The 72,089-nt window shown below is 33.5% G+C and overlaps 1 long non-coding RNA gene across 1 annotated transcript; it reads left to right on the top strand.

Moving 5' to 3' along the window:
• Positions 1-51,574: 51,574 nt before the first annotated feature.
• On the top strand, positions 51,575-64,018 carry LOC126887860 (uncharacterized). Its single transcript, XR_007699241.1, has 4 exons — positions 51,575-51,795; positions 51,928-52,099; positions 63,396-63,527; positions 63,792-64,018. It is a non-coding gene; the product is annotated as an uncharacterized LOC126887860 (long non-coding RNA).
• Positions 64,019-72,089: the final 8,071 nt, after the last annotated feature.

The following is a 72,089-nucleotide window of genomic DNA, read 5'->3' as shown; positions in this document are numbered from 1 at the left end:
AGTGACTCGATCTATAAGGAATTGAAGATCTTCGATATTTTCAGCCATGATCGCGGTGTCGTCTGCATATCTGATGTTGTTAATAGTTTCTCCCTCGATTCGAACTCCACATTGTCCTTCCAAGGCTTCATTAAAAATTATTTCTGAGTATACGTTAAACAAAGTTGGGGCTAACACACAACCCTGTCTGACACCTCTTTGAATGCAAATTTTGTCTGTTTCTTTGCCGTCTACCAGAATAGAAGCTTCTTGATTCCAATATAGATGTTGTAAAAGTCTCAGATCTTTATCGTCTATTCCAATCATTTCTAGATATTCAAACAACCTATCATGTTGAACTCTATCAAACGCCTTCTCAAAATCTATAAAGCAGACGTAAATTGGTTTCTGTACTTCCCATGATCTTTTAAGTAATTTTAACATTGAGAACAAAGCTTCCCTTGTTCCCAATCCTTCTCTGAAACCGAATTGTTTGTTTCCCATTGTCTCTTCACATTTCTGCTTGATTCTATTAAGAATTATCTTAAGAAGTAGCTTGAGAGAGTGGCTCATGAGACTAATTAGTCTAAAGTCTTTACATGATGATGTACTAGGCTTTTTTGGGAGTGGAATAAATGTAGACTCTAACCATATCTGTGGCATCATGCCAGTCTCGTATATATAGTTATAAATGTTTGTTAGTTGTGAGACATTGTCGTCATCCAGAAGTTTGAGCCAGTCTGATGGTATTTGGTCAGGGCCTGGAGATTTCCCATTTTTGCTCTGTTTGATGGCTTTCTCTACTTCCGCTTTTAAAATACTAGGACCAGTATTCGTATACTTTGTGGTGTTAAGTGGTGGCCTCGTATCCAGGAAGAGCTCTTTTATATAGTTAGTCCATTCTTCCTTTTTTTCATCCAAGTCGAGAATTATCTTACCTTTGGAGTTTCTCATAAAGTGATGAGTTCTTTTTCTCTGAGTGTAGGTAATTTCTTTAAGCTTTTTATGTATATTAAACTCGTCATGTTTTCTTTGTAGTTCTTCCATTTCACGACATCTTTGTTCCATCCAGTCCTCTTTTGCTCGCTTAACCTCGTATCTTATTTGTCGATATATCTCTCTATACCGAATCTCGTCTTTGTTTTTCCAATTTCTTCTTTGTTGAATAAGGTCTAGTATTTTATCGGTCATCCAATCCTTTTTCTTTATTGCAAAAAACTTCTGCATGAGTTATATTTTATTGTTGTGTTGGTTAAAATTATAAACTAAAAAGTTTGTCACTCAATTTTTTTAAGTTAACATGAAACTAACGAAATATGATGACAAAATGTTTAAAAACTAACAAATCCTTTTTTATGTGTTTAAACATTTTGGACAAATTTCATTGTTATCTACATACTTCAAAGATGACACAGTATTCCTATGAGAATTCGAGAATCTGGTCAAGATTGGAGCTCTGTAAAACCTAGATACCTAATAAATAAAATTAAACAACTTCATAGTGAAAATTGTTCATTGAAAAATCCTCTACAAAATCGCTATAATGGTATTTTATTGTGAAATGAACGGGAAAAAGTTATAGCCTCGAAACGGAAACTTCCTACAAAATTTTCTCATATTTTTGTTTATAAATTTTTTGTTGGTCACTTGACGATAAAAAGTAATAGATATAAAATTGTAAAAAATTTAATTTGCTACATTTCATGTGAAATTAAATTTTCTGTAGGATTGCTAGTTTAGGAGATACAGCGCGAAATCCCTTTGCACCCCTTTTTCCAAAATGGCGGCCAAGGGACTAGGGTGGCGACCCCAAAAACTTGAACTTAAGCTTCTACTGAACCCGTCTACACATTAAAAAAATAAAATTGACTCCTCTAAGAAATGCAACCCTAAATGTTACATTTCAATAGACTAGTAACTACTATTGTATTCTAACTTTATTTAATTTTTTTGGTTATTTTTTTTACAAACCAGTGACCATGGCGACCTGTGTTTGTGTTAGATTAGAATTTCGCCTTAAATTATAGATAATTTATGATACTTTGGACCTGGTTGTTAGAAACACTAATATTAGATTCATCATCATCATCAACCAGTCCTGATTTGTCCATTGTTGAACATACGCTTTCTGTAGATATTTTTATATTCTTTTGTACTGCTCCTCTGCTATTCTATTGGTCACAATTCTTTTGAGATCGTCGGTCTCTAGCGTTGGGGGTCCTCGGCTTTGCTTGTCTTTTTTAGGTCCTCTCTCCTATGGCTCTACAGCCCAAGTCGGGCACTGGCCTCCCCCAGCATCCGCCTTCAAGTATCTCTGTCCATGGCTGCTCTTCTCCAGTTATCCACCCTCAATATCTCTTTAGTGTCGTTTCTCACTTCTTATGTCCATCTGTTCCTTGGTCTTCCTACTGGCCGACGTCCCACCATAGTTCCGCTAAGCGTTCTACTATATAGTGGTAGGGGTGCAAAGTATGCTAAATGAGCGGTCACTCGAGCGCTTTGGAGACCTATTGGGTTGTGAAGAGTAGGTCATAAAACCAAAAAAAGGTTTAGTAAATTTTCCATTTTAGTGGGGATTTGTCCATTTTTAATTCAATTCTCCATTTCCTTTTTAGATTATAGCGCCATCTATCCATAATTCGAAAAAATGTCTCGAATAAAAGTTACTTATTTTTATGTAAGGAATCAAAATCTGCAATAAAAAATGGGGGCTCCCATTTAACATTTTAAAGTAACCCCCCACCCCACCTCCATAAGGGGTCGTGTGCTATTCGATAGATTTTTCAAAAATATTGAGTAAGTGTATTTTTCAGTTTTTCGATCTGATGTTCATTTCGCGAAATATCGCGGGATTCGTATTTAAAATATTAAATTTACCCCCACCCCTCTTGGTGGGAAGTCGTATTTGGTATCATTCGATAGATTTTTGAAAAATATTCAGTACGTATTTTTTAGTTTTTCGATCTGTCATTCATTTCGCGAAAAATTCGCTTTTTTCTTGTGAAACTTTGAAACAGAGTTTTGAAATATACACTGTTTTGCATGAACTTAATTCACCTTATCTTAATCTGACGATTTCGAGCTTCTCTAAGGATAAATTTTTTTTCGCCCCCCCCCCCCCCTTAACGAATTCCCCTGCATTAAGAGCCAATATATGTAGAGGTACATTTTCAGGGTACAAGGTTTCTCCCATGTCATAATCTGACGCGCTCGGGTAACTGCAAAAATCCTCGCTTGGGCTCCCCTACCATAGGTACTCAGTCATTATCCCTTCTTATAAGGTGACCTGTCCAGCGCAATCTTTGAATTTTTATACAATTTGTTATTAGAAATTTCTATGTAATATTGGTACCTATAACTTTTGATTGAAACTTATTCTCCATATCCCTTTATGATATCCAATATGGGTCCCAAAATGAGCCCCAATATCCTCTTTAATATCTTTCTATAAAAAATATTAATAAGGTTTATTGTTTTTTCTATCATGATCCATGTTTCTACGCCATATTGTTTCTACCATCCATTCGACGTCGGATGGTTTTATATATTTTAAATTTTACCTCTGCACGGATGTCTTTGAAGCAAAAACCCCAAAAAGACAGATAGAAATATGCTTCTGCTGCTGCCGTGTTCAGTTATCTGTACCCCCAGGTATGTGAGTTGTTTTAGTACTTCAATAAATATTAGCATCGTCTATTGTCAAATTCTGTAATTTTCCTTGTTCTATTAGGGATTTACTTTTATCTACGGCGGCTAAGGCATCGGCGGAATTCAATTGCGATTATAAATTTACACTTTTATTGCCCCCCCCCCCCCAAATATTAGAAAAATAAAAATTTTGGCAGCTCAGCATGCAAGGTCAAATGCTATCCCGACTGGACACTACGTGTTTACTTGGTATTTCCAAAAGTAGCGAAAAAAATATAATTTTTGAAGAGGTAGTTACACGACCTTTAAAATGAGGTGCCACTTAACCCCCTTTCCATTAGAGATTTTGGTATATTGTATCCGCCCCCGCTAGAGGGTTGGTGTAATTTAGTTGAAAACTGGTCTACAAAATGTTCCCCTCGCAAATAATCTTGAGGCGTTCTTGCGTATTTTTAGATTTTCTATATACGCTCTGAGCTTCGCTGGTATCACTCCTGGCGGATTACTAATTCAACTTTCACCGGTAATTTTTAAATTTATTTAATTGTTATCGCTTAATATTTACAACGCAAAAAAGTAATTAAATTGTAATGGATTTTTTTAAGATTTTGCTAATCATTTTGACGTTCTATTGATAAAATATGAATTTCTTACTTCGGATACTTTTACAATTATCATGTAGATGGCGCTAAGATTAATAGATTAATTTATAATTACATATTACGGAACATTAAAAAAATATATAAGGTAAAAATATATACCACAGCTTTGACCAACTAATATTTTTTATAATTAATGTTTTTAATTTTAATTTTAAATTAATCACTTTGACATTTATGTCAAATTTCCGGTAAACCTTTACAGACTTGCCACTACTGGCGCTCGCGAATTTGTAAATATCCCCTCTGCGTACGAGCTCACAGCGTATAGAGCGAATTATAGAGGGCGGCACCTTTTCAAAATGACACACTGTATAACTTTGTGTCTCTCTTGTATAATAAAGACCTTTGAGCTCAAGATTTTATCAAAATTATTAGTTACCTACTGTGTTGCGTGTTGCTTATTTATTAACTCAATAGAAAATAAATATTACATTATTATTATTCTAAGAAGTTGGGTTATCAGAATTAATTTAATTTTAACAAGAATTATTTTTACATAATATTTTTCCGGATTTAATTAAGTGCCTACAAAAATATTGACCGCAGTTAGTTTATCTGCTTTGTCACAAATAAGCAAATTCCTTTTTATTTGCCTTAATTATTACCATCAACTTTTTCCCTTTGTAGGATCAACCTTTAATTACATTTTTCTATACGTTACCTACTATCCGGGATCATCTTAATATTAATTCCTTTTATATGCATGTCTTGTATTGTCTTTCATCGGTCTTCAGTTTCATTGGAGGGTATGTATCATAAAATACACAACTTACCTACTTGCTTTCTTCTGTGTAATTGTATGGCTCTATTAATCTTCACATCGCTAGCACATTGTACTAAGTTACAGCTTCAACGGTTTTATTGCATTTGTTTAAGGTTAAAGGTGTTTGCCTTTATTTTATGTAGTACTCAAGTATCTACTGCAATACTATTTCTTCTGGTTACAAGTTTTCTCCTATTCCAAAAATCAAGTGATCCGGAGGTCTTTTCCTCCGAGTAATCTATTTGCCCTCCGAGTAATCTATTTGCATCATTTAGTGCCGAACTGCCGAAAACCCTCTAAACTCCACATGACGTGCAGTGACTCTGGGCACCAGGTGCTCCTTGGTTCGGTTCTGATGTCGTATTCGTGTTTAGTGACCCCAAAAAACCCCCAAATAACAAAATATTGCCCTTAATATACCCTGATTTTGACATATTTATGCACTTTTCGACGAATGTTATTAACTTTAAAATGCAATAATTGCATTATACAGGGTGTTTCATTAATAATTGTCCATATAGTAACTGGAGAAACCTTAGCACAAAATACGAAGATTTAACCTAAAACACTTAAATAAAATGTGGTTCCTTACTGAGTTACACGGTGTTTTATCTAAAAATTTAAAAACTATTTTTGCTCAGCAATTTAAAACTGTTCAACGTATCCTTTTCATACTTGGCAGAAAGTGCGACTACTATACACCCTACTAAACTGTGATAAACAAACGTTTCTAGCTACTACCAGAGGCGTACTACAGGGGATAGTGAATGGTTGACCCTTCTCAAATTCTACGCCATTGGAGGAATTACTATTTTAGTGCCATTTTTAGATTCTGTAATACTTTCTACGTAAATAATATACTCTTCATTGGTAGCGATAAAGTTATTAGTTTTCGAGATATTTGAAGTTAAATATGAAACGGCACAGTTATTTCGATTAATTTATGATATGATTCATATTGTTCTGAAGCTATTTTCTTGTGGCATTTTTATAATCAAGTATATTCAAATGGGAAATAAGCCACAATTTTACCTAAAAATGATTTTATTAACGTTTCAACGCCCAAGTCGGGTGTCGTTGTCAAAATACAAAATAATACTAAATAAACAAAAATGTTGTTGCTTAGTAAAAAATTCTTCTAATAATTTATTTAATCTGACTCATTTATATCGGCAATTCAGACACGTATTATACATTTTAAAGTAGACGACTTTAAAATGATATTGCCAATATTGATGAGTTGCGTTCCTGGGACGATTTTACTAAAAGATAGTTCATTCGATTACATGAAATCAATCCCAACTCAAGAATATCCGCCACAAAAAATCATAGCATGTGATCTGTCTTTAAAAAGACAACCAAATGCAACGGTGGTACTGAAATTCTCGCGTTAGAGATTCCATAGTAAATCACGAGATATCCAATAGAGAATTTGATAGATCTCAAATATGTCAACACGCATGAGATAATGAACATAGAATTCAGTGGAGAGATTCAAGTATAGTCCTAAAAGAAGCAGATAGTAAAAAGAGAAAAATCAAAGAAGTGGCTCTAATTATGCTAAATGAAACCAATTGTGTCGCAAATTCCTCGGTAGAATGCAGTAGGATGTGGTTACCCATATTAAAGGAGGAAGTCAATAGAAAGAAAATACCACAATTAGTAAATCAGTAACATATCGAGTTAGTACATATTTAGTATTTTAGTATTATTTAAAATTTAAAATATCAAGTCAGAATTTGGTATTAGCTTTGAGAGTAAACTAAATGTAAACCCAAATACTTACGATGTCGGGATAGTATCACGAGGTTTTTCCTGGTTGTCCCTCGTGATTTACTATGGAATCTCTAACGCGAGAATTTCAGTACCACCGTTGCATTTGGTTGTCTTTTTAAAGACAGATCACATGCTATGATTTTTTGTGGCGGATATTCTTGAGTTGGGATTGATTTCATGTAATCGAATGAACTATCTTTTAGTAAAGTCGTCCCAGGAACGCAACTCATCAATATTGGCAATATCATTTTAAAGTCGTCTACTTTAAAATGTATAATACGTGTCTGAATTGCCGATATAAATGAGTCAGATTAAATAAATTATTAGAAGAATTTTTTACTAAGCAACAACATTTTTGTTTATTTAGTATTATTTTGTATTTTGACAACGACACCCGACTTGGGCGTCGAAACGTTAATAAAATCATTTTTAGGTAAAATTGTGGCTTATTTCCCATTTGAATATACATGATTCATATGATTAAAATTTAAAAATTATTTGTACCCAATACTTTAAAACTATTTGGCGTATCCTTATCATACTTGGCAGAAAGTGTAGGCACTGTACACCCTACTAAATTAAGATAAATAAACGTTTCTAGCTACTACCAGAGGCGTACGACTGGGGATAGTGACTGGTTGACCCTTCCCAAATTCTACGCAACTGAGGAAATTGCTATTTTAGTGTTATTTTTGATTTTCTAATACTTTTTATGAAAATAATATACTCTTCATTCGTAACAATAAAATGATTAGTTTTCGAGATATTTGAAATTAAAAATGAAGCGACACAATACATTAATCAAAATAACCGTGTCGTTTCATTTTTAACTTCAAAGATCTCGAAAACTAATGACTTTATCGTTACGAATGAAGAGTATATTATTTTTATAGAAAGTATTGGAGAATCCAAAAATTGAACTAAAATAGCAATTCCGCCAGTGGCGTAGAATTTGGAAAGGGTCAATCATTCACTTTGCCCCGTCGCGTCGTACGCCTCTGGTAATAGCTAGAAACGATTGTTTAACGTAATTTAGTAGTTTGTCAGTTTCTATTCTTCTTGCCAAGTATGAAAAGGATACGTCGAATGGTTTTAAAATGCTGAGCAAAAATAGTTTTTAAATTTTTAGATAAAACACCCTGTAACTCAATAAGGAACCACATTTTATTTAAATGTTTTAGGTTAAACCTAAAGGTTTCTCCAGTTACTATATGGACAATTATTAATGAAACACCCTGTATATTTCCACAATTATTTTATTGCACACTTTTTTCCTGTCCCCCTGAACAAATGTAAAAAAAATGGAAAAAAAATTGAAGGCACTCGTGGGAGTGCCGACAGAAGTGAAAACTTCTGGCAAACCAAGCGCCTTTGTGTACACACACTGAGCCTCCTCCAATCTTTATAACTTCGATCGAACTTATACGAAATTCAACTTATAGTATATAAATTACTAATATCTCGCCGTAGCGATTACGGTCGCGAGCTCAATCATTTTTCTCCATCCAAAAAGAAGTGCTACACCTATGTGATCTACGTGTCGCGTACGTGCTATTTATGTATACATACACATAATATATGTATATACGTACAAAATTTATTTCGACGAAGTGATGACGGTCGCAAATTCAATTTTTTTACCCATCCAAAAAGTGTACAATATCACTAATTTAATACTTTTTCCTCATCCAAAAAGTGCACAACGTCCCTATAGAAGTTTTCACATCAAAAATTGATTTCGGCGAACAATGATGGTAGCTAATTTAATACTTTTTCTCCCCCTAAAAAGTGCACAATGTCCCTAAAGAAGTTTTCACTTCAAAAATTTATTTCGCCGAAGCGATGACGGTCGCTAATTTAATACTTTTTCCCCTTCTAAAAAGTGCACCACGTCCCTAAAGAAGTTTTCACTTTAAAAATTTATTTCGCCAAAGCAATGACGGTCGCTAATTTAATACTTTTTACCCATACAAACAAAAAGTGCACAACGTCCCTAAAAAAGTTTTCACTTCAAAAATTGATTTCGCCGAAGTAATGACGGTCGCGATGACGGTCGCTCGTTTAATACTTTTTCGCCATCTAAAAAGTGCACACTGTCCCTAAAGAAGTTTTCACTTCAAAAATTTATTTCACCGAAGCGATGATGTTCGCGATGACGGTCGCTAATTTAATACTTTTCCCCATCCGAAAATTGCACAACGTCCCTAAAGAAGTTTTCACTTCAAAAATTTATTTCGCCGAAGCGATGACGGTCGCTAATTTAATACTTTTTCCCCTTCTAAAAAGTGTACCACGTCCCTAAAGAAGTTTTCACTTTAAAAATATATTTCGCCAAAGCAATGACGGTCGCTAATTTAATACTTTTTACCCATACAAAAAGTGCCCAACGTCCCTAAAGAAGTTTTCACTTCAAAAATTGATTTCGCCGAAGTAATGACGGTCGCAATGACGGTCGCGATGACGGCCGCGATGATGGTCGCGATGACGGTCGCGATGACGGTCCCGATGACCGAATTCAATGCTTTTTCCCCATCCAAAAAGTGCACAACGTCCGTAAAGAAGTTTTAACTTCAAAAAGCCTTTGTAAAGGGTATACAATTTTATTAAAATCCTTTTTTCTACAACCGTGTTAAAAATGCAATTTTTAGCACTCCATACGAGCGTTAAAAAGGCTACTTTAAGGCACTAGTGCTTTAAAAAAAATTTAAGGCACTGCAGTTCGTATTGACCGTATATGCGATTTTGATGTAATGTCAAAAAAAATATAAAATTGGAATGTCAGTCAAGTTCAAGTAAAAGTTTTTGTAGATATTGTCCTGTAATTACGTTTGTAGAAAAAATATTGTATGATATGCGTGTTAAAAAGTACATTTTTAAGGCACTCATGTGAATTGCAGAACTCGCTTTCCCTCATTCTGCAAACGTTCACATGCGTGCCTTAAACATGTACTTTTAACACTTATATCAAAAATAACTGTTAAGGGCACATAATGTTTTCGATTTTATTAAAAATGTTATCAACTTAATGGGGTTTAATGGGGTTGAGATATTCGATTTGGAATTTGACGAATAAGAGCGCATTTTTCATGAGCTACAATTTTGCTTTTACTGGTTCTATAGACTTCGCGAATAAACCCTTTTTTCATTTATTTATATTCTAAATTTTTGCTAAGAATATTTTTTCGATAAAATACTTACTTTAAAAAAACTCTATAGAATAAAAGTTGCTTCGAATTAGTCTGTTTATCTATTTCAGGACTTATTTTAAACGTATATTTTTTCACCCCCGAGAAGGGGCGACTTTCACCTCCAAAGTAAAAACAACCAACGGCACAAGTTCAACTTTGAAATGGAGGGTAAGTAAGTAGAACATTAATCCAAATTTTCATGCAATTAGGAGTTGACCCTGAAAATTACATGGTATCGCCGCATTTCACGTTTGTTTACTGGGCTACTATAGTATGAGAATAAATCGTTTTTCCAATTATGGCACCATCTATCAACAATAAGAAAAACTTTTCAGGATCCAGAAAACTATTCAGGAATCCAAATCTGCAATAAAAAATGGGGATTCCTATTAATTATTTCTCAAAGTTGTCGCCCTCACCACTCTAGAGGGTGTGGTTGGTGGTCGTGGTCGTGTTAGTAGTCTAGGCGCTAAATAGAGGTCACCGTGTCCTTTTCAATTCTGATGGACTAACTCAACGGTTTCTTATGGATTTTTGGCTGCTGATTACGAATTTCAAGGGTGGATTTTGATCCGAGTGGTCAAAAATTGTTATAAACAATTTAATTGTTTATAAATTGTTTATAAGGATCTGGCTCATAAACTAAAAGAGATAAAAAAGAATGTTTCAAATAAAATTTGTTTGTTGATAAAAAACGAAGAAAAAAACGTTTACCGAACGTAAATCCAATAATTAGAACTCAAGATATTGTAAAATTAGTGCCCAATGCAAATTTCAAATTGCAAAATAAATATTATTCGAAGCTTTATCGATCCTATCTCGGCTTCTACGCACGCAAATGAACCTTAGAAGGTCTCATTTTAAGCTTCATTAATAACCTTCCAAACAGAGTTTGTTAAATTGCCTGATCTTCATTTGTTTTAAAGTTATACCCATTTGAAATAATAATTTTCTTAAAAAAATTGTACATTAATTTGTTTATAAGGATTTCAAGCAAATTTAAGCTATAAACATTTATACTTTAATTAACGATAATGATAGAAAAACTTAAAAGGAACATTTTGAGCTTACAAAAATGTTTATAAGTTTATTTTTGGCCAAGATATCGATATTTTAATAGTGCGCTCGAGGCGCAAGATCGACTCACCGCGTAAAGATTCACGCGCTAACTTCCCGATACAAATTATAATTTCTATGTATATATACGTTGTCTTCATTTTTCATTTTTGAAGATCCTAATAAAATTTTATCATATAATTCTTAAAATTAAATCATCATCCTGTACCTCGTATTACCTTTCATTCTATTTACTTTGTCTTCTATTTTTTGTACTAAATGAGAAAAAAACATTAAATACTAATATTTTAGAAGTAGAACTAAAAAGTAAGTTGATATTATTTATTAATACTATTTTTACAAACTTTTTTTTCATGCATCTGAATCGAGATATACAGGGAATCTCAGCTTTTTGACATCTGCATAAGTTCTTAGAGCAATTTTTACAGTTACATGGTGGTACTAAGTCTGTTCATGTCGGCAGTAAAACTAACCCTTTCTGGGGCTTCAGAGCCTAATTATCTATATGACATAGATATAGTCTATATAATATAGATAGCCAGTGGATAGTATCCATATAAAGTGGATCTAGTTCTTTTGCAGCATGATCAAGGCACGTTAATTGTGTGTATTCCGCCACAACATAAATGCTCGTTTTATATGCAATGATGATGTTACAAAATAACCCGATCCATTTTTATGTGGATATCACATATTGGCTCATTTGCATGCGTAGAAGCCGAGTTACGATCGATAAAACGTCGAAAAATACTTGACTGCTTGACATAGCGCGCCATTAAAATATCGATATTTTGACCAAAAATAAACTTACGAACATTTTCTTAAGCTCAAATTATTCCTTTTGAGTTTTTCTATCATTATTCTTAATTAAAGTATAAATGTTTATAGCTCAAATTTGCTTGAAACCCTTATAAACAAATTAATGTACAATTTTTTTAAGAAAATTATAACTTCAAACGGGTATAACTTTAAAACAAATAAAGATAAATTAATTTAACAAACTTGGTTTAAAAGCCTATTAATGAAGCTTTAAAATGAGACCTTCTCAGGCTCATTTGCATGGGTAGAAACCGAGTTACAATCGATAAAGCTTCGAAAAATACTGATTTTGCAATTTGCATTGTGCACTAATTTTACAATATCTTGAGTTATAATTGTTGGATTTAAGTTTAGTAAACGTCTTTTCTTCGTTTTTTATTAACGAACAAATTTTATTTGAAACATTCTTTTTTATCTCTTTTAGTTTATGAGCCAGAGCCTTATAAACAATTTATAAACAATTAATTTGTTTATAACAATTTTTTGACCACTCGGATCGAAATCTACCCTCGAAATTCGTAATCAGCAGCCAAAAATCCATAAGAAACCGTTGAGTTTGTCCATCAGAATTGAAAAAGACACGGTGAGCCCTCTGACGCTAGACTATAGGTCATTCGACAGATTTTTGAAAAATATTGAACACGTGTTTCTGAGTTTTTTGCTCCAATGTTCATTTCGCGAAATATTCGACCGCCCCGCTTCTTTTCACGCACCCTGTATGTAACTTACGTTTTATAACATAATATTATTAAAAATTAACCATAGACATAGTATCGGTCAACTATTGATAGTAAGATTTTTTACATCGATATTACTGTCTGTCATTTGCGTTTCATGAGTACCTACCGATTTTTGCCTATAAACAAACTGCGTGATTGGTTTTATATTATTTTGAAATGTTTCACAATTTTATCTATAATTCACTCTGTAAGTGTATGTAATACAGATGATTAATAATTTATATTTTTAGATAAGTATAAAAATAATTTGGAAATGACCCCTTCATTTTTTTTAAAGCGGAGACATAAAAATCAATGCATTAGAAATCAAAATAATATAAATAATTGAAAATATTGATGAAGCAAGAGCAATTTGTTATCTTAGGAATTTTTTGTCCACTTTAACTGACACAGAATTATTCTGCTATAAATGTTTGCCTAACGTTGCGTTATTCTTGACCATAATTTTTCCCAGCAAGCATTTTCATTTTCAATCATAATTAAACATAATGTTAATAAATTAAAGCGCACTATTATTGCGAATACATATTAAACTAATTAAACCATGCTTAGATCGTAACACAACACAGTGCTATGTAACCAAAAATCGAGGAAGGTCTGAAAGGAAAGATAAACAGTGTGGTGAGGCCTGCGTTCTGCATTGGTGTACGGCGGTGAAGTGGGTCTTATAAAGAAGGTTCAGGAAAATAATACAGTGGAACCTCGATTATCCGTCTCTCTATTAACCGTCACCTCTGTTAACCGTCAGGGTCCATACCTACATAAGTTATATTGACTGCATAAGTAAAAATGTAGTCATCAATTCATTTTGTTTGAGCATTGCAATAAGCCAAACGAAATTCATTGAAATGTACACGTGCAGTTATGCCACAACCGCATTTTTTTATGTAAATCATTTTTGTTCTTTTTCAGGGCTCTGGATTAAATTTCAATTTAAATAGGCGATAAAAAATGATACCGTGCTTTTGGAGTTCTATTTTTAGAATCGCAAGCCAAAAATAAAAATGCACAGCACAATAGATATTACAGTCAATATCTGTGTGTCACCATAATTAAATTTTATTCAAATTCGAACATCGATTGTGTCACTTAGTCGTTTGAACAATTAAGTTTTGTTGATCTTCTGTTAACCGTCTTTTCGATTATCCGTCATACCCTTGGTCCGGTGCCCTGACGGATAATGGAGGTTCCACTGTATGTGGGTAGCTGAAATGACAGTGTTACTGTGGATGTTAGGTAAGATTAAAAGGGATAAGGTATTAGATATTAGACGTGATTAGGGAAAGAACTGGAATGACTTGCAGTCTGAAAAAAAGATTCAAGAACAAATATTATAATGGTTTCGTCATGTCAGACGTAAAAATGATAGCTATGTGGGACTAAGAATAGATAGAAGTTGAAAGAGAGAGAAATCGAGGAAAACCTAGGAGAAAATGTAGGAAGAAGAAGTAAACTTACATAACCCAGTAGAAATAAGACAGACCCGACTGAACTTATATAGACTGGGAGTCTATATAACCACGCTTTTAGAGACAATCGCGATGGCTGCCGCATTTTCTAACTTCGAACAATAAACGAAACCACGAGACCACTTCAAAGTAGTGTCTGATACTGTTTAAGAGTAATCCAAATGAGTTTCTACGTTGTTTAATAACCGACGGCGAAACATGGTTCGACTGGTATACACCAGAGACCCAGGAACAGTCGATCTAGTGATGTAACGAATATTCGTATTCGCATTCGCATTCGCGAATATTATCGCATGTTTTTGCATATTCGCATTCGCGCTCGCATTCGCAAAATTTGTGCGAATGTTTTGCGAATATGAATATCAGAAAAAAAAAGAATGTGTGTGTACTTTGTACGCACGTAAGAAGTTATACTTCTATTATATGATTTCTTAAAAATAATAGTTATTTATGATATAAGTGTTAAAATACAATTTTAAGGCACGCATGTGAAGGTTTTGCAGAATGAGCGAAGCGAATTCTGCAATTCACATGAGTGCCTTAAAAATGTAATTTTAACACGTATATCATAGAATATTTTTTCTACAAACGTCTTATATATCAACAATTATAATTTATTCATTCTCAATTACAGGACAATACCTACAAAAACTTTTACTTGAACTTGACTGACATTCCATTTTTATATTTTTCTTGACATTACATCAAAACTGCCTGTACTGTCAATACGTAAATCATAACAAATATAGAATAACATCTACTTTTATTGTTGTATATTCTAACAAATTTTAATAGTTTTTTTACAAACGTGTTAAAAATGCAATAATACAGTTTCAGTTAAATTTTAAAAAACCTTCTAAAAAACCTTTTTCAAATTGCGCAAGTTGTACTGTTAATATTAATGTTAATAAATGAAATATAAAAAATATTTTGACGTTTGTTTTCAAAATTTGATATTTCAATTTTAACTGCAGTGCCTTAAAAATTTTAAAGCACTGGTGCTTTAAAGTAACATTTTTAACGCTCCTATGGAGTGCTAAAAGTTGCATTTTTCACACGTTTGTAGAAAAATATACTTTGTTTGTTTTAATTGTTAACAGTTTGTTTTAATTTTTTTAAACACAAAACTAATTTTGTGCTTACCGCTTTCAAAAAAATAAAAAAAAAGTATAGGATTGCTCCGGATTCGAACTCAATACCTCTCGATCTCTGGCCGAATGCTATACCAAATTATATGCTACGAGGACTGTGTCTCTATCGGCTCGGACGTGCCTAATGACAATTCACGGTAACAAACAGACACAATAAAATGTTTTAATAATACTCATAAATATATTTACTAAAAACACTAATATATTCTTTTTACACCATTTCTTGCACTGATATATTTATACATAACTTGAGAGATAGCAACTAAACGCCATAGTGTCTGTGTGCGCATGCGCGCAGTAATATGAAATTTTACTCTCAATCGCGCATGAAGAAGTATAACTTCAATAATTTGAAAATAACATTAGATTAATAAAATCAAAATCTATTCACTTTTTCATCTTTTTTTATTAGGAAAAGGTAACTTAACCTCGTATAATCAGATTATCAGTTCCAGTTTTTGTTCTAAGTCTCTTTCACTATTTCCTACTAACACGACATCATCAGCATACATTAAGCACCATGGAATGTTACCCTGTAGTTTCGCTGTTATCTGGTCCAAAACTAATGAGAATAAATACGGACTAAGCACCGAGCCTTGGTGCAGTCTTACTTTCACATGAAATTTATCAGTCTCTCCCACACCTGTCCTAACACTAGTCGTTACTCCCTCATATATATCCCTCACAATCTTTACATATGCACCAGGGACTCCTTTCTTATTGAGTGCCCACAACGGAATCTCTTGAGGAACTCTATCATATGCTTTTTCAAGATCAATGAATACCATATGAGCGTTTGTTTCTTTACTCTTGCATTTTTCCATCAACTGCCTTATAATGAAAATTGTGTCTGCTGTTGATCTGCCCTACCAAATTGATTCTCGGATATGTCGGTCTCTTCACGTATCAGTCTATCAATTACTCTCTTCCATATTTTCATGGTGTGGCTAAGCAGTTTTATAGCCCTGTAGTTTGTACACTGCTGTATACCTCCCTTGTTTTTGTAGACAGGTACTAGTATACTGCTTCTCCATTCGTCTGGCATTTGTCCAACTTCCATAATTCTATTAAATAAACCTGCTAGCTACCTTATTCCTGTCTCTCCCAATGCTTTCCATACTTCCCCAGTAATATCATCTGGTCCTACCGCTTTTCCTTTCTTTATTTTTTGAAGCGCTTGAGCCACTCCCTCGTTTGTTATTTTGGTGACCATTGCTGCTACTGTCTCCGTTGGCTACACAGGCTGTCTGTCAAATTCTGCATTTAATAAGCTGTCAAAGTCCATCCTCCATCTCTTTTTGACATCCTTTTCGTGAACTAGTATTTTATTATTTTCATCTTGGATACATCTCATCTGATTAAAATCTTTTGCTTTCTTTGCTCTCTGTTCGGCTATTGACGACTTTACTGAAAGATATATACTAGTAATTCACAATATTTGTGATTTACTATGGAATATCTAACGTGAGTATTTTACTGTCACCGTTGCATGTGGTTGTCTTTTTAAAGACAGATCACATGCTATGATTTTTTGTGACGGATATTACTGAGTTGCGGTTGATTTCATGTAATCGAATGAACTATCTTTCAGTAAAGTCGTCCCAGGAACGCAACTCATAAATATTGGCAATATCATTTTAAGGTCTTCTACTTTAAAATGTATAATAATATGTCTGAATTGTCGATATAAATGAGTCAGATTAAATAAATTATTAGAAGAATTTTTTACTAAGCAACAACATTTTTGTTTAATTTAATAATATTTTTTGTATTTTAACAACGGCATCCGATTTGGACGTCGAAACGTTAATAAACTCATTTTTTTTAGTAAAATTGTGGCTTATTTCCCATTAAAAATAGTTAATTATAAGTAAACGATTTATGGATTATATTTTAATGTTTTGGTTACATGTGTTTAAACAATGTCCATGTCAAAATAGCATGTGAAAATGAATCATTATATTTTCGATAACAGTTACTAGTCAAAAGTATTGATGTGGGAGTGATTTTTTGTAATGTGATAATTAGCAAATTATATTAAATATAGAATTCTAATTAATTATCACGTTTTGTGGAATCTGCTGCTAAGCAAAAAGGGGATTTTTCACAGACAGAATATAATTGGCTTTTGGGTATTGCATTATCCATGTTAACCCCTGGTTTTTATTTGAATGGTGATAACCTAAATTTAATAACTTTTTTTAGTCTTATTCTTGCTAAATAAACAAAAGTGGGTTTTCTAACACTTTTTGTAGTCTATTTACTAATGGTTTTTGCTCTAAATTTTAAAGAACCGCTTGGATTGATATGAATTTTGGCACACACAGCTAACATGTCAAAGAAAAAAAGTAATATTCTGCCGATGTTTGCTTTTACCTGGGGGCGAGTTTCACTCCTTCTCGGGGATGAAAAAATATACGTCCAAAATAAATCCAGAATTGACTGATTCTAAGCAACTTTTGTTTCATTGCGTTTTTTCACTAAGCTACACTTTCGAGTTATTTTTGCGAGTGAATATGTTCATTTTTCAACAAAAAAAAAACACGTTTTTAGACGGTTTTTTGCAAATACCTCAAAAATTAAGTATTTTATCGAAAAAAGCATTCTTAGTAAAAATAGAGCTTGCAAAATAATGAAAAAAATGGCTTATGTATGTGTTCTATAGACGTAGTAGAAGCAGAGTTGTTTCTAATAAAATATAGGTTCATACAAAACAAATCGTAAAAATCACCACTTAATTAGAATCTCAAATAAAAAAAATATTCGTTACCGCTTCACAAGTTGCTCTACTTATGTATTATTTATATGATCAGTAAATTTCATTGGTTAAATGACCTTATTTTAAAAAAATTGGTTTTAAAGTAATTTTTTTTAATTTTTAATTTTAAACAAATGCTTTTTTTCAAAATGACTTAAAATTATTAGTGATAAAAAATGTAGGTTCGCTTTTTTGAATATTTTTGATTTTTTGTTTTTCTTTAAGACAAAAATTGTCTTAAAAAAGTCTTAAAAAAAAGATATGGTTGTTCAAAATTTGCATACACTCGTGACTAGTGACTCGTTCAAGCCCTTTCAACTACAGCCTTTTCAAAAATAAGCACTTTGAACCGATGAACAGATCATATAAAAAAATACCTACACGAATAAACCAACTTGTGAAGCAGTACCGATTAATTTCATTTGGGATGGTAATTAGGGAGTGATTTCACCATTCTTTTTACCAAAAAAAAAGAGAACAACTTTATTTTGAGCGTAACTTGGTTAGTTTTGATGCTAGAAACTTAAAAAACCAGAAATAAAGCTTTTTAAAACACTTTAAAAAAGTTGTTGTGAGTTTTCCCCAAAAAGTGTTTCACTTTTTGGTTATTTCAGGTTGAAATATTAGATTTGGAATTTGACGAGAATGAACCTATTTTTCATTAGCTACAACTCTGCTTTTAAATTTAGCGAAGTCATACATACTGCATTTTTTTCACTTTTTTATAAGCTATATTTTTACTAAGAATGTTTTTCGATAATATACTTAATGTTTGAGTTATTTGCGAAAAACCGTTTAAAAACGTGTTTTTTTTTTTTTGTTAAAAAATGAACCAATTTTCTCGAAAGCAATGACTCAATGAAAAAACTGTATCTATAGAGCAAAAGTTGTTTATAATTTAGTTCATCCATTTCCGGACTTATTTTGAACGTATATTTTTTCAACACCGTGAAAGGGTGAAAGTCACCCCCAGTGACTATGCGTGTGAATTTTTTGAAATTTTTAAATTAATTGCAACCCACCAAAAAAAACGAAAAAATGACTTTTTGGTTGTGAGGGGAGGGAGGCGGCGACTAAAATTGCCATGAGTCTTCTTTTTAAATCAAAAAGAGAAATTTAAAAAAAAATTGAGGTTATGTACACTCAACCTATGGGTCTATAAAAATTAGACATGTTTTATAGAAGCCTAAGCTGTGCGTATGAATTTTTTGAAATTTTTAAACTAATTGCAACCCTGCTAAAAATATTAATTTCGAAAAAATGACGTTTTTGATTGTGGGGGAAAGGGTAGGGTGGTGGGCTAAAATTTCCCTGAACCTTATTTTTTAAACACACAGAACGTAAAAAATGAAAAAAAAAATGAAACTGGGAGTGAGATCATTTTGCCTATCAATGGGGAGGGGGTACCATTTCATGTCAATCCAAGCGTTACTTTAAAATTTGTAGGTTTAGCATTATTTTACAGTAAGTGAATGGACTATTGGTTTGTGTTATCCAATTTCTATTTTATTGTAGGTTCCTATTTTAATACAAGTTCAAGTAAAGAGTATCTGGTATTTGATGAATGGGTAATCAATGTTTTTCACGATTTGCTTAGATGATGATTTCTCTTTTTCTCAACCATTAGATACTATTTACAATCACTCATTTTGAGTGAGAAATAATTAAATTAGTCGCATTACTACATTTATTTTTTATTCAATTCTTTCGCAAAAAGGTATATCAGTGATTTTTCTTTGTCGAGTAAACTTGTATTACCAAGTCAATCCAAAATGTTTGATTTCCCCTGTGTCTCCAGTTAAATAAAAGTAATAATGCGAGCGGCACACCCTTAATTTAAGGCTTAGAAATGCGACCCTGATAGGTGAATGGAAAATTTTGATCACTTTTAATGTGTTCGAGGTCGCTGAATCCGAATATGAAGTTTATTTTTATCTAGAGTTGGTGGAACATCTTCAAAAGTCAAATTTTGGTCGCTGTAAAGATTTTCTTTGAAAATTTTATTGTGTTATCTTTGAAGAATTTAGATAACAATGAGATTTGTCTGAGATGTTTCAACAAATTAAAATAGAAGTTGTTAATTTTTAAACATTTTGTCGTCAGATTTCGCTCGTTTCATGTTTATTTAAAAAAGTTGGGGAAAAACATAACTTTTTAGTTTATAATTTTAATCAAGACAGATTTAAAACATAAGTCATGAAGAAGTTTTCTGGAAGATTTCAAGTCAAAATATACAATAGGAAAAAAGTTATGTGACTTTATAGACGAGTGGCACTCCCCAAAAAAACGCCTATTTCTCGAAATAGTGACCACGGTGTGGTGAGTGGCTAATTTTAGTCTTACTTTATATTTTTGATGGTGCTGAGAACGAAAATGAGGTTTATTTTGAATTTTAGATGGGGGAACATTGTCAAAATCGCAATGAAATCCCGTTTTTCTTAAAACTAAAAGTGGCACTCTTTTTTCCTATAAAAAAGAGAATTGAATGACCTTTCAAATGAGCTAGTACACGACCCCTATTCCCTATTTGAAAAAAGGGGCGGGGGAAGTGAAAGGGAGGGGGTTCACAAATGATAGATATATGTACCTACCGTAAAAATGTGTCCCCCTTTGGTCAAAAGTTGACCTGTTTCTTCATTTCCTTAAAATCGATTAAATACTGCCAAATATCGAGGTGAACTCTTTTGTTTGTATATGCCACACTGTATTATGCCAATTGAACTGTACCGTATTGGGTTTTCAGTAAAATATGTGGTATAATATTATAATCATGTTATTCGGACAATGCGTAATTACCTGTTTTTATCAAATAGCAACTGAACATCATCTTAAAAAAGAAAAAACTAAACCAAAATAACAAAGAGAATCACAAAAAGTAAATGTTGGATAAAAGATGAGAAAAAAGGTCTATTATTCAGGGCAAGAATAGTAAAAAAAAGAATGTGTGTGTACTTTGTACGCACGTAAGAAGTTATACTTCTATTATATAATTTTAACGAAGTAATTGTATTCTATTTAAATATTAAACTAACTTACTTATCTACCACTTTCAAAAAATTTTTATTAAAACAACTAAAAAAAAAATGAGGATTGGAACCCGGGACGTTTCGAACTCTGACCGAACGCTCAACAACTAGACCACCGAGGTCATGTGATTGACACGTACGTTTCGGATATAATTATGAGTGCAGCTGATCTCACTACTACCAACTTTGTTAAATTTCGAAACAGTAATTTCACTTTTATTTAATAATGGTACGGTAAACAATCCTCATTTTTTAATATGTTATTCCTTACAAAGATACCTTTAATTTAAGCACATATAATTAAAAATCGTAAATTTGGATCAAAAGTTATTAACTTTTTAAGAATTCCCATAAGAGCCCATGTTAAAACTTAACTTTGACCCTTAATAGTAATTAAACGGCACGGTAAAACATTTTTTTAAAAATCAAGTCTTAGTTTTTTGAAGTAAACTATAACATATTAAAATTTCATGCAAATCCTTAATTCTTTGCCGAAGGTGTAGAACGTCATTAAACTTGTGATATTTTGAAAATTGATCAAATTATTTTAATTTTGAATTGAAATGATTTAAGTGCACTTTACATCAACAATAATTTGAACAAGAAATTGACAAAGTTATTCAAGGCCAAATTTGACGAGTACAAAATGTATGGTTTGTAAAAGAAAATGAAGGAATTTGATGAAATAGAACAATTGGATATGTTTTATTTTGTCAAATTTCTTTATTTTCTTTTTATTCACGGCAAAATTGGATGTAGAATTGTGTTTTGTATAAGCCAAATTTGACCTTGAATAACTTGTTGTCAATTTCTTGTTCAATTATTGTTGATGTAAAGTGGACTTTAGAATTGAAAAAAAAATACAACAAAACATATAGTAAGAAAACAATATATTAGGTGAATATTGATGGTAATCAAATTATATAAATAAAAGTATTACATTATTACATACTATGTATTTTGGCAGATCAAACAGGTAGGTTTATATTCATGATACATTAACAATTATTACGTACCTGTTGCTTTTAAAAACTATTTAAAAGTCACTACAATATTATAAACTGTTTTGTTTCTGTCCTCACAACAATAAAACTAATATATTATACATTTGTTTACCTTTACCTTTTCCTCCAAACCACAGCTGTCCTACAGCTGCCATATTGGATAATTTTTGACATGTCATTTGAACATCCAATCAGAACAAAGTTATAATGCGCGTATGCGCCTGGGTGATGCGTATGCGCCTGGTTTTAACATATAAAAATTCACCCTCATCGCGCGTAAAGAAGTATAACTTCAAAAATATATAAGAACATGAAAAGAATTCCTAACTCAATTTGCGAAAAGATTAACAGTATTATTAGAAATACTGTTATTAATTGGAAAAACGTAAGGAAAGATGTTTGAGAATAAAGAACCCTGGTGGCGGTCAATTCAATAAAAATAAAAGACAAGAAAATATAAATTGTATCAAGAAGCAAGGTCAGACACAGATCTTAAAAACTATGAGGTCGCGGGTCGCCAAAAAGGAATCGAAAGTAATATGTAGTAGCAAAAGCTAAAGCCGAAGTATATACAAAAAATCTATACGATTAACTTGATATCACCAAAGAAAACAAAGAATAGCCAAATACGTATCAAAGAAAACAAAGATCTTTATCAGATTAGATGTATCCCAGATGAAAATATATTAAATACTAATTCAGGAATGGTATGTCAAAAAGAAATGGAAAAAGTACTTTTACAGTTTATTAACAAGAGAGATTATACAACAATGTACAAACTACAGGGCCATAAAACTACTTTATCGTCAACCGTCACTTAAGTCATTTATTATTGTACTCGTTTGCCCTCATTTGCGGCAGTAAAGTAACACTTTATTGCACGGAAAGAAGAATTTTACTTTACTTGCCGTGATTAATCAAATTAACCGAGATTGAATGTAAGTGGTCGATGGCAGTAATCGAATGGCGAGTATTTGAGTGAACTTAAAATTTATTTACTTTAATTATTAAAAATATTGTACACAATTTGCGATATTATCTATTAAATTTATGTCAAAAGTCAAATTCTGCAGTATTTTGTAATTATATGCATATCAAATAAATTAAAGCTTTACCGATTTAGTAACTATTCAATACTGACGACTATCGATTAAAAATCGAAAGCGGCCATCGTGCAAAAGTTATATGTCATCACTGTGATGAAATTATTATCAAAGAATATATAGGTACTCTCCTTTATATTCTTTATCTATAGTCTATATTCTTTGTTATTATGACGTCTAAAATTTAAAAAGTTCTTAAATTGTAAATTGCAAGTAAGTTAAAACCAATATCAAATTATGTTGGCGATAAAATTTTGTATGCACCACGTCAGTAAAGACTCTTTATCGAACTCGTCTGTTATACGCCTCGCTCGCTACCCTCGCTCTTCTCGTAATACTCGTTCGATAAAGAGTCACTTTACTGACTTGGTACATAAATAACTATAGTCCTATCATGAAAATATGAAAGAGAGTAACTGATAGACGCATACCGGTGTATAAACCGATATATCCGATACCTAATCAGTTTGGGCGTGCATGATTTGGACGCTAAATTTAAAATTCGACGCTGAAAAATAAAATTACCTGTTTCTGCATACATGATTTGGACGCTGGGTCTAATTGAAATGCAAATGGAAAGTCAGGTAATAAAATTCTAGAGATTAAGCTTGATAAGGTTTATTTGTCACTTTGAAATAAATACGACATACATTTTACGAAATGGTATCGATCGATACAGTTAGTTTGATACTCATGTATCCTATCTCTAACGAACATAATTTTTTTTCTACTCTTTGGATCTTTAAGTCTATTACTTTCATGGACACTATTAATTTTAATGTAAGTTTCAGTTTGAAATTTTTTAAAACATCAATAAAATGGAAAATATTTGGATGAGCATGGTAAAAATTATCACTAGTAATACCACTAGAGGTCAAATTATTTCCGGAAATTTTTTTGAGATCATGAATATTTTGAAAATTTCCCGAGTCGCAGACGAGGGAAATTTTCTAAAAATATTCATGATCAAAAAAAAATTTCCGGATATTAATTTGACTTCGCGTGGTATTCGGTAAGAAAATTCCACACCAAATTTGCATTTGAAAATCCAAAGCTGCATGAACAGATGAATAGCGCGCCATAGCTTTGTCAGCAATTATTTAGGCTTTCAAATTCGTAATTTCTACTCATTGTAGTTGCATGGGAATACCATTTCAAGATCGAAAATAGTATATTCTTCAATTTTACATAAGTTTTGAGTAACTACAAGTGATAGAAAATGAATCAAAACTAAATTATGTAAACAAATAAAAACCAGTCCGTCAAAAATGTTCTGTTATTGTAAACGTCAAAAAATGTCCACTATAATTCGGTGTTGGGTACCCCACGAGCAAAAAATTTCCGATAAAATACCTCCGTTGCCATGGTGATCTGTCAAAATAACGTATTTTGATTGGTTCAAAATTACAGGTGTGGAATTTTCACTAGTAATACCACTAGAGGTCAAATTATTTCCGGAAATTTTCTAAAAATATTCATGATCAAAAAAAAATTTCCGAATATTAATTTGACTTCGCCTGGTATTCGGTAAAAAAATTCCACACCAAATTTGCATTTGAAAATCCAAAGCTGCATGAACAGATTAATAGCGCGCCATAGCTTTGTCAGCAATTATTTAGGCTTTCAAATTCGTAATTTCTACTCATTGTAGTTGCATGGGAATACCATTTCAAGATAGAAAATAGTATATTCTTCAATTTTACATAAGTTTTGAGTAACTACAAGTGATAGAAAATGAATCAAAACTAAATTATATAAACAAATAAAAACTAGTCTGTCAAAAATGTTCTGTTATTGTAAACGTCAAAAAATTTCCACTATAATTCGCTGTTGAGTACCCCACGAGCAAAAAATTTCCGATAAAATACCTCCGTTGCCATGGTGATCTGTCAAAATAACGTATTTTGATTGGTTCAAAATTACAGGTGTGGAATTTTCATTAAAACGCGAGTGGAACGATTCACAAGCATTAGTTGTTAATTCTAAACTCTCACTCATCGTAGCCCACATCTCCGGCGGAAATGTTGCATGGTCGCCAATGTAGTTGTCCAATAAGTAGTCGGAAAACTTTTCGCAGCATTGTGGATAGCAATCTCCCGATTTTAGTACTTTATCTTGAGATAAAGTAAAACTGTTCACTTTGAGCAAAATTTTACCACGATTACTTACTAACGTTGAAATTTCCATATTCACTATTAGTTTATATTCCTGTCTAGTACATGAGTTATTGTAAATAGACACAGGTTTATGGATTACAAACAAATTACCAGTTTGTTTTTTGCGGGAAACGAAAGTAATTAGTTTCGGTAGTACCGTAAATAAATTATCAATATGTCATCAGATGTTACTATACAGAATGTCTCACCGAATAAATCCTATTCTACCTCTTACTCTACATCAGTGGAATTGATACAACCCGTTGGATGTGCATGATTTGGACGCTAAATTTAAAAGACCCAAAGGAGGAAGACCCAACCCTTCGGTCCTAACTTTACTTTCTGGCAGCAGCGTCCAAAACACGGGTACTTTTAAGACCCTCAGGTACTTTAGCGTCGAAAACATGCCCGCCCAGCAGTTTGACTTTATACAAGCTTTATCAATAACAGCTGCGATCTTAATTATAAGACAATCATTAATGGAAAAGTACAGGAATAAAGAAGAAAACGCTCTTTCATTGATCGCTATTCATTGATCTTGAGAAAGCATATGGTAGAGTTCTTCGAGATATTGTGTGGTGGAAATTCAATAAGAAAGGAGTCACCAGTGAATATGTACAGATTGTGAGAGACTGATCTAGGATAAGTGCGAGCCTTGGTGTAAAGTAGGATTTTACCAAGGCTCGCTGCTTAGTTTTTATTTATTCTCATTCATGTTAGATCATATTACAGCAAAACTACAGGATAATATTCCCTGGTACTTAATTATGATGATGATGTAGTACTAGTGGGAAATACTACTTAGAACAAAAACTGGAACAGTAGGGAACTCAGTGAGGAAAAATGTTTCCTACAATATTTCCCAAAATAATTATTACTACAAATAAAGTGATATCTTTATTCTTTTGATGGTTAAATTATTATAAAAATTAATAGTTATAATAAAAGTATACCTACTAATAGTAAAGTACCTAGGATAGTAGGGGTCTAAAACTGATGACTGAAGTTAAACTGTTGACTGTTTAACTGAAGTTACTAAATGGTATGTCTATATGTGATTAGCCACTGTTAGGTTGTAATGAAATTACATATTTTACCTAAAAATACTTAATGTTTCGATTTCTACTCCGGAAATTGTATTGTTACCAAAACAAACTTTGAGAAATTTTGTTGAAAGGGCGTGTACACAGAGACATGTTAAGAAGATCGACTTGGCTAGGGATATGCCACTAAATGCATCGGGATGTAACGTCGACATAGGATTGAGTGGTGTAGCCATCTTTGTCAGTCACATGCGCGGAATCGTTTGGTTAAAAGAGATAGATAGACCACCGATCGACTGTTTCCATGCTGTTTCCGCGTTACGCTTTTTTGCTGAGTATGCCGAGTCTACGCTTAATATGTCAATGCGTGTACAACCCTCAATCGTTGTTATTGAGGTTAGGTCACAACCCAGTCAACTAAATTTTTTTCATAGACATAGTACGTAGGTGCCTACTTTAATTCCTAAACAATATTTTTTGAAATTTCCGGTGTGGAAGTCGAAACGTTAAATTATGTGTTGGTTAAAAATGTAATTGTCATCATTACTATCAATTAATTGTGGGTTAGTCCCAAATAAACAAAACATTTAACATATTATACGTATAGCGTACTTGTGATTGCCCTAATTTCGACAGATAATAACGCCAGTTTAAACAAACAAAATGTCCCAGTTAATGCAGATTCTTAAACAATAATTTGTGCAACAGCTGATATTTCTCATATAAAAATCCACCAATCGATATTTCCATAATTCTTGTTGAAGGTTTTTACGTATACGATGACCTGGAAGTGTACAATAATAGTTAACAACAATAAATGTATGTCAGTGATTTTTATACGAGGTGGGATTGTTTAAAGAATCGTTTCTACAGGGTGTAACAAAAATGCAGGTCATAAATTAAATCACATACTCTGGGACCACATAATTATAGTTCGACTCAACCGAACTTACCTTAGTACAAATGTGCACATAAAAAAAGTTATAGCCCTTTGAAGTTACAAAATGAAAATCAATTTTTTCCAATACATCGAAAATTATATTGAAAATGGACCTTTGCCATTCTTATGGGAGGAACATCTTAAAAATTAATTAGACTGATATTTGTGCACCCCATAAAAATGTTATGGGGGTTTGGTCCCAAATTTCTTGTGTACGTTACAGACAGTTAAGTTATTATTCTGGTACCATTAGTTAAACACAATGTTTTTAAAACTTTTTTGCCTCTTAATTTTTCGATAAGCCAGTGTTTATAGATATATTTTGAATATTTGACGAATTCACCGCATATTTGTATATGGTTAAGTACGATTATAGAGACCTGTTAATAATCTGAAAATTTATTTATAATTTACATTTTTAGGTGTATTTTGAAACATATTAAAAAAGAAGCCACATCTCGATAAAAGGTCGCTTATCACAAAAATACTAAGAGGCAAAAAATTTTAAAAACACTGTTTAACTAATGGTACCACAATAATAGTTTAAATGGAAAGTACACAAATATTTCGGGGGTTTAAAGGAACAAAACCCGGCATCTCGATTAAAACTGGCTTATCGAAAAATACTAAGAGGCAAACATTTTTAAAAACATTGTGTTTAACTAATCGTACCACAATAAAACCTTAATTGGAACGTACACACAAGTTTGGGGGGTTTAAGGGAACAAACCCCCATAAATTGTTTACGGGGTGTAAAAATTTCACTGTTATTTTTTTAACATGTTCCTGCCATAAGAATGCCACATGTCCATTTTCAATAATAAATCTCTAATAGTTTTCGATATATTGAAAAAAATCGATTTTCATTTTGAAACTTGAAAGAGCTGTAACTTTTTGGTGCACATTTGTACTAAGGTAAGTTAGATTGAATCTCACTATTTTTGGTCCTAAATATGTGATTTAATTTATGACCTGCATTTTTGTTACACCCTGTATATTTATTAATCAACCACCCAATAGTTGTTCATCTCTTTCTTTGTGAATGTTTTCATCGATCCATCTTTGGACTAAATGTGGACTGTGAACTAGATTATGAAGAATTAAACTAAGAATACTGATAGACTATGACCGCTGCTCATTTCTGGTAGATTATGTTCAGGGTCGTTCATAGATGTGAGACACACAAGAAAGAATAGATATAAACAAAAAACAAAAAAAAACAGGGAAGAGAACACTCTTAAATAAAAAATATCAAAAAAAATTTTTTAAGAAACGCTTTTCTTTAGTTACGAGTGACTAAAATTAATAATATAAAGAAAATCAACTAAAAAGCAAAAAATACAAAAAATTGAAAAAATCTAACACATTCGTCAAAGAAAAGCGTGGCGGGGGCTTCATCGAATAAACGGTTTTCGCCCCACGCTTTTCTTCAACGAATGTGTTAGATTTTTTCAATTTTTTGTATTTTTTGCTTTTTAGTTGATTTTTTATATTATTAATTTTAGTCACTCGTAACTAAAGAAAAGCGTTTCTTAAAAAAAATTTTTTGATATTTTTTTATTTTTTTACTTTTTAGTCTTACACTTTTCAAACATTAAAATATATCGTCATGTTTCTTAAAATATGTATGAAACATATGATGTACTAACTTGAAAAGTAGTCGGAATCGGCAAAAAATTTGAAACTTTATTGTTTATTTATAAAGCATAACGTAAACAATTAACGTAAAAAGTGAAATTATGTATAGTTCATATCATTAGCTACAACACGTAAAAGTTTTAAGTTTTTACATTTTAAAAAACAAGAGAATTTAAGCATTTTCCAGTAAAATCGTTTTTTTTATTTAAACAATTAATAGTTAAACATAAAAAAAATTTATTGATTATTCGTTTATTGTTCCCGCGAATGGATACGTCTGCAAATTTTCATTCATTTGCATTGGAGAAGAGGCACTCAAATTAACGTGTAACGATTTGACGCAAACTATTGAACTAAATAAAAGCGTTTAAAAAAGGGTGCCACTGCTTTTAAACGTTTGAATCCCAAAAAAAAACAGAAATATGATATTTACAAAATAAAGAAAGAAATTAGATACCGTTAAAATAAAAGGTGGTAAACTATATCAAAATATATTCAAGACCTCAAATACCAAAAATATCACAAATTAATCGAATAAAGTAATCAAATCAAGTAATTAAATATCATATAAAATATCAATAAAAATAGTTGATATTATCATAAACAATAAGCGGACTGTCTTATTAATCTAAGTCCTTTTTGCAATGGATTAACTGTAATGAAAATACAACAGCACATGCAATTAGACGAAAAAGGCAAATTAGACATAGGCAAAAAAAATAAAAAATATACTGTTTAGTTAATCCATTTCGATTTAAACAGGTTTAAAATAGAGACTTCACAGAAATACTAATTAACATTAAATATTTCATAGTGAATTAGAAATATGAGCTACAATAATATAAAGGGTGTAACAAAAAGGCAGGTCATAAATTAAATCACATATTCTGGGACCAAAAATAGTTCGATTGAACCTAGTACACAAGTTAGCTTAGTACAAATGTGCACATAAAAAAAGTTACAGCCCTTTAAAGTTACAAAATGAAAATCAATTTTTAATAATCTATCTAAAACTATAGGGGATTTTTTATTGGAAATGGACATGGCATTCTTATGGCAGGAATAATTAAAAAAAATAATCGGGTGAAATTTCTGCACCCCACTATTTTTTAGGAATTTTGTTCCCTTAACCCCCCCCCCTCTCAAATATGTTCATTTTCAATCTTTTTCTTCTTTACGTGCCATCTTCGAGGGGAAGGTTGGCAATCATCACTGCTACTAACCTTTGACACTACAGACCGAAAAAGTTCAGTTGAGATGCATTCAAACTACTATTCTCTGAGGTTTTTCTGCCAGGACATTTTTCTTCTACCAATGCTGCGCCTTCCTTGAATCTACCCCGGCATTATTAATTTTAGTTCATATCTGACACCACGTGTTATGTGACCCAAATATTATAGTTTTCTTATTTTGATGGAATCTAATATCTCCCCGCTGTTCTCTGTTCTTCTTAGTACTTCTTCATTGGTTATTCTGTCTGTCAAGGAGACATTTTTAATAAAAAATCTCTAGTAGTTTTCGAACAAAAATTGATTTTCATTTTGTAACATCAAAGGGCTGTAACTTTTTTATGTGCTCATTTGTAGTTCAATCGAACTGTTTTTGGTTCCGGGATATGTGATCTAATTTATCTTCTTCTTTTTCTTCTTTTTGTATAGACATGACTCTGTCTGTCTTTTCAATGTGCCTCTAGTAAGTTGTCGTTCCATCGTTTTCGTGGTCTTCCCACTGATCGTCTTCCTATTGGGGAACCGTCTCTCGCTGTCTTGACTACCCTATTTGTTGTCATTCGGCTTATGTGGTCATTCCATTCTATTCTTCTGTTTCTTACCCAGTTATTAATGTTATCCACCTTGCATCTCCGTCGTATATCTGTACTTCTAGCTCTGTCCCATAGAGTCTTACCATCGATTTTTCGAAGGGTTTTCATCTCCGCTGTTTCGAGCAATCTTTTTGTCCTCTCTGTGTCGGGTCGTGTTTCTGCCGCGTATGTCATTATTGGTCTGATGAGTGTTTTGTAAATTCTGCCTTTCATTTCTTTTCCGATATTTTTATTTCTCCATATTGTGTCATTCAGGCAACCTGCGGCTCTGTTTGCTCTATTCACTTGATCTTCCACTTCTGTTTCGAGCCTTCCGTAGCTAGATAGTGTGATGCCTAGATATTTAAACTCCATCACTTGTCCTATTATCTGACCTTCCAGCTCCAATTTACATCTTATTGGATCTGCTGTTATAACCATGGATTTTGTCTTTTTTGAGGAAATTAACATGTTAAATTTTCTGGCGATTATGTTGAATTGGTGCAGCATACGTTGTAAATCATCTTCACTTTGAGAGATTAGTATTGCATCGTCCGCATAGCAGATTATTTTAAGTTGTTTTTCTCCCATTTGGTATCCTTTTTTTGTTCTTACTTTTTTTATTATTTCGTCCATGATCAGGTTGAACAATAAACGACTCAAGGAATTCCCCTGTCTTATCCCATTGCCGGCTTAAATTGGGTCAGTTAGTTCATCCTCCACTTTTACTTTTATTGTGTTCTTCTGGTAGATGTTTTCTATCGTTTTAATTATTCCCAGAGGTACCTTTCTCGAGTATAACAAGTGGATAACGTCCTTTAATGTGACCCTGTCAAATGCTTTCTTAAGGTCCACGAAACATAAATATGCCGGTTTGTTGTATTCCAACGATTTCTCTTGAACTTGCCTCATTATAAATATAGCGTCAGTGCATGACCTTCCCGACCTAAAACCTTGTTGTTCTTCTGATAATGTTATAATTTCATTCAATTTGTTTGTTATCACTTTTGTTGTTAATTTTAATGTTGTGTTTAATAAGTTAATCCCTCTGTAATTCTCCGGGTCTGATATGTCTCCTTTTTTGAAGAGAGGTATTAGGATGCTTGATATCCATTCTTGTGGTATTCTGTTTTGTTCTATTATTTTTTGTATTAGTTTTAATAGTTGTTTAGTTAGATCTTGTCCTCCATACTTTAGGAGTTCGTTCGATATTCTGTCCTCTCCTGGAGATTTTCTATTTTTTAATTTTCTTAATGCTTCCTTTACCTCTCCCTCCTCGATATTTATTTCTTCGTTTGTCGTAACTTCAGGTGTTGGTGGTTCATTATCGTCGCCTTTAGCAAATAGAGATCGGAAGTAGTCTGCCCATGTTTCCTTCTGAATGTGTTTCGCTTTTATTAATTCGTTCATCTCCTTTCTTTGCCCTCTGATCATTCTCCATACTTCTTTTTGTGTTCCGTAGAAGTCGTGTTCCATCTGTTTTGAGAAACTCTGCCAGTGCTCCCTTTTTATTTGTCTCACTAAAGTATTCGTTTCGTTTCTGATTCGTTTGTAGTGGTAAAATAATAATAATAATAATAATAATAATAATAATAATAATAATAGTGGTTGCCTGTGGGAGTTTTTTGTCAGTTCTTCTATCAGGCGCGCCCCCCTGCGAATGGGGGATGCTTTCTGGGTATTCGTAGCGCCAGTACCCAGAGAGTAGCAGGGATACTTGCCGTGGAACAAAAACTGACACCTGGCAGTAGGTATAAAATGCACACCCATTAATATGGAGAATTATGGTTTATGTTTAGGATCGCTGCCTGGGGATCGCCAGGGCACGTCTGGAGCCGGCGCTGGACGTGACAGCATGCGGGACGTCGGTGGCAGGGTGTTGAGGAGGCGGGCCCCTGTCACACAAACAGCTACAGCCCAACAACAACAACAACCACAAGCGAGCCAAACAACAGCAAGAGCTTCACTCGCTGAAGGTGCTGCGCTGGAACATCAGCCGGCGCTCACTCGGCCGGAAATTAATAACCAAGAGCTAGTTATAGATCAAGTCCCTAATGCAATTCTTGATGAGCAGATTCCTGAGATTCCTATAGCAGAAACTCAACCTGACAATACAGAGCAGGAAAACAACGAGTTGCGCGATAGTCTAGCAAACGAAATGGCTCGTGCTGTACAAGAGTTTAATGGAACAAATCCACTTAGCAGACCACCGCTACCACGAATAAACTCTTGTAAGAAACTAGGTGCGCTGTTACAAATTGTGAACACTGAAGTCCTACCCAACTATGTCGTAGAAGCCCACTCATTGGAATATCTGCATATGCTAATCTACTGTGCAGCAACAGCAATTGCTAATGAAATGGGCGTTAAGATCAGAACACGACGGGGTACTAATAACGGAAGGACTTGTAACAGAACTGCTCCTTGGGAAAAAAGACTTCTCGGAAAAATTGAATTACTGCGTGGGGATATTGGTCAAGTAACAGAATATATAAGAGGTGTAACAAGTAGAAAAGTCATTAAGAGAGCTGAAGAAATAATGCGGAGCACTGCAAGACACGCGAGATACGATCCAGAAAATAACACAGCCCAGCAGTGTCTGGATACATTAAAACAAAAACTCTCCGTCTATTCAGGTCGATTAAGAAGGTATAAAGTTAGTAACAACCGAAAATGTGACAATGCGCTTTTTGAGAACTCTGAGAAGGCGTTCTACCGAAAACTCAATTCCACCGTAGAAAGTGTCGACAAGTCTTACCCAAGCCTAGAAGAGATTCATGAGTTTTGGGGAAATCAACTTTCCACACCAGCTGCTCTTAACAACAATGCTGGCTGGATAGAAGATACGACGCACAACAGTCGCCACTATGTCACAGCTAATTACGAACCATTCAATACCGATGAGGTCTCAAATATCATCAAAGAGCTTCATAACTGGAAATCTCCTGGACCAGACGGAGTTCAGAACTTCTGGCTTAAGAAGTTTTGGAGTGCTCATGAGTGCTTGTCAACATTAATTAATCATGTTGTTTCTAACCCGCAGGAAATACCATCATTTCTAACTCAGGGAACCACTTATTTAATACCGAAGGATCAAAATAACACCCAAGATCCAGCCAAGTACCGCCCAATTACTTGTCTTCCAACTTTGTATAAATTGGTTACATCCTGTATAACCCGGCGTATCTACCAACACTGTGCTCTAAACAATATCATAGAGCCTCAACAGAAAGGATGCGCTAAGGGTTCTATGGGTTGCAAAGAACAACTGATCATCGACTCAGTCATTTCTAACCAGGCATTCACCAAAAAAAGGAACCTCTTTACTGCCTTTATTGACTACAAAAAGGCCTTTGATTCAGTGCCGCATGAATGGCTTATAGATATATTGAGAATATACAAAGTCGATGATAACATAGTGACTTTTTTAAGGCATATAATGACAAGTTGGAAGACTAAAATTCACCTCCAAATACCTGGTGAAAACAATATAGAAACGGAAAATATCGCAATCAACCGGGGCCTGTTTCAAGGAGACTCGCTGAGTCCATTATGGTTCTGTTTGGCTATGAACCCTCTATCACAGCTATTAAATTCCACTGACTCAGGTTTTAGCATTAAAAACAACAATACTGTAGTAGCGAAGCTTAATCATTTGTTGTATATGGATGATTTGAAATTAATGGCTTCTACTCGAGACAATCTAGAAGAAATGCTAAAAACAGTAGAAACATTCTCTAATGATATTAATATGCAATTTGGACTAGACAAGTGCCGCGTTTTAAATATAGTCAGAGGAAAGATACAGCCCGGTGGATTCGATATGCAAAATGGCCAGAACATCGAGGCCATGGGTGAAAACGATATATACAAATATCTTGGAGTAAAGCAGGCGCGGAAAATTGACCATAAGCAAATGAAAACTGAGATAACTACTGAGTTTATACGAAGGATAAAACAGCTGCTTCGTTCACAGCTTAACAGTAAAAATTTGTTTAAAGCACTAAACACCTACGCTTGTTCCGCGCTTAGCTATTCATTTGGTATTGTTAAGTGGACAAAAACAGATATAGAAAATCTTCAGCGAAAAGTACGAACACACCTCACAAAGGCACAAAAACACCATCCTAAAAGTGCAGTAGAAAGAACGACATTACCACGGAATCTAGGAGGAAGAGGGCTTATGGATATAGGTGAGCAATTAGATAAACAAATTGCTAATTTAAGATCTTATTTTCAGATGCAAGCTGAGACATCTACTCTACATCGCGCTATTTGCGCAGTAGATGACACAACACCGATCAAACTGAGGGAACCAGAAATGCGCATAAACCACCACACTAAAGACGAAAAAATGCGCACCTGGATGGGTAAACCTCTGCACGGGCGACATCCCAATGAGGTCAGCCAAGACTATGTCGACAATACAGCGTCGAACTATTGGTTGACATCAGGAAAGATGTTCCCTGAAACGGAGGGTTCATTACTGGCCATTCAGGATCAGGTTATACCAACCAGAAATTACCTGAAATATATCATCAAAGACCCTCAGGTTAAAAACGACAGATGCCGATATGGATGTCAAGCCCAAGAAACCATCCAACATCTTACAGGGGGCTGCCAGGCATTTGCTGCACCTGAATACAAGGAACGGCATGACGCAGTGGGAAAAATCCTCCATCAAGAGATAGCTATCAAGCTGGGACTTCTCCAAACGGACCATCTCCCGTATTATCAATACGTCCCCGAGAGTATGCTTGAGGATGGCAACTACAAGCTATACTGGGACCGCACTGTGCTCACAGACCAAACAGTGGCACATAATAGACCAGATCTCGTACTAGTTAATAAATTAACAAGACAAACAACACTAATTGATGTGGCGATACCTAACAACAATAATCTACGTAGTAAATTTACTGAAAAGATCGCCAAGTACAGAGATCTGGAAATTCAAATACGAAGGCAATGGAGAATGCAAAGTACCCAGACGATACCGATTATTATGTCTACTACTGGAGTCATTCCGAAGACCCTCCTCGAAAGCATAAAAAAGCTCGGTCTAAATGAACACCTTTATAAGACCATGCAGAAAGCTGTACTACTCGCGACGGCCAGATGCGTACGAAAATTTCTGGGAGAAACTCCAGCATACCAAGTCACCTAGGGCTCGATAACACGGAAAGAGTCCCACCAGAGCTCAATCCTTTTGATACCGTAGGTATCTGGGATGAGTCAATTTTCCCCTTAGAGGGAGTGTGAGCCGTATGGCTAAGTCTGGAATAGTGGTTGTATGCCTGTTATGTTTGTTTTGTTCTGTATTGTAAAAAGGCTTTCTTCATTTCTTCGCATTTTATCTTAACTTCCTCTCTAAACCACGGGTTTTCCTTCTTTAATATGTGAGTATTCGTTACTTTTCTCTCTCCAAGTGATTCTGTTGCAGCATCGATTATGTTATTTTTGAGTTTTTACCAGCTTTCATCGATGTTATCGTTTTCTAATATTCCATTCTCAGCAATCTTCTCTGATATTCTTTTCCTGTATAAGTATTCCGTGGATTCCTTATGTAGTCCTTCGACTTTGATTTTTGTTTGTGTTGGTGCTGCCCTCTTAGGTGTGAAATATTTCATAATGATTCCTATTTTACATAATACTAGGCTATGGTCGCTACCTACATCTGCTGAGTTGAGGCATCTTACGTCGATTATTTTTGATGGATGTATATCTCTGTTGGTTACAACATAATCTATCATAGATCTTTGTCCACGGGTGTTATTGAATGTATATTTGTGTTGGTCTTTGTGGTCAAAAAATGTGTTGTTTATTCTAAGTTCTTTATGACCTGCCTTTTTGTTATAGCCTGTATAAAGAAAGGTTTTAAAAATTATCGTAATTATATTCAGTCCCGTGTATTATTATGTAACTTTTTTAACTCGAAAGTTAAGTAAAAAGAAAAGTACCTACTCTTTTAACTGCCTACCTTACTAAAGCTTTTAATCAGATCAACTGGATGTTGACATCGGTACCGGGGGATTTTGAATAAAAGAGAGCTCCATAATTAGACGCCTTCAGAAATAAACTCCCAACCATGATTTAAATTGATTCCCAATGGAATAACCTAGAACTCACCTAGGATTGGATTTCCACTCAGGGCATAACCTGGGACAACTTGGGATAAACTTGGACCCCTTTGACTGAAAATTCAGTTTGAGCATCTGATGAAGATATGGGAGTCTGAAATGATGTCATAACACTCTGATGACTATCAATTCGAACAACGAGAGTTTAACGAATTTTTCTCCTTCGTCATATATTGGCTTTTTAAGTAGCCTTTCAGACTAAGACACTGGTGTCTGACACCGGTGTCCGCCACCGTGCAGCAAAGCATTGTTTTAAATGAACCGCTACAGACGAGTCACTTTGAGTGTCTGGCTGATTTTAGTGGCAGAGGAGCCCAAGCGGGGATTTTTGCAGTTACTCGAGCTCGTCAGATTATCATATGGGGAAAAACCTGGTACCCTGCAGATGTACCTCTACCATATTATATAAGCTCTTAACACAGGGAATATCGTTAAGGGGGGCCCGAAAGAAAAATCTATCGTTAAAAATACTCGAAATTGTCAGATTAAGATAAGGTAAGTTAAGGACATGCAAAACAGTGTATATTAAGCAAATCTGACGATTTGAGCGGGGCGTAAGGAAATGAATGAGTAAAAAAGTTTCACAAAAAAAAGCAAATAATTCGCGAAATGAACGTTAGATCGAAAAACTAAAAAATACGTGATCAATATTTTTCAAAAATCTATAGACTGATACCAAACATGACCCCCACGGAGAGGGGTGGGGGGGGGGTAAATTTAAAATTTTAAATACAAATCCGGCAATATTTCGCAAAATAAACATACATACATCATACATACATAATCGATGATCCTCTTATACCGTAAGGTGTCGAGGTGTCTTCTTTACTCGTTATTCTCTGCGAACTTACGCCACTTTTTTCGGTCCCTAGTTAATTCTTTGGCTTCCTGCCACGATTTTCCTCTATTCTGCAATATTTCCATCACACTTGTATTCCACGTTTTTCTTGGTCGGCCTCTCCTGTTTTTCCCTATCGGCCTCGCTTCCCATGTCATTTTAACCTGTCTGCCGTCGTTCATTCTAAATAAGTGCCCAGTCCATTTTAATTTCTTTTCATGATTTTTTTCCTTTAATGATTTTACTTTTAATTCTCTTCTAATATCTTCTCTACGTCCTTTATCGATTCTCCTAGCTCCCACGACTTTTCTTAAATACCTCATTTTCCCTGCTTGCAATCTCTTTTCTTGTTTGTCGTTCAATACCCAATTCTCTGCTCCATAATGTAGTGATAGGTAAGTAAATTGTTTTAAATATTATCATTTTGGTTTTCCTAGTTATTTCTTTTTTATTTAAAAAGTTTTTATACAGCGAATGATATGTTCTTGTGGCTGCTTTTATCCTATTTCCAATTTCGTCTTCTTGTGTTTCCTTCTTATTTAAAATTATTCCAAGGTATTTAAATGTATCTACCTGTTCTATTTTTTGCCTTGGATTTCAATATTTATTTAAGTTTACATCTTTCTTGGATATTGCCATTCATCATCATAAGTGGCTCGACAATCCGTTGTGGATCTTGGCCTGCTCACAAAGAAGTCGCCACTCCTGTCGATTCCTGGCAACTTCCCTTCATCTTCTGACCCCTAGAATTTTTAGGTCTTCTTCAACATCATCAATCCATCTTCTTCGTGGTCGTCCTCTACTTCTTGTACCCTCTGGTTTTGAAAATGTTAATCTCTTAGTGTATTCGTGGTCTGACATCCTAGCAATGTGTCCTAGCCCATCTGCACTTTACCGAATTTCACAATATCTGGATCAGTGTATAACTGATACAGTTCAAAGTTGTATCTTCGACGCCATAGCTCATTTTCATTTGCTGCCCCAAAAATCTTTCTAAGAATTTTTCTCTCAAAAATACCAAGAAGTCTTTCATCACTTTGAGATAGGATCCACGTTTCAGCTCCATATATCAAAACCGGTCTTATTAAGGTCTTGTATATATTGAGCTTTACAGCACGTTTTATATTTTTATTTTTAAATGTTTATGGAGACCGTGAACAGTTCTGTTTGCTATTGCTATGCGTCTTTTTATTTCATCGCTTGTCGTGTTTATTGAGTTTACTAGCGATCCAAGATATGTGAATTCTTTGACTTGCTCAAAGGTGTGATTGTTAATTTGAATTCTCTGTTGGATATTTCGGGAGTTTTTAGAAACCAACATATATTTGATTTTTCCTCGTTTACCATAAGTCCTAATTCACTTGCCGCGTCCGCAAGCCTTGTAAATCACTGCACCATGTCTCCTAAACTTCTGCCCACTATAACTATATCGTCAGCGAATGCGAGAATTTGCGTCGATCTATTAAAAATAGTTCCATTCATTCTAATATTTAATTTTCTGACTGCCTTTTCCAAGGCACTATTAAAGAGGAGACACGCCAGTGCGTCTCCCCCTCTTAGGCCATTATTAACGTCAAAGAACGTAGAGTTTTCTCCTTGAATTCTAACGCACGAGTACGTTTTGCATTGTTAGTTGGGTCAACTTAACTAACTTAGGTGGGATCCCAAAGTCTATCATTGCAATATTTAATGAGCTTCTTTTAACACTGTCATAGGTTGCTTTGAAATCGACGAAGAGATAGTGGGTATCTATGTTATATTCTAGTGACTTTTCTAGAATCTGCCTATGTACTTGAATTTGATGTATAGTTGACTTTCCAGCAGTAAATCCGCATTGGTATTGACCTACAATATCCTTTGTAAAATGTCTTTCAAACAATACATTGCCGAAGATTTTATATGCAGATGCTAACAAAGTAATGCCTCAATAGTTCTTACAATCCAGTTGACCACCTTTTTTATGCAACGGACATATTACTCCCTTTAGTCACTCTTCTGGTACCAATTCATTCTGCCATATAAGAACTATCAGTTTATGGATTGCTGCAAAAAGTTGATCACCACCTTTTTTAAACATTTCCGAACATATTTCGTCGATTCCTGGGGCTTTATTGTCTCTGAGTTTTAGGATGGCATTTGACACTTCTTCTCTTGTTGGGTCTTCACTGTGTAGTTGATGATGTAGATTTTGTTGATTTTCTATGTTGTAATCTCCTTCAATATTGTTTATATTTATATGTTCGCTGAAATGTTGTGCCCATCTGTTAAGAACTAAGTTTTTGTCATATATAATTTCACCGTTAGTGTCTCTACATATGTTTAATCGTGGTTTAAATTCTCGACGGCTATTATTTAATGATTTGTAGTATTTTCTTGTTTCATTTTTATCAAATAAACTTTGTATCTCATTGAAAGTGTTCTGTTCGTATGCCCTCTCCTTACGTCGATGGATACGGTTTTCCTCTCTTCTAAGACGTCTATATTCTTCTTTTTTTCTCCGTGTACAACCTGAGTCGATGGTTTTTTGATATGCTGCATCCTTTCTATTTGTGGCCATTTCACACTCATGATCAAACCAATGATTTCGTTTTTCTGATCTGGTTATGCCCAATATTTCAACCGATTTCTGCAACACAATATCTCGTATATTTGCCCATAGTTGGTTAATGTCTTCTTCTAAGTTTTCTGTCCTTATTTGATCTTCTATTTGCTGTCTGTATAAATTTGCTATGTCGGGATCTTTTAGGTTATTAATGTCGATTTTTTCTTTCCTTTTCCCGATCTCCTTTTTTAAATTTTATAATCTTTCTTTAAATCGTGCTTTAACCAAATAGTGATTACTATCTATGTTTGCTCCTCTAAAAGACCTAACATCTAATAAGTTAGAGCAGTGTCTTGCATCAATCTATTTGGTTAATCGTTTCATTATCAGGAGATTTTCAAGTTCCCTTATGTATATCTATATGGGGAAATCGTGTCCCAGCTGTTACCATATTCTTTGATATCGCAAAGTTTATGATTCTGAGACCATTATCATTAGAGTCTACGTGTAGGCTCTCTTTTCCGATGATGGGCGAGAATATATTCTCTCTTCCGACTTTGGCATTAAAGTCTCCTGCTATTATTTTGATGTCATTTTTTGGGCACTCATCGTACTCCCGGTCTAGTGCCTCATAGGACATGTCTTTTTCATCATCCTCTTTTTCTTCCGTTGGAGCATGGGTACTAATAATGCTAATATTGGCGAACTTTCCTTTAAGTCTTATTCGACATAATCTATGATCAACAGCTTTGAAATCAATTACACTATGTTTGACCTTGCTGCTTACAATAAATCCGGTACCACATTCGTGTCGGGTAGGATGTCCACTGTAGTAAATATTGCAGTTATTTTTTTCCAGGATGCCTGAGCTAGTCCACCTCATTTCCTGTAAAGCAATGGATATTGCCATTACTTTTGTTTTTTCCATATTAATTATTAGAATGTAATTTTTTATTTCTGCCTCCCAGATTCTTATGTTCTCCTCCAGAGCTCTTTCAGTTCTTGCCACAATAACAATATCATCTGCAAATACACAGGCTTCGATTTTTATTTGTTGTAGGTTTCTGTATCCTATGGTATATTTTTTTTGTTTTTGGCCAGCATTTTTTAATTACGTCGTCTATTACACAGATAAACAGTAGGGGGCTCAATACCCCTCCTTGTCTGACTCCGTCGTTATTCGTAAATTTGCTGGAAATAAGATTTCCTGTTCTTACCTGATTTATGGTATTGCAATACAAACTCTGGATTGTGGTTATCAGTTCCATATCCACTTCCTTATTTGTCAAACTTTGGCATATTCCCTCCCTGCTCACCATGTCAAAAGCTTTTTTCATATCTAGGAATCCTAAATATACCGTTTCATCTTTTAGTAAGGCATTTTTTCGATAAACCCACTTTGAATATCTGCTAATCTAGGCTCGACTAAATTCCGGAGCTTCCGTTCTAGGATAATTTCGTAGACTTTTAATGTTGAACAGAGCAACGATATGCCTCTGTAATTTCCACATTCTCTCGAATCTCCTTTTTTGTGTATAGGCAATATTATAGCCCTGTTCCAGTCACTCGGTATTTTTTTAGTTTTCCATGTTAGGTTTAACAGTTCATAAAGTTCCTTTTTGCCCAATTCTCCCAGATATTTCAACAGCTCGGCATCTAATCCATCTATACCTGCAGCTTTGAATATTTTTAGTTGAGTTAAGGCATCTACCACTTCATTCATTTGTATTTTATTGTCCCCAATTACATCTTATTCTTCTGTGGTTGTATTGTTTAACGTTACTGTTTTGCTGTCTGCTGTTGTCTTGTCTTTGCTTAAAAGTTCCATAAAATATTCTTTCCATCTTTCTATAATGTGGTCTTCTTCAGTTATTATATTCCCATTCCGATCTTTAACCTGCTGAAGCTTCATGTGTGGTTCCTTTCTCATTTTTTTAGGACTCAGTAAAATAATTTATTATTATGGGTTCTATTCTCTTTCATACTTTTCCCAAAATCTTCTCATGCATTTTGTTTTTCTTGTTTAACAATGGTTTTAACTTTGTTTCTTTGGTCTTTATATTTATCGTAGATCAACTGATTTCTGTTTTGTAGATACATTTTCCATAAACGTTTCTTCTCTTTCACTTCTTTTTTAATATCTGCATTCCACCAACTCTTCTGTTTTTTATTGTTGTTTCTTCTTGTAAATCCACAAACGTTTTCTGCCGTTGTCAAGAGTACCTATTTCTTTAAATCTAGTCTATTTAACTTCCACATTGTTTATATGTTTACTTTTATCAATCTGTTCAAACTCTTTTTCTGTTTCTTTTACATACTTATTCCTGGTTTCGATATTCCTTAGTTTGTATGTCCTAATTCTTCCGCTGTAGTTTCTTGTAGGTTCCTGAGTCTTATCAACTTCGTTTCTGCTTATTTTAATTTTGCTTCTAGTAAATAATGATCACTGCTTATTTCGAAGCTTCTCTTTACTCTAACATCTTTGGTTCTAGTTCTTGTTTTCTGAGAAACTATGATATAGCCTATTATTGATTTTTCATTGCGTTGGGAACCTCTCTGGTTATTTTATGTATTTCTTTATGTTCGAAGAAAGTGTTCGTGATGATTAGGTCGTTATCAATGCAGAATTCTAATAATCTTCTCCCATTTGTATTTATTGTTTTTTCTCCCTGTTTTCCAATAGTTCCTTGCCATTTTTTGTTTTCATTTCCCACTCTGGAATTAAAATCGCCCAATATTATAAGTGATTCCTCATAATCCTCAATTGCTTGTTGCAGTTGGTCCCAAAATTTATTTTTATTTTCGACATTATCATTTTCGCCTGGTGCGTATACTATAATTAATGTTTCCACTTCATTTTTATTGCAGCTCATTGATACCTTCAGCAATCTTTCATTATTAACTCCCAATTTCTTAACATTTTTATTTTGTTTTTGGGTATCAAACAAGCCCATTCAGTTTCCGTTACTCCTCCAAAAATTAGCATATTACCATATCCTATTAATTGAGTACCGGTGCCTTTCTTCTTTGTCTTTGTGATGGCTACTGCGTGGCAAACAAATATTAAACTATATAAAGCTTTATAATCTTTAATAGGAATATCATAACTATATAAAGTTTTCAGCTAAATAATCATATTTATGCTCTTTAATAGATATAAATTTCAAAAACCTTTCAAGAGGATCACGCCCTTTTACGTATCGAATTATAAAAGTGATATCTATCTTTATCGCTGGTTATATCTCTATAAAACTACATACTAGTATCTGATTTTTTTTTAATTCACGTATATTTTCTCCGTGCTTAGAGAACCGATTATCATTTAGTAATCGATTAGAGACTAAGGGGCCTCAATCGATCGCGGGGCCCTGGGCACGCGCCCAGTGTGCCCAGTGGAAAAGAAGGGCTTGAGTCCGGTCCACACTTTAATAGTTCAATGGGCAGATGTGTAAGTCCAGAAACTCATCTATTTTTCATTGTCATTAGGGTTTTCTTTACTTCCATTAGTGGAGGCATATGTTTCTTCCATAAAAGATGTTGCTGACTGGAAAAACTGGTCATTATAATCAGAAAGAAATTATGGACGACCTTCGGTCAATACATTTTGATAATGTTTCCAATCGTTTAGCGGTATAATAACGGTTTGCAACCAGAAAAAATTGTTAAACGTGTTGGTGTGTGTTTTAGATAAGAGTTAGTCTCTGTTTAGTCTAAGTGGACACGTTCTACAATTTTTCTTAGTATAGTTTGAACATAATTTTGTTATTCAAGTTATTAAAAGAATTGTTTGTTTCTTTTTGGCGTATAAACTTTGAGTTATAACATTTGTAATAAATATATGAAGTAATAAATAAAGTACCTAATCTTTATCCTTCATATCCAAAATATACAACAAGTAGATATTAAGAAGAAAAATATAGCTATACAGGGTGAGTCATGAGGAACTGTACATACTCCTACCTCGTATAGAGGCTCGTATGGGGAATAACAAATGACCATTAAAAAGTGTCTGCTCCCCTTGTTCAATAATATACAGGGCGAGTTTCGCATTTTGACAGAAAATTATATTCGTCATAATTTTTGAACGGTCAGATCGATGTGTCTCTTATTTTTGTCAATCGTTACACTATTACCACCTAATCAACTGATTTACTCAAACTACAAAAAAATCAGGTCCAGCTTTAAAAAATTAGTTCGTTTGGGTCTTAGAAAAAATTTCACCCTGTATACTCTTTTTGAAAACTCTAATATGAATTTTACAAATTAGACAAATGGGCAATTAAAATGGCATATTAATTTTTTCCCCACACGATTCCTTAATTTTTTATAAAAAAAAATCAAATTTGACTATGAATTAAAAGTTTGGTAAAGTAAACCATAGATTTAAAAAAATTAACTTTTATTACAAAAATTAATTTTTTTAACAAATACCTACTTGATTTATGTTACCACCCAATCAACTGATTTATTCAAACTAGAAAAAAATCAGGTCCGGCTTTAAAAAATTAGTTCATTGGGTCTTAGAAAAAATTTCACCCTGTATACGCTTTTTGAAAACTCTAAAATATGAATTTTACAAATTAGACCAATAGGTAATTAAAATGGCATATTTATTTTTTCCCCACATGATTACTTAATTTTTTATAAAAAAATCAAATTTGACTATAAATAATAATTAAAAGTTTGGTAAAGTGAACCATAGATTTAAAAAAATTTACCTTTATTATAAAAATTAATTTTTTTTTTGAACAAATATTTAATTTATGTTACCACCCAATCAACTGATTTATTCAAACTAGAAAAAATCAGGCCCGGATTTAAAAAATTATTTCGTTTTGGTCTTAGAAAAAATTTCACCCTGTATATGCTTTTTGAAAACTCTAATATGAATTTTACAAATTAGATAAATAGGCAATTAAAATGGCATATTTATTTTTTCCCCACACGATTACTTAATTTTTTATTAAAAAATCAAATTTGTCAAAATCGGAATTTTAACCTAAAAATGAAAAAAAAAAGATGAAATCACGGTTTAACTCGCTACAACGATCCATTTAAAAAAATTTTTTCTGAAATTTTTACAGTACATATCTCTTACCATTGTGAGGACTATGACAATTATTGTTGTAGACTTTCAGTCTTCTTCTCGTAAAAGTTATGAATTTAAAAAAATAAAAGGTGCAGCTTCGTGAATTGCAAAGTTAAATCGCAAAAATTAAGTGAAAAATTTTAAAATTTATCTATTTGATCACGTCTATGTTAAACTATAGAGTTCAAAGAAAAGTGTTATGCGGAGTTTTAGATCTAGACGTGTTATAGAAAAAAAAATGGTGAAACTATTAATTTTAAGAAAAACGTTGTTTAATTTTTTTTTATTTTTATGGTGAAATTGCGATTTTGACAAATTTGATTTTTTAATAAAAAATTAAGTAATCGTGTGGGGGAAAAATAAATATGTCATTTTAATTGCCTATTTGTCTAATTTGTAAAATTAATATTAGAGTTTTCAAAAAGCGTATACAGGGTGAAATTTCTTCTAAGACCCAAACTAACTAATTTTTTAAAGCCGGACCTGATTTTTTTCTAGTTTGAATAAATCAGTTGATTAGGTGGTAATAGTGTAACAATTGACCAAAATAAGAGACACATCGATCTGACCGTTCAAAAATTATGACGAATACAAATTTCTGTCAAAATGCGAAACTCGCCCTGTATATTATTACACAATGGAAGCAGACACTTTTTAATGGTCATTTGTTATTCCCCATAGGGGCCTCTATACGAGGTAGGAGTATGTACAGTTCCTCATGACTCACCCTGTACACCTGGTTCCAAAAAAAACTGATACGACTCTTGACGCGTATTTTGTAGAAAATTGAGCAGTGTATTTTGAAGGATAAATACTTAATATTTACATACTGTCAATGTCACTGACAAATCTTAAAATTTGTCAGATAGCTTATTCTGTTCCACGGTTATTAGACTTTATTATTAATCTTTATTATTAATACTTTCTCCGCAACTGAGGATATCTTATCAACTGTATTGTTTTTAAACAATAGATGATAAAATAAAAATATTGACAGTTCAAAAATGTGAACATTATTGCATTGTGTGTGGCCTAAGTTTGGGCTGAAAACTGAAATGTATTACGTTTTTACAAAATTTTGGAATATGTTTAATTACGTAGACCAATTTTAACAGTTGTTTTCAATACAGATTTGAATCATCTACAAATAGTTTCTAATGTCTTTTGATGTCAAATAATTAGGGAAGCTGGAATTCAACAGTTTAGAATTTTACATTGAGTTAATGCAAAATTGTGACGCATGTCAAAATTCTCAATGTATTTTAATTGTATTCATTTTTTTTCGAATCCTGAGAAAGCTAATAAATATTTTTGAAAAATTTAAACTCAGAATGAAAGACTACATTATTACCGAGGGCTGAAAGTCCCTGAAAACTTCTATAATATTTATTTTGATAAGTTACAGGGCTGAAAATAAAAAAAGTGTGATATTTAATTTCAAATATTTCATTCAATAGAAACTGCTTGTTTATTCTAAGGGGCTTTCCGCCCTCGGTAATAATGTAATCTTTCATCCTGCGTTTAAATTTTTCTAAAATACTTATTAGTTTTTTCATGAATCAGTTGTTTGTTTTTGTTTATTTTATTATTTGTCTGTCATAATAAATATAATGTCAGATCAATCAAATACACTGCTCAACATGATGAAATCTTACTAAGAGTCGTATCAGTTTTTTTAGGAACCGGCTGTACATATAAAGACCACATCCTAATAACCACCACAAGGTAAATATTGTCAAAATTAAGATTGAAAAATAATTTAGAACACATAACTTTAAGTGGTACCAGCTATCTAAAAGATTCATAAATATTTAGCTTAGTGGTGTGCTATTGTTGGAGGCATGGAATTTCATAAACAAGGGATCTACCTGTTTTATGAAATGATCTCTTGTTTATGTAATTTTACACATCCAACAATAGCACCTCTTTAAGCTGAATGCACAGCAACTATCTAAAGATTTATAAAACCAAGATACATAATAAAATGTATGACGTCAAGACCAACAAGGGCGCGTTTTGGACTGACTGCTATAATTTGATTTTTTTCTCGATTTTAATCGTTTTTATTGCCAAACGAAAGACAAAAACAAGTTTTTTTTCTTTGATATATATTTTAAATTATGTTCTGTTGTGATTTATAGCATTTTCTAGAATATAAAATTTTATGCAAGTTCCCGTCTAAACTTATTTTTCAAAGCCATCTACAGACTGTTATAGAAACGTATCATTACCGATAAACAAATGACCTTGGCCTACCTTGGCCTTGCAGCGCAATAAATATTTATTTATTTGGTTGCAGTGCAATTAATAACAGACAATACAATCTTGTTAAAAATATTTGCCAATGTTTTTCTTAAGAATTATGTATAAAAATAAAAACAAAATGCAGTGGAGAAATGCAAATTTACCAATTACTCGCATACCAATAACATTTTTTTTTCATTTTTAATAGTTGTAAATTAATCACACCATTATTCTCGAGTTAAAACTCTATTGGTTAATTAATAGCAAGACAGTTTTCTTTATTTACATCTATAAATATATGTATTGGGATTTGACAAAATTAGTGAAATCTTCTATCAATCGACGCAAAGTTGCACAAAGAGTTCAAATATGAACCTAGGATTCACGGATATGACGGTTGGGTGAAAACCTAGGATTTACGAAATTCAGTTGCACCAGCAACTTTATTACCAACCAGCATTATAAATACACTAAGGGACGTATCTGAAGGGACGTAAAATGGGACGTATCTGAAGTCTCAAATTTCCTAAACCTGCTGTCCGATTTAAATGATTTTTTAGTATGTTATAGCCTTATTCTTTAGGAATATAGATGTAATAATTTGTTGCTAGCCTGGTAAATGTCATTGTATACCGGGTGTAACAATCATACTGTGTTTTTTACTCAAGGTTCGGAACACTCTGTGGAATATTCTAGCATTGGATAATAAAAAAAGTTAGGTACGTTAACATCTATAGTCTGTTCGCTAAACTCAGACGCAACTTTTTAGATATTTTAGTCGGTAATTTTGTCAATTTTAGTAAAATTGGCAAAAAAATAATTACTAAATAGTTAATAATCATTAAATAGTTAGTAATTTTGCCAATTTTTGCAAAATTGGCAAAAAACAAAAAAATTATCGACTAAAATATCTAGCCAGTTGCGTCTGAGTTTAGCGAACCGACTATAGCCATGTTTTTTCTCAACAAATCCTTATTTTCTGCTTAATTTTAAACAAGCCTAAATTAGGCTATGAGATATTAACAGTTTGATAGATGTCAAATTGTTAACAGTCAAAAAGTATCTGGTTTATTGTAAAAATTAGTAGTTTTATTATTTAAAGTTTCGATTAATCCGTCTTTTTTTTTCTTGTTTGGTGGAAATGGAACGCGCTACAAGAAATTTGACCCGTAACGAGTGGGTTCAAGTAGTGACCTTACACAGAGAATGACTTATCTAGTAAGTACGTAGTACGTACCTACGAAGGACTTAGATACTTTTTAAATGTTAACAATTTGACATCTATCAAATTGTTAATTTCTCATAGCCTACTTTAGGCTTGTTTATTAGACTTGGCAGAAAATGGCGGATTTATTGATGAAAAACATGGCTAGTTGTTAACGTACGTAACTTTTTTATTATCCAATATAAGCCAATCAAAAACAAAATGTTAAAAAAGCCTAAGGCTACAATTGAGTTTTAGTTTCAATAATATTTATATTCTCGAATATTCCACAGGGTGTTATAAACTTTGAGCAAAAAACACAGTATGATCTTTACACAAGGTATACAATGACATTTACCTGTCTAGCAACAATACTGTTAGATCGATATTTTTAAAGATTAAGGCTATAAAAGAATATAAAAGAATAATAATATACTAAAGAAATCACTCAAATCGGACAAAAAGTAGAAAATTCGAGACATCAAAAATGTCCCATTTTTAAGACGGTGTGTTAATTTTGCTACTTAGCGTATATGTTACCGGCCAAACCCGATTTCAGGATAAACTAGTTTGGCCTAGGCCAAACTAGTTTGTCTATATTCTATTGTATGTTCATAATTTTACCATTTGGTATACTCTTCATATACTTATGTTTTATCCTCCATGTTTTATAATTTCGTACTTTCCTTTTCAACATTGTCTGCTGGTGGCGTTTTATCATTTTTTGCCCTTTGTATTTATTTTGATACTTCTTACTTACTTGGACACTTTATTTATTCCTCCTCTTCCTCACACTGTTTTTGTTCTTCTTTGCTTTCATTGCTTTCTTCCTAATTTGGTATTTTTCCTACTAGTCCTTATTTAGGAATAAGTAGAAGTATCCTTCAATACTTTTTTATCTCTTTCTGTTCTTATTCTTTTATCCCCTTCTTATTTTTCATTACTTTCACTCTACTCATTGATATATTGTATTCTGTTTTTATATTATTACGTAATGATATAAGTAACACAAAAACATAATTTATGCTGTAGATATAAATATTGTCTATTTGTAGCTAGGGTCACCATATGAACATAATATTTCTTAGAAAATGGGATAAATATTATATTAAATACGTTAGATTTGGTTACTATTAATATGAAGGACTAGTAACATTAAATGTTAAATATGTTTTTATTCATTAGATCTAAAGGATATTATATTGTGCAAGACCTTGCTGAACCTTACAAAACGTGTGAGATTTTAAATTATCATCGAGGACATTGTTGTTTATCGTTCCTTCTTATAAACAACTTAGTATTATCGTATCATTTGATTTTTAAATTTTCTAATACCTACATGGAAATTAGTATTTTTTTCTTTTCGTTCTCATTGCTTATATTATAATATAAAGGATCTTCATTTGAACTCATAAAAAACTATAGACTTAGATATTAGCTGTGCTCTCTGTTTTACAATGATAACTTCACAAAAAATATCTTACTAAATTTTTACTAGACCATATAGGGTTCTTGTTCTTGAACAATTTAAAAGCAATCAAAACATTAAAAAACAAGAGATCAGCGACAATTCGGTTAAAAATTGGTCTTCGAAATAATTTCGCATAATACATAAAATGTTTTAGACAGGGCAGAGTGAAAAAGATTTACAGATGGAGTGGACCCGAGTCCAGGAGTTTGTCCAGGAGGACGATGGAGTTTGATATTACATCCCTAGACCAACAATGCCTATACAGTAAGGAAGTTTCAATTGGAATAAATTCCTTTTTTCGAGAATGGGCGATTTTGGAGAAAAATCCCGAAACAGGTCGTTTTTCATTTTTAAATTATGATTTTTGGCATGCATATTATCATAATAGTGACGCCATCCATCTGGGAGTGATGACGTAATCGATATTTTTAAATAGAGTAGGGGTTGTGTGATAGCTCATTTTAAAAGTTATTTAATCCTCTATTCAGTAGTATAAATGTTACTACAATTATTTATACAGGGTGCCCAAAAATATTTTTTTAATTAAATTAATTGAGATAAAAAGAAGAATGTATGTAATTATATATTTCTTTTTGCGTCAATTATTTTAATTCAAAAATTATTTTTTTGACCAGCCTGTCTAGATAATTATGTTAATGTTTATATTATTAAATAGAAAATTGAATAGCCTTTCAAATGAGCTCAGGGAGCTGATGTTACCTATGATATTTATGCCAGAAAATTATAATTCAAACATAAAAATCGACCTGTTCGGGATTTATCTCCAGAACCGCCCATTCTCGAGAAACTGAATTTCTGTATAAAAATTAAAATGAAAAGAAAAATACGAGAACTATCAAGGTTTTAATGTTAAGATTAGGAAAATTCATAAAGGAAAAGTTAAAAATAAATATAGGTAAGGGAAAATATTAGAAATACCAATAGTCTGGGCAGATTATCGGAGAATAGGCAATTTTTGGGAAAAGTTATTTAGCAGCAATTTTATTGCTGGAATCGAATCTTATGATTGTATATATTAATAATATAGGTATGCAAAATCCGCAGATAGTGTGCTACTTTTTTTATAAACAGAATGGAGCCTGAAAATCGTGTTTTTTTCAATGTTTGCTCTATAACTCCAAAGATTTTAACTTTATACCAAAAACACCCAAATAAAAATTCACTGTAATTATATTTTGCATAGAGACGTGTTTTTCCCGATTTACTTTGACGAAAATTTTCCCCGGAAAATGCGGGTTTTTCCAACAAAATCTTTAATATTGTTTTCACTCATTTTGAAAAAATGTGAAATCTTTGTATTATCCACGTCCGTCTGTCCGTCTGTCCGTAACCACAACTCCTCCGGCAATATAGCAGCTAGAATGACAAATGAGGTGTCAAATGAAAGCTGATAATCCAAGGATGGTACTAAAGGTGAGATATTTGACCTTGGCGGTCTGTCCGTCGGTCTGTACGACCGCGAATATAACTCCTCCATCATTATACCAGGTAGAATGACAAATGAGGTGTCAAATGAAAGCTTATAATCCAAGTATGGTACTAAAGGTGAGATATTTGACATAGGCGGTCTGTGCGTCGGTCCGTACGACCGCGAATATAACTTCTCCGTCATTATACCAGGTAGAATGACAAATGAGGTGTCAAATGAAAGCTGATAATCCTAGGATTGTACTAAAGGTGAGATATTTGACCTAGGCGGTCTGTACGTCGGTCCCTCCGACCGCGAATATAACTCCTCCGTCATTATACCAGGTAGAATGACAAATGAGGTGTCAAATGAAAGCTGATAATCCAAGGATGGTACTAAAGGTGAGATATTTAACTTAGGCGGTCTGTACGTCGGTCCCTCCGGCCGCGAATATAACTCCTCCATCGTTATACCAGCTTAAATGATAAATGAGGTGTCAAATGAAAGCTTATAATCCAAGGATGGTACTAAAGGTGAGATATTTGACCTAGGCTGTCTTTCCGTCGGTCCGTACGACCGCGAATATAACTTCTCCGTCATTATACCAGGTAGAATGACAAATGAGGTGTCAAATAAAAGCTGATAATCCAAGGATGGTACTAAGGTGAGATATTTGACCTGGGCAATCTTTCCGTCAATCTTACCGCCAATGTAACTCCTCTGCCATTATACCGGGTAGAATCACAAATGAGGTGACAAATGTCAAAGTTTAGTAAGAATGACTCAACATTAGTAAATTCGTATATCAATCCACGCAAAGTTACACGTAAAATTCAAATATCGTCTTCCAGTTCTACTTTCGATTACTTTGGGTGAAAACCTAGGACTTACGAAGTCCAATTACTTGTTCAACTAAAATTTTAGATAGGTAATTGTTTATCAATTATTAAATAACTTGGTAATATAAAAGCTCTTTCCATTTAGATTATAATTCTAGAAGCCGATGGAAATTTAATGAACAGTTTAGCAACAATTGAATTGTCACTTGAACGCTAGTGAATTTACGGTCGCTATAATAACCACAATAATTATGATACATAAAAAAGCTATGATTTTTTTATAAAAAGACATTGTACCTATCTAATGTACTTTATAGCGGTAGCGGTAGCGGGTAGATACTCTTTTTATGTCCCCGGTGGAAGATACATCTACTTCAGGGTTGCGACCCTGCCCACGTGAGCCATAATTATCTCCCAATCTCCTGGTACCTGGGAGAAATTATGTCCTAAACCCATTCTCCCACCTAATTACCAAAGTTTCCCTTTCCATATCCTACTCTGTCAGACAGCAGCATCGGAATCAAAATAGAGCGTAAGGGAAATGATCCTGGATCGGTCTATTATTGGATACTGGAGCTGTTAGAATAACCGAACGATTGCCGGTATAAGTAATCACCCACTTGTTGGTCAACAGCTACGGGTGGAAGAACCGATACGTGGTAGGGCACTTCATTGCCCTGGAGTCGAGAAATTAACTCCGAAGGCGGAAGAGCTAAATTAGTCAACGGCATTGAGATGTGGAAAGCCACGGGATGACTACTACATTAAAGATCCGCGTGGATATCCTTAGTAAAAATCATCATGGACCCACTAATTGATAATTTACTTAATGATCATGAAGGTGGGAATCCAAGATCCGGCAGGGGAGGACAATCAGATTTAGACGACAGGGCCTCTCAGGTCGTCATCAAGGTAAATCCCTGTCAAAGAAATAAGAATAACTCTATAGCATTGAAAATTGGAACATGGAACGTAAGAAGTTTATACCAATCAGGCAAACTCGATAACGCTGTGTCGGAAATGTGCAGAATGAAGATTAACATACTGGGCCTTAGCGATATACAATTGCCCGGATCAGGAAAATGTAACACCAGAAATGGAACACTGTATTATTCTGGAAACAACGACCCCAATCACAAACAGGGAGTTGGAATTATAGTTGACAACAATTCTCGGAAAGCCGTTTGTAACTTTGTTCCTTACTCTGATCGAGTATTAATGCTGTCTCTCAACTCTCATTTAAATCGTAAAATAAATATAATCCAAGTATATGCACCCACTGCAGACAAGGATGAAGACACCACAGAGGCCTTCTATGAACAAATCGGCAATGTCTTAAAGCTAACTAAAAGACATGATATAAATATTATAATGGGCGATTTGAACGCTAAAGTCGGTCAAGGAGAAGTGGAGAATTGTGTGGGGCGATATGGACTCGGGGAAAGAAATGAACGTGGCGATAGGCTTGTTAATTTCTGTATCAATGAGGAACTCATAATTGCAAATACCTTGTTCAAACTTCCTAAACGTAAACTATATACATGGAAGTCACCAGCTGACAATAACAACAAAATAGTCAGAAATCAAATAGATTATATTATCGTCAACAGAAGATATAGAAATTCTATATCATCTAAAACTTATCCAGGAGCGGACATATTCTCCGATCACAACCCGGTTGTTTTGTCTATGAGAGTAAAACTAAAGACGATAAAGAGCCCTAGCTCCAATAAAATCATGGATACAAGGCGGCTCAAACAAGGCAAGACCTATGCGGAAACGAAATTTAAAATAAACGAGAACTTAAGGAAAGTCAAAGAAGAGAGTGCAGAAACTCTGACTGTTGACCAAAAATGGGGAAAAATTCAACATGCCTTAGTATCAGTTGGAAAAGAAACCCTCAAACCACTTGGAGAAAAAACAAAATCGTGGATGACAGTAGAAATTCTTGAACTTATGGAGGAACGAAGAAAACATAAAACAAAAGACCCGAATAAAGACAAAGAAATTCAGAGAAACATCAGAAAAAAAATTCGAGAGGCAAAAGAGAGGTGGCTCTCCGACAGATGCAAAGAAATAGAAGACCTGGATAAAAAGTATGACAGCTTTAATTTACACAAAAAAATCAAAGAAATGACAGGTTCTAGAAAAAGCACAAGAACGAATACCCTTAAAAATGATAAAGGGGATATTATTACTAACGTGAAGGAGAGATTGTGTCAATGGACCAATTACATCCAACAACTCTTTAATGATGAAAGAGGAGAACTGACATTAGAAATCACAGAGGATACCGGACCACCAATATTAAGAGACGAAGTCATCTATGCCATTAAAAACATGAAAGAGGGTAAAGCTACTGGACCAGATGATGTGTCCACCGAATTATTAAAACTTATTGATGAATATGGTATTGATGTAATGGTTGAACTCTTTAATCTAATATATCAGACTGCCACAATCCCCAAACAATGGCTGCAATCGACCTTTTTAGCAATTCCCAAAAAGTCAAGTGCAACAACCTGCTCGGATCACAGAACAATATCTTTAACCCGGCACCTGCCACGTGGGGTGCTACCAGCACCCCATAACACATTTTTATTAATTATTTGGTATTTCAAGTTTGGTAACGGAGCTGTGCGTCATAGTAGCTTTCTATAATATTATATAGCATAGATGTGTTAGTGTTTGAAGTGGTTATTTAGTGTCATTCTGAACATATAGCACTAAAATCGAATTGGGGTAGCATCATCTGGCACTTTCAGTTTTAATTTTTTTGTATTTTTGATAAACAGGTCAAATTTAAATTTGTTATTGAAATAACTGATTTAAATTATTCATATAGACCCTATACTCACAAAATTTTAATTTTTTTAGATATTTTACTTGACTTCATTTATTATGACTTGGTACATGCTAATTTGCTTATAACACCTTTTTCAGTTTATTTTTTAACTTTTATAACATATTAGTGGCTAATAAGTGAATAAAAAAATGTTTTTATATTCTTGTGTTACTCAACACATTATTTTGTTTTTTAAACAAGTAGATCACATAAAATTGTTAAGGGGTGCTGTGAGCACCCCACGTGGCAGTTGGCGCCTTGCAAAGCCACGTGGCAGGTGCCGGGTTAATGAGTCACACACTTAAAACATTTTTGAAAATAATACACAGTAGAATTGTTAAAACTCTCGAATATGAAATCAGTGACACACAATTTGGCTTTAGAAATGGTATGAGCACGCGAGATGCTTTGTTAGGCTTGAATGTGCTGGCCCAGAGATGCATGGACATGAATCAGGATATGTACTTATGTTTTGTAGACTTTGAAAAGGCATTTGATAAAGTTCAACATAAAAAGCTTGTAGATATATTAAAAAGCAAAAATATTGACAGTCGTGACATGAAAATTATATCTAATATATATTGGAATCAAACTGCCAAGGTAAGAGTTGACAACCAGGACACCCAAGATATCAAAATACAGAGAGGAGTCCGTCAGGGTTGCGTGCTGTCTCCACTACTTTTCAATGTCTACAGTGAAGCGGTACTTCAAGAAGCGCTCTCAAATTCAATAGAAGGTATATCTATCAATGGAGAAGTTTTGAACAACTTACGTTTTGCAGACGATACAGTAAGAATAACAGATAACAACAATGATTTACAGAACGTTATGGAACGCCTTAATGAACGCTGTCATGAGTACGGACTGAAGATGAATTTAAAGAAAACTAGATGCATGATCATAACTAAATCAGCACAAGTAAACATCCAATTAACTATTGAAGATACTGTGATTGAGAGTGTGGATAACTACAAATACTTAGGAACATGGATAACATCAAATGTAGACCAAACCAAAGAAATTAAGACACGTATTGAAATAGCACGTGCATCATTCATTAAACTTAAAAAGTTTCTTTGTTGTCGGGATATAAGGTTAGAACTACGTCTAAGGATGCTTCGATGTTACGTGTTCTCTACTCTTCTTTACGGCTTGGAAGCGTGGACGTTGAAACAAGTCCATTTGAATAAGTTGGCCGCCTTTGAATTTCGGTGTTACAGAAGAATCCTACGAATATCATGGATTCAAAGAATGTCGAACGTGGAAGTAAGTAACTAGAAGGATAGGAAGTCAACCGGAAATAATACTAACTATTAAAAGACGAAAACTTGAGTACTTGGGACATGTGATGAGAGGGCAAAAATACTCATTATTACAACTTGTTATGCAAGGCAAAATCCGAGGAAAGCCAAATGTGGGAAGACGAAGAACATCCTGGCTTAAGAACTTACGGGAATGGTTCGAATGCAGTAGTGCAGAGCTATTTAGAGCGGCAGTCAACAGGGTCCGCATTGCTATGATGATTTCCAACCTTCGATAGAAGATTGAACTTAAAGAAGAAGAAGAATGTACTTTCTAGAATTAAAATTGGACTATTTAAGCGGCCTCAGGAATATTTTAAAATTATAAACAATTTTTTGGCTTACAAACAAATAGAATATCTTGGGAAATATTAAATTAAATTAAATCATGAAAACGGTATTGGAAAAAAGCGGCAGCATGCTTCTTTTAAAAGAAAAAACGTTTAATTGTGATCAGTGGTTCCTGAGGTACAACCGGTCAAAGTTGACCGGCATTTGCGCCAATGATATAAACAATAGGATCATAATTTTCAAACCATCACCTTTTTATTTCGGTCTTCTTTCTCCACACCATTGTTCATACCTTTAAAATACTCATAACAGATATTATTATAACAAAAACTATCGATATTACGAGTAAAAATTGCCAAAAATAGCAAAATTCCAAGTAAAAATTAGGTTGGAGAAAATGTAATCTCAAAGTTCAAAATCGGTATACGTTAAAAAAATGCATTTTCTCGACTTTCCATGGAGCAATTTTCTTCATTCTTTTTTTGTTCCCAAGTAACACGAATAGAGCCGTCTAACGACGCATTTCTTGGTAGCTACCCCAAAATCTACTGCGTTAATCTGACTCATAGTATAAAAGGATTTTTAATCTATGTTTATATGACGAGGACATTTAGCACAAATGTGTGTGTGTGTGTGTGTGTGTGTGTGTGTGTGTGTGTGTGTGTGTGTGTGTGTGTGTGTGTGTGTGTGTGTGTGTGTGTGTGTGTGTGTGTGTGTGTGTGTGTGTGTGTGTGTGTGTGTGTGTGTGTGTGTGTGTGTGTGTGTGTGTGTGTGTGTGTGTGTGTGTGTGTGTGTGTGTGTGTGTGTGTGTGTGTGTGTGTGTGTGTGTGTTTGAAGAGTTGGCTTGGAAGCTAGTCCTTTAGCCACAGAATGGTAGTAAAGGTTATTGGTTTTTAAATAATATATCCAACTTTAAAAAGAAAGTTACATATTAGCCCAAATATTTCTCTACTGTCTAAAGAAAGTAAATGGGTGATGTTTATGGGAGTCTGAATTTTAAGATCTGTTAATTTTAAATAGAGCTGATCTGTTTCAGACTTATGTTTACCGCACTTGAAAAGAATATGGTTGATGTCACATTGTGATATATTATCACATAAAAGCACAAAATTAATCGATTTTTAAATACAACAGCTAGAGACTTTTGCATCTTGTTCAGGATGATCTTGTCAGGAAAAAGCCTACTATATAAAAATGGGTGGAAATGCATAGTTTCATTTTAAAGTGCATAAAATGCATCCAAAATTCATAAACATGTTAAAATAAGTGTATTAAGGACCAGATTTTGTTACTCGGGAGGTTCTTGGGGTCGCTAAAGACGCATAGCCATCAGAAAAGACCATCGGAGCACCTGGTTCCTAGGTTCACTGCTAAGGCACTGCTAAGGTTCACCTCAAATAGATTACTCGGGGTTTTCTGTTCGGGGGCCCGCTGAACACGACTACGCCATCAGAACCGACCCCCGGTGCACTTGGTGACACTCGAAACTCATAAATATAACATGCCTTAGCAGTGACCTTGGGTACCAGGTGGTCTGTGGATCGGTACTGATGGCACATTCGTATTCAACGACCCCAAAATTGTTTAGTAAACTATTTGCATGCATTCAAGGCCGAAAATATTCGAAACCCCTGAAGATGACGTGGATTAGCAGTGGCCGTGGGCACCAGGTGCTCCGGAATTCAGTTCTGATAGCGCATTCGTGTTCAACAACCCCTAAAATCCTCCGTATAATCTGTGGACATCAATTTAATGCCGAAATCCCTCGAAACTCCAAAATATTATGACGTGCTTTAGCAGTAACACTGAACACCAGATGCTCTGGGGGTCGGTTCTGATGGCGTAGTCGTAATCAGCGAGCCCAAAATCCTCCAAGTAATCTGTTGGTATCAATTTAGTGCCGATAACACTCGAACTTTCAAATGACGTGCCTTAGCAGTGACCCTGGGCACCAGGTGCTCTAGAGGTCGGTTTTGATGTCGTAGTTGTGTTCAGCGACTCCAAAAACCCCCGAGTAACAACATATGTCTCCTAATATCCTAATTTTGACATGTCTTCATAAAGTTCGTTATGAAATGCATTTTCTTTTGGATACACCTTATGCACTGTAAGTGAAATTATGCATTTCCACCCATTTTTCTATAGTTGACTTTTTTCCTGACATCATTTTGAACACAATGCAAAAAGTTGCAAGTCTCTAAATAGGCGCTGTATTTAAAATTCGACTTATTCTGATGTTTTTAGTGCTAAATGCCCTGGTCTAACCACTTAATAGTCTAGGGCGCATATGTTTTGAGATGGACGTTGAGGGGTGACTCAAATTTTTTTGCAGAAATTGCTTGAAAATAACTCAAATAATAATATTTAAATTATCCTCCCACTCAAAATGGTCCGGAACATTGTTTAAATAATCAAAATGACAAAATATGAAGGAAAAATTCGTTTTTTTTTATTGGTTTTTTGATTATAACTTTAAAACTATTCATTTCTGAGAAAAGTTGTACTGAAATAAAAGTTGCATAATTAAATTTCCTATAATATAAAATTGGTTAAAATTTTAAAAAATAGTCACCCTTGTTGCAAAATAGCAATAATTGCGAAAAAAAACCATACAAAAACAAGTATTCGCATATTACGTTTTTCAACCATTTATGCTACACTTAGGACCTTCATGTTTTACCCAGAAAAGCTTTATTGTATAGTTAAACAACACTGTAAATTTTATTAAGATCGGTTTAATAGATTTTGCAAAATAAATTTTGCAATCCAGCTTTCGCAAAAAAAATTTATTTTTTTAAAATGTTGCAGGACTGAAAATAAAGCAGATAGCAAGTTGAATTTTTTTTTGGTTATAGAAGTGTACTGTACCTTTTATTTACAATTTGCAAAATTAAAATCGATTAATTACCACGGCGCACAGTGGTTCCAAATGCCGCAAGCGTGGTCATGAACCTTTAAAAGCGTATATTTTTATACATTTTGGAATTACTTTCGTTCTTAAGGGTTTTTGGCATCGCTGATTACGAATCTGGCATTATTTTTTCTGAAAAACAAAATGGCGGGTCCAACATGGCGGAAATAAATTGAAAATATCACTCAAAAAGAAATTTTTTTGTAAAATTTGGCAGGTTAAGGTAGCTGATTACAAATCTAACATTACTTTTTTTTTAACAAAATGGCGGATCCAATATGGACGGAAGAAGTTCGAAAATTTTATTTTAGCCGCATTTTTATTTAAAATGTTATACTATAAGGGACTTTTGAAGCTGCTGATTACCAATGCATTTTCTTTATGAAGTACAATATTCAGAAAGTATTACTTATGTACAACTGCCCATACATACTCAACAATCGCCAGAATCATTTCCCACTTTTGTATTCAAACAACTGCCAGCAATGCATAGGCAGTTATAGGCAGCTAAACCAAAGTGATTCTGTATCTCCTTACTATATATTTTAAGATTAATAAACATTAGTCGCAGAATTATGCAGAATTTTGTACTTCTGGAATGCATCTTTACAAATTTTTAATTATTTCAAGTATATTTTCACTATTTATGCATTAACAAATTTAAGGCATTTATTGTTAATAAATGTTGATTTAAGTTACATCTTACATTACTACATACTTAAAAAAGAAGAATCTGCTTTACAGCGATAAAATTGATAAACTACAAAACGTTTTACAGCGTTTTCAATATACGAGTTCTTTTTCACTTTCTCTGCCGGCCAAAATAACCCCGGACATGGCCCACTTGTTCCTGAGTTGTGAAATAGAATACATCCAGTCTGATCCTCATACCTGCATATTAGGACTCTACGATAGTATGAAAAAACAACTGTAAACATGAAAATCCCTAAATAGGGACTCCTTTTTTCGCCTCATGACCACGTTTTCAGCATTTGGAACCACTGTGCGGCGTCAGGAATTTTTTTAAATAAACATTAATTTTTGGTGCTACGCGCAGAACAGCGGTGTTCGATTCACACAAGTTGATTTCCACCAAAATTTCTTCCAATCTTTATCTAATATATTATTTTCTTACTCTATATTTTCTTGTATTTTAATATTTTAATTCCACAAAAATCAAGCTAATTTTATTATTGTTTGTGAAATATAGTTTAAACAATTGCATATGTTTAAAAATAATAAACTTTGTTCTCTAAGTTAAAATATATGAACAAAGAAAGCTTTTGCTAAAAAAAAGTGTTATTTCAAAGGATAGAGTATGTGTTTTTATTTTGCAATAAACAAATTTATTTATAACGAAATATAATCAAATTAAAATGAGTCAATCATTATCGAAGGTCATTGGAACGCCCAATCAGAGCAAACTATCCGCTGTCCTGCGCGTAGAACCAATAATTAATGTTTATTTAAAAAAAATCCTGACGCCGTGTTAGTTAATCGATTTTAATTTTGCAAATTGGAAATGAAAGGTACAGTACACTTCTATATGCAAAAAACATTTAACTTGCTATCTGCTTTATTTTCAGTCCTGTAACATTTTGAAAAAATGATTTTTTTTGCGAAAGCTGGATTGCAAAATTTATTTTGCAAAATCTATTAAACCGATCTTAATGAAATTTACAGTATTATTTAACTGTATCATAAAGTTTTTCTGGGTGAAATATGAAGGTCCTAAGTGTAGCACAGATGGTTGAAAAACGTAAAATGCGAATACTTGTTTTTGTATGGTTTTTTTCGCATTTATTGCTATTTTGAAACAAGGGTGACTATTTTATAAATTTGTAACCAATTCTATATTGTAGGAAATTTAATTACGCAACTTTTATGTCAGTACAACTTTTCTCGGAAATCAATACTTTTAAAGTTATAATCAAAAAACGAAGAAAAAAATCGAATTTTTCTTTTATTTTTGACATTTTGATTATTTAAACAATGTTCCGGACCTTTTTGAGAGGGAGGATAACTCAAATATTATTATTTGATTTATTTTCAAGCAATTTCTGCAAAAAAATTTGAGTCACCTCTCAACGTCCAAATGTACTAATATTTTTACAGATGCGCCCTGGTCTATAAGTGTATGTCAACAATATCAGCAACTAGACTAGTTGCTGATATTGTTTGTTTGCAGATTTATTTCTAATTTATTTCATTAGATAGCTCATATTAAAAATACTTAGAAAAGTAGACAGAAATATCTCCCACTGCATGTTGACTTCCGTTTGGAGTTAACACATTATGAGTCCGAGAAATAACTAATAACAACAGTGAAGTAAAGTAAAATCTAGAGACAAAGACAAAACAAAGATAAAAACTTGATGACTGAATTGTAAGCTATAAATATTACACGCTGCTATTTGGTGGCAGTTTAAGAATAACCAAGTGTGTCTAAAAATAATTTTGGATTTTATTGGTCCGTTCTTTGACCTTTGTTTAAAAAAATATAATTAAGACAAACAATTTCCAATACTACAGATGTATTTAATAACAAACGCACTAAATTTAGATGCTGATTTGTATTTTTTCTGATATTCCACGGTAAATACAACATTTCTCCAACATTCCAAACAACGTGTCTGTTTATATTATTTCAAATTTCATCTACATAGAAGTGTTGTTAATTTTTATAATTATTTATTTAATGATTAATACTGATTCTTAATTAATATAACTTTTATGGAAAATTGATTAGTTTTACAGTAAACAACTTTCAACGCCTACAATAATTTTACTTTAAGTATAATGATGTATAATAATATGGGTTTGTCCAAGTAAATGAAACCACCTTGTTCAGAAATAAAAGAACTATTCGAAAAATACAGACCATAATGGTCCACCAGATGAATATATCTTTATTTATTTAGCTCAATAGGCAATAAAGTCCCAAGGCTTAAAGTTACAATTTTATGATCTATCTCCCGAACGAACGAACGAAACACGTTATTTATTCCCCGTTTAGGCTTAAGCCTCTTCAGGGTACTGGAAACTCCTTCTCAGAAGTGTAGGGACGATGTGAGTAAACAAGTGTGTGAATATTGTTTTCACCCATTTTGAAAAAATGTGAAATCTTTGTATTATCCACGTCCGTCTGTCCGTCTGTCCGTAACCACAACTCCTCCATCACTATACCAGGTAGAATGACAAATGAGGTGTCAAATGAAAGCTGATAATCCAAGGATGGTACTTAAGGTGAGATATTTAACTTAGCCGGTCTGTACGTCGGTCCCTCCGACCGCGAATATAACTTCTCCGTCATTATACCAGGTAGAATGACAAATGAGGTGTCAAATGAAAGCTGATAATCCTAGGATTGTACTAAAGGTGAGATATTTGACCTAGGCGGTCTGTGCGTCGGTCCCTCCGACCGCGAATATAACTCCGCCGTCATTATACCAGGTAGAATGACAAATGAGGTGTCAAATGAAAGCTTATAATCCAAGGATGGTACTAAAGGTGAGATATTTGACCTTGGCGGTCTGTCCGTCGGTCTGTACGACCGCGAATATAACTCCTCCATCATTATACCAGGTAGAATGACAAATGAGGTGTCAAATGAAAGCTGATAATCCAAGGATGGTACTTAAGGTGAGATATTTAACTTAGCCGGTCTGTACGTCGGTCCCTCCGACCGCGAATATAACTTCTCCGTCATTATACCAGGTAGAATGACAAATGAGGTGTCAAATGAAAGCTGATAATCCTAGGATTGTACTAAAGGTGAGATATTTGACCTAGGCGGTCTGTGCGTCGGTCCCTCCGACCGCGAATATAACTCCGCCGTCATTATACCAGGTAGAATGACAAATGAGGTGTCAAATGAAAGCTTATAATCCAAGGATGGTACTTAAGGTGAGATATTTAACTTAGGCGGTCTGTACGTCGGTCCCTCCGACCGCGAATATAACTCCTCCATCGTTATACCAGCTTAAATGATAAATGAGGTGTCAAATGAAAGCTTATAATCCAAGGATGGTACTAAAGGTGAGATATTTGACCTAGGCTGTCTTTCCGTCGGTCCGTACGACCGCGAATATAACTTCTCCGTCATTATACCAGGTAGAATGACAAATGAGGTGTCAAATAAAAGCTGATAATCCAAGGATAGTACTAAGGTGAGATATTTGACCTGGGCAATCTTTCCGTCGGTCTGTAGGACCGCCAATGTAACTCCTCTGCCATTATACCGGGTAGAATCACAAATGAGGTGACAAATGTCAAAGTTTAGTAAGAATGACTCAACATTAGTAAATTCGTATATCAATCCACGCAAAGTTACACGTAAAATTCAAATATCGTCTTCCAGTTCTACTTTCGATTACTTTGGGTGAAAACCTAGGACTTACGAAGTCCAATTACTTGTTAAATTAGAATTATGTAGATGGTGGAGCAAAATTGCTAGTGCAGCGGGAGCTTTAGAAGGTGGTGTTCATTTCTGGCCAATTGTAGCAGATTGGCTGGAGGGAATGGAACTTTGTTTTTGGGAATATTGGTGAGTATGTGACCTTGCCGACTGCAAGCGGTTTTTAGAACATTTTTAGCTCTATTGTTTATATACCGTTGATCGTACGCGATACCTACATGTTGCTGTTGCTGAGAGAACGAATTATCTCATTTATAGCGGGTATCGGTATGTTTGGGAGATGTACTAACACCAACGGATAGCTCCAGTGCCTTCTGAGGCACTTTCTGAGGATTTTAAACTCACAACCAATAGTACGTTCTTTAAAGGTAAAAAATTGCATAACCTCTAAATTTTAAAGAACTGCTTGGATTGACATGAAATTTGGAATACACATAGCTAACATGTCAAAGAAAAAAAGTGATATTGTGCCAATGTGTACTTTTGCCCTAGGGGTGAGTTTCACCCCCTTTTGGGGGTGAAAAATATATGTTCCAAATAAGTCCGGAAATGGATAAAATGACTAATCCTAAGCAAATTTTGTTCTATAAGTATTTTCACCAAGTTAATATTTTCGAGTTATTTGCGAGTGAATATGATAATTTTTTTACAAAATGACCACGTTTTCAGACGGTTTTTCGCAAATAACTCAAAAAGTAAGTATTTGGTCGAAAAAAAATTCGTATCAAAAATATAGCACGTAAAAAAGTGAAAACCATGGTGTATACAGGGTGTAACAAAAATACAGGTCATAAATTAAATCACATATTCTGGGACCCAAAATAGTTCGAATGAACCTAACTTACCTTAGTACAAATATGCACAGAAAAAAAGTTATAGCCCTTTGAAGTTACAAAATAAAAATCGATTTTTTCGAATATATCGAAAACTATTAGATATTTTTTATGGAAAATAGATATGTGGCATTCTTATGACAGGAGCATCTTAAAGAAAAATTATACATAGTTCAATTTGTGTTCCCCATAAAAAATTTATGGGGGTTTTGTTCCCTTAAACACCCCAAACTTTTCTGTACGTTTCAATTAAATTATTATTGTGATACCATTAGTTAAATTCAATATTTTTAAAACTTTTTTGGCTCTTCGTATTTTTTCGATAAGGCAGTTTTTATCGAGTTGCAGCTTCTTTTTTAATATATTTACATAAAAATTTTATGGGGGTTTTGTTCCTTTAAACCCCCCAAATGTTTGTGTACGCTCCAATTAAACTATTACTGCGATACCATTAGTTAAACAAAATGTTTTTAAAACTTTTTTGCCTCTTTGTATTTTTTCGAGAAGGCACCTTTTATTGAGATATGGCTTCTTTTTTAATACGGTTCAAAATATACCTAAAAATGTAAATCATACAATAATTTTTCATATTATTACCAAGTATCCATAATCGTACTTAACCATATACAAATATGTGGTGGATTTGACAAATATTCAAAATATCTCGATAAAAACTGACTTTTCGAAAAAGTACTAAGAGCCAAAAAAGTTTTAGAAATATTGTGTTTAAGTAATGGTACTACAATAATAATTTAATTGGAACGTACACAAAAGTTTGGGGGGTTTAAAGGAACTAAACCCCCATCAAATTTTTATAGGGTGTCCAAATTTCCCTATAATTTTTTCTTCAGATGCTACTGTCATAAGAATGATATATGTCCATTTTCAATAAAAAAACTTTAATAGTTTTCGATATATTGAAAAAAATCGATTTTCATTTTGTAACTTCAAAGGGTTGTAACTTTTTTTATATGCACATTTGTACTAAGGTAAGTTAGGTTCAATCAAACTATTTTTGGTCCCAGAATATGTGGTTAAATTTATGACCTGTATTTTCGTTACACCCTGTATATTAGGTCACTTTACCTAGTAGAAGCAGAGTTATAGCTAATGAAAAATAGGTTCATATTCGTCAAATTCCAAATCGAATATTTTAACGTGCCATAACCAAAAGACGAAGCACATTTTGGGCAAAATTCATTTTAACGTGTTTAAAAAATGCTTATTTTTTTTAATAGTTATTTATGATATAAGTGTTAAAAGTACACGTTTAAGGCACGCATGTGAAAGTTTGCAGAATGAGGGAAAGCGAGTTCTGCAATTCACATGAGTGCCTTAAAAATGTACTTTTTAACACGCATATCATACAATATTTTTTCTACAAACGTAATTACAGGACAATATCTACAAGAACTTTTACTTGAACTTGACTGACATTCCAATTTTATATTTTTTTTGACATTACATCAAAATTGCATATACGGTCAATACGAACTGCAGTGCCTTAAAATTTTTTTAAAACACTAGTGCCTTAAAGTAGCATTTTTAACGCTCGTATGGAGTGCTAAAAATTGCATTTTTAACACGGTTGTAGAAAAAGGGATTTTAATAAAATTGTATACCTTTACAAAGGATTTTTGAAGTTAAAACTTCTTTAGGGACGTTGTGCACTTTTTGGATGGGGAAAAAGCATTGAATTCGGTCATCGGAACCGTCATCGCGACCGTCATCGCGACCATCATCGCGGCCGTCATCGCGACCGTCATTGCGACCGTCATTACTTCGGCGAACTCAATTTTTGAAGTGAAAACTTCTTTAGGGACGTTGGGCACTTTTTGTATGGGTAAAAAGTATTAAATTAGCGACCGTCATTGCTTTGGCGAAATACATTTTTAAAGTGAAAACTTCTTTAGGGACGTGGTGCACTTTTTAGAAGGGGAAAAAGTATTAAATTAGCGACCGTCATCGCTTCGGCGAAATACATTTTTGAAGTGAAAACTTCTTTAGGGACGTTGTGCAATTTTCGGATGGGGAAAAAGTATTAAATTAGCGACCGTCATCGCGACCATCATCGCTTCGGTGAAATAAATTTTTGAAGTGAAAACTTCTTTAGGGACATTGTGCACTTTTTAGATGGGGAAAAAGTATTAAATTCTGCAATTCACATGAGTGCCTTAAAAATGTACTTTTTAACACGCATATCATACAATATTTTTTCTACAAACGTAATTACAGGACAATATCTACAAAAACTTTAATTGAACGTGACTGACATTCCATTTTTATATTTTTTTGACATTACATCAAAATTGTCTATACGGTCAATACGAACTGCACTGCCTTAAAAATATTTTAAAGCACTAGTGCCTTAAAGTAGCATTTTTAACGCTCGTATGGAGTGCTAAAAATTGCATTTTTAACACGGTTGTAGAAAATAAAAATTTTAGCATCAAAAGTAAACAAGTTACGCTCAAAACAAAGTTGGTTCCTTTTTTTGGTAAGAAATCGGGAAAATCGCCCACTAATTAAAATTTCAAATGAACTTAATTGTCACCAATTTACAAGTTTCTTACTCGCGTATGTATTGATCATATGATCTGTAAGTTTCATCGGTTCAAAGTCCTTATTTTTTAAAGAGCTGTAGTTAAAAGGGCTTGAACGAGTCACTTATCACGAGTGTATGCAAATTTAGAAACACCGAATCTTAACCAATTTTTGTCTTACAGAAAAACAAAAAATATAAAATATTCAAAAAAATAAAGTTGACTTTTTTATCTTTTAAGATTTTTGGTATCGCTATCAATGTTTGAGTTATTTTAAAAGAAAAAACCATTTTTTTCAAAATTAAAATTTTTAAAAATTTTACTTTAAAACTAATTTTTTTCAAAAATAAGCACTTTGAATCGATGAAATTTACAGATCATATAAACACAACATAAGTAAAGTAACTTGTGAAGCGGTAACGATTAATTTCATTTAGGTAAGTTGTTAATTGGAGGATGATCTTCCTGATTTTTTTTGCCAAAACAAAAGGGACCAACTTTATTTTAAGCGTAACTTGGTTACATTTGATGCTAGAAATTTTTTTTATAAAAACAGAAATAAAGCTTTTTTAAACACTTTAAAAAATTTGTAATATGTTTTCCCCAAGATGCTTCATTATTTGTATATTTCACATTGAATTATTCTATTTGGAAATTTTCGAATATGAACCTATTTTTCATCAGCTATAACTCTGCTTTTGCTAGGTATAGAAACATAATATATACACAGTATTTTTCACTTTTTTATAGGCTATAGTTTTGGTAAGAATATTTTTTTCGACAAAATGCCTACGTTTTAAGTTATTTGCGAAAAACCGTCTAAAAACGTGGTTATTTGGTTGAAAAATGAACATATTCACTTGCAAATAACTCGAAAAGTATTGATTTGGTGAAAATCTCTATAGAACAAAAGTTGCTTAAAATTAGTCAGTTTATCGATTTCGGGACTTTCTTGGACACATATTTTTTCACCCCCGAGATGGGGTGAAACTCACTCCTAGGGCAAAAGCACACATCGACACCATATCACGTTTTTTCTCTGACGTGTTAGCTATGCCTAAGTCAAAAATTTCATGTCAATCCAAGCGGTTCTTTAAAATTTACAGCAAAAACCGTGAAAGAATGTACTACAAGGATAGTGTTGTTGTGTGAATGGTTGAGTGAGGCATAGAGACACGCTCTGTAGTCGATAATGGGCCTTAAGGCTGTATGACACTGCATTTTCTTGTATCGTTTCTGATATGTCAAAAAAATGCATAGTGTCATACACAGATACAAGAAACGATATCAGAAACGATACAAGAATTTGTGTCAGACCGTTGATTGAGGTATTGAGGGCTCCAATACCTCAATCAACGGTCAGACACAGATTCTTGTACAAGAACTGCGCCAATTTCTGCGCAAAGAGCAAAAACGTAAAACCTGCTGGTAAAACATTTACAGTCCCTGGCCAAATTATTAGACGCATTATAAGATTTTATAAGAAATGTTAATTATGAGATGACACTAAACAGGTTTTTGTATGTACCAGACACAATGTAATGTATGTTGTTTCGTTGTCCATTTAATTGTCTATATTTTATCACAAAGAAAACATCATGATTAATGAACCAATAATTGACTCTTGAAAGAAAACAAAAATAACGACAATTAAATGTTAATATTTTGGTTGAGCCACCTTTAGCCGCTATTAGAGCTTTAATTCTGCGCGGCATATTATCAATGGAAACCTGAACTCTCTCATGCGCAGAATTAAAGCTCTAATAGCGGCTAAAGGTCAGGGCCTATTTTACCACTAGGCCCGTGAGGCACCTGCCTCGGGCCCGTATTTGAATGGGGCCCGGGAAGATCACCAAACAAAAACATGTTTATTACAATAACAAAACAAATTTTCAAAATTCTTTCATTTTACGAATAGGCAATGATAAATGATAACCATAAGGCAGGCACATCAAAGAAACATGAAACGTAAATTACGTTTTATGGAAATAAAACACTGCTAAACAAATATACGTCCGGCCATTTATGAAACTCTCCGAAAATAAAAATGTGTCATGAGCATGAATCACACTCGTTTCATTGGTAGGCGGACTTTGAGATTTGTTTAGCAGTGTTTTATTTCCATGAAACATGTTTCACGTTTCATGTTTCATGTTTTTCATTTCATGTTTCTTTGGTGTGCGGCTTGCCAAAGAGTTATAATTAAGTGGATCGGCGCAAACTTTCGGCTTCAATGCTCTTTAAATGCATTCATTTTTTCGAATCCTCAAAAAACTAATAAATATTTTAAAAAATTTAGACGCAGAATGAAAGATTACATTATTACCGAGGGCCGAATGTCCCTTAGAATAAATAAAAATTTCTTTTGAATAAGATACATATTTAAAATTAAAAATCACACTCAATTTTCTCTTTTTTTCACCACTGTAAATTATTAAAATAAACATTATCGAAGATTTCAGAGACTTTCGGCCCTTGGTAGTAACGTAATCTTTCATTCTGCGTTTAAATTTTTCAAAAATGTTTAATTGTTTAAATATAAACTTTATTTATTGTTAATAAAATTTTTATTTTCTTGTGCAACTATATTTTTCTATTAAATAATTAATACATTTAAAAAAGTTATTATTAAATTATATTTAGGGGCCCGAAAATTGTGTAGTGCCTCGGGCCTGATTTGAAGTAAAATAGGCTCTGCTAAAGGTGGCTCAACCAAAATATTAACATTTAATTGTCGTTATTTCTGTTTTCGTTCAAGAGTCAATTGGTTCATTAATAATGTTTTATTTGTGATAAAATATAGACAATTAAATGGACAACCAAACAACATACATACGTTGTGTCTGGTACATAAGTACAAAAAACCTATTTAGTATTACCTCATAATCAACATTTTTTATAAAATCTTATAGTGCGTCTAATAATTTGCCCAGGGACTGTAAATGTCATAATGGCGGCTGAAAATGGGATCATGTCTTGATGAATTTATTTGTGTTTTTGTAGGTATTATTTATAAATCTTTTATTGATACTTAATAATATATGGACTAATGTTCTACTAATAACCATATATTTAGCTCCTTATAGTAAAGTTCAAAATATAACTTTGGATTACATGTTGCATAATTTTTTAATAGAGGAAAATACAATAGTTCCTAATTTGGATCAAACTGAAGATAATTTTAATGCAAATATTTTAGCACAAATTATATCAAAACAAAATAAAAACACAAATAATCAACCTCAAACAGACAACGTAAAAATTCTGGTTAACATTAAAATGTTAAATTTATAAGTTTTTAAAACTTTATAAATTTTATAAAATCCTTAAAATCATCTGTAGACGCAGTACTACCATACGTGACCGTGACCATACCAAATTTAACGTGACACAGGGTGACAAACAAAATTTCGACCAAGCACGTGTCGAATTTCATACAATTTTCGATACAAGAACTTGCATGGTGTCATACAAGGCACAAATGTACGTACAAGAAACGATACAAGAAAATGTAGATAACTTTCTAATATCAGAAACGATATTAGAACGATACAAGAAAATGCATAGTGTCATAGTCATACAGCCTTTATGTAGGTTTTGTAAGTGTGTAGTCTTGTTTGATGTACCTCCAAACCTTCCAGATAGCGCTCCAAGGAGTTTAGCTCTATTCCTTACCTTGTTTAAGGTGTGTTGGATATCAATGTTCCAGTTGAGTGTCCTGTTGAAATGAACACCCAAATAGACCACCGATGAATGGAATTCAAGAGCTTCATGCATAACATGCATCCAAAAGTGCATAAACATATCAAAATCAGTGCCAGGTTTTGTTATTCGGGGGGTTTGTGGAAAATGGGTGGAAATGCATAACTGAATTGTGCATAACATGCATCCAAAAGTGCATAAACATATCAAAATTCAGTGTCAGATTTTGTTATTCGTGGAGTTTTTGGGGTCACTGAATACGAATACGCAATCAGAACCGAACCCCAATGCACCTATTGCTCAGGTTTACTGCTAAAACACGTCATCTGGAGTTTCGAGGGTTTTTGGCACTAAATTGATGCAAATAAATTACTCGGGGGTTCTTGGGGTTGCTGAACACAACAACGTCATCAGAACCGACCTCCAAAAATCAAAATCCCTCGAAATTTCAGAAGATAACATGTATATAAGTTACCCTGATGTGTTCAGTGTTCAGCGATCCGAGTAATCTGTTTGCATCAATTTAGTGCCGAAAACGCTCGAAACTCCAGATGACGTGTTTTAGCAGTAAACCTGAGCAATAGGTGCATTGGGGTTCGGTTCTGATTGCGTATTCTTATTTAGTGACCCCAAAAACTCCCCGAATAACAAAATCTGACACTGAATTTTGATATGTTTATGCACTTTTGGATGCATGTTATGCACAATT

The sequence above is a fragment of the Diabrotica virgifera genome, chromosome 1, assembly GCF_917563875.1.
Source record: "Diabrotica virgifera virgifera chromosome 1, PGI_DIABVI_V3a".
NCBI classification, from domain to species: domain Eukaryota; kingdom Metazoa; phylum Arthropoda; class Insecta; order Coleoptera; family Chrysomelidae; genus Diabrotica; species Diabrotica virgifera.
This window is presented reverse-complemented; position numbering and strand designations above follow the sequence as displayed.